Source organism: Solanum dulcamara, chromosome 2, assembly GCF_947179165.1.
Source record: "Solanum dulcamara chromosome 2, daSolDulc1.2, whole genome shotgun sequence".
Lineage (NCBI taxonomy): Eukaryota > Viridiplantae > Streptophyta > Magnoliopsida > Solanales > Solanaceae > Solanum > Solanum dulcamara.
This window is the reverse complement of record NC_077238.1, coordinates 83,219,477-83,291,565: the sequence shown is the minus strand read 5'-3', so window position 1 is coordinate 83,291,565 and position 72,089 is coordinate 83,219,477. Positions and strand designations below refer to the sequence as shown.

General features: G+C 38.4%; 2 protein-coding genes across 3 annotated transcripts; one reads left to right on the top strand and one right to left on the bottom strand.

Annotated features, from left to right (window-relative positions):
- Nucleotides 1-22,177: 22,177 nt before the first annotated feature.
- LOC129881190 (ultraviolet-B receptor UVR8) lies at nt 22,178-60,703 on the bottom strand. 2 transcript variants are annotated; one of them, XM_055955578.1, is made up of 15 exons: nt 60,380-60,703; nt 56,668-56,744; nt 51,185-51,263; nt 47,611-47,670; nt 38,310-38,411; nt 38,030-38,123; nt 37,668-37,710; nt 37,498-37,543; nt 37,366-37,418; nt 37,184-37,286; nt 27,601-27,655; nt 27,414-27,480; nt 26,763-26,799; nt 23,151-23,230; nt 22,178-22,600 (listed from the first exon to the last, which is right to left on the bottom strand). In XM_055955578.1, the coding sequence occupies exons 1-15, from the start codon at nt 60,618-60,620 to the stop codon at nt 22,481-22,483; spliced, it is 1,257 nt and encodes a 418-aa protein (XP_055811553.1). In that variant the 5' UTR covers nt 60,621-60,703; the 3' UTR covers nt 22,178-22,480. The 2 variants fall into 2 exon arrangements, with proteins under 2 accessions (XP_055811553.1, XP_055811554.1); XM_055955579.1 differs by having other exon boundaries at nt 37,366-37,412.
- A 5,490-nt stretch (nt 60,704-66,193) lies between these two features.
- On the top strand, nt 66,194-71,850 carry LOC129881188 (probable methyltransferase PMT26). The gene is made up of 9 exons (XM_055955576.1): nt 66,194-66,379; nt 67,136-68,220; nt 68,306-68,455; nt 69,083-69,353; nt 69,602-69,712; nt 69,802-69,976; nt 70,322-70,594; nt 71,009-71,203; nt 71,306-71,850. Exons 2-9 carry the CDS (start codon nt 67,183-67,185, stop codon nt 71,532-71,534), a joined length of 2,442 nt encoding a protein of 813 aa, XP_055811551.1. The 5' UTR covers nt 66,194-66,379; nt 67,136-67,182; the 3' UTR covers nt 71,535-71,850.
- The last annotated feature ends 239 nt before the right edge of the window (nt 71,851-72,089 follow it).

Below are 72,089 nucleotides of genomic sequence, written 5' to 3'. Positions count from 1 at the left end.
TTGGTGACGAAATAGAAATTAGGCAATTTTTGCCAGTTTTTCATGTGTGTTAACCCACGGATTTTTTAGGTGCCGGAGATTCGGGTCGAATTTTCTTGGATTGTTCCATAGCAGCGTCCGTAACAACCTAGGAAATGACTCCAGTTGCCCCGGCGGTGCTTTAGAGGGGTTTAGGAGCATTTTATTGGCAATGCAATGGAAATTAGGCGATTTTGTCAGTTTTTTGTGTGTGTTAGCCCACAGATTTTTTAGGTGCTGGGGGTTCGGGTCTAATTTTCTTGGATTCTTCAATAGTAGCATCTGTAACGACCTAGGGAATGACTCCAGTAGCCCCGTCGGTGCTTTAGAGGGGTTTAGAAGCATTTTATTGGCGATGTAATACGAAATAGGCGATTTTGCCAATTTTTCGTGTGGGTTAGCCCACAAAATTTTTAGTTGCAGGAGGTCCGGTCAAATTTTCTTGGATTCTGCCATAGTAGCGTCCGTAACGACCTGGGGAACGACTCCAGTAGCCCCAGCGGCGCTTTAGAGGGGTTTAGGAGCATTTTATTGGCAATGAAATTGGAATTAGGTGATTTTGCTAGTTTTTTGTGTGTGTTAGCCCACGGATTTTTTAGGTGCCGGGGGTCCTGGTCGAATTTTCTTTGATTCTTCCATAGTAGCGTTCCTAACGACCTAGGGAACGAGTCCAGTAGCCCCGACGGAGCTTTTGAGGGGTTTAGGAGTATTTTATTGGCGACGCAATAGGAATTTGGTGATTTTGCCAAATATTAATGTGTTAGCCCATAGATTTTTTAGTTGCCGGAGATTTGGGTTGAATTTTCTTGGATTCTACCATAGTAGCGTCCGTAACGACCTGGGGACAACTCCACTAACCCTGGCGGCGCTTTACAGGGGTGCTAGAGTATTGTATTGGTGAAAAAATAGGAATTAGGCAATTTTGCCAGTTTTTCATGTGTGTTAGCCCACAGATTTTTTAGGAGCCGGGGGTCCAGGTAAAGTTTTTTTGGATTCTTCCATAGTATCATATGTAACGACCTAGGGAATGACTCTAGTATCCACGGCAACGCTTTAGAGGGTATAGGAGAATTTTATTGGCGATGCAATAGGAATTAGGCAATTTTGCCAGTTTGTCGTGTGTGTTAGCCCACAGATTTTTTAGGTGCCAGGGGTCTGGGTCGAATTTTCTTAGATTCTTCCATAGAAGCGTCCGTAACGACCTAGGGACGACTCTAGTGGCCCCAGCGGCGCTTTAGAAGGGTTTAGGAGCATTTTATTGGCGACGCAATAGAAATTAGGCGATTTTGCCAGTTTTTCGTGTGTGTTAGCCCACGGATATTTTAGGTGTTGGGGGTCCGGGTTGAATTTTCTTAGATTCTTCCATAGTAGCGTCCGTAACGACCTAGGTAAAGACTCCAGTTGCCTCGGCGATGCTTTAGAGGGGTTTAGTAGCATTTTCTTGGCGACGCAATACAATTAGGCAATTTTGCAAGTTTTTCATGTGTGTTAGCCCACGAATTTTTTAGGTGCCGGGGGTCCGGGTCGAATTTTCTTGGATTCTTCCATAGTAGCATTCGTAACGATCTAGGGAACGACTTCAGTAGCCCCAGTGGTTCTTTAGAAGGGTTTAGGATAATTTTATTGGCGACGCAATAGGAATTAGGCGATTTTGCCAGTTTTTCGTGTGTGTTAGCGCACAGATCTTTTAGGTGCAGGGGTCCAGGTCAAATTTTCTTGGATTCTTCCATAGTATCGTACGTAACGACTTAGGGAATGACTCGAGTAACCCCGGCGACGCTTTAGAGGGTTTAGGAGCATTTTATTGGCGACGCAATAGGAATTAGGCAATTTTTTGCCAGTTTTTCGCGTGTGTTAGCCCACATATTTTTTAGGTGCCGGAGATTCGGGTCGAATTTTCTTGGATTCTTCCATAGTAGCATCCGTAACGACCTAGGGAACGACTCCAGTAGCCCCGGTGGCACTTTAGAGGGGTTTAGGGGCATTTTATTGGCAACACAATAGTAATTTGGTGATTTTGCCAGTTTTACGTGTGTGTTAGCCCACGGATTTTTTCGGTACCGAAGGTTCGAGTCGGATTTTCTTGGATTCTTCCATAGTAGCATCCGTAACGACCTAGGGAATGACTCCAATAGCCCTGGCGGCGCTTTAGAGGGGTTTAGGAGTATTTTATTGGCGACGCAATAGAAATTAGGTAATTTTGCTAGTTTTTCGTGTGTGTTAGCCCGTGGATTTTTAAGGTGTCGGAGGTTTGGATCGAATTTTATTGGATTCTTCCATAGTAGCTTCCGTAACGACCTAAGAAACGACTCCAGTAGACTCGGCGGCGCTTTAGAAGGGTTTAGAAGTATTTTATTAGCGACGCAATAGGAATTAGGCAATTTTGCCAGTTTTTCATGTGTGTTAGCCCACGTATTTTTTAGGTGCCGAGGGTCCGGGTCGAATTTTGTTGGATTCTTCCATAGTAGCGTCTGTAACGACCTAGATAACGACTCCAGTAGCCCCGGTGGTGCTTTAGAGGGGTTTAGAAGCATTTTATTGGCGATGCAATAGGAATTAGGCAATTTTGCCAGTTTTTCGTGGGTGATAGCCTATGGATTTTTTAGGAGCCGGAGGTTCGGGTCGAATTTTTTTGGATTCTTCCATAGTAGCATCCATAAAGACCTAGGGAACGACTCCAGTAGCCCCGGCAGCGCTTTACAGGGGTTTTGGAGTATTGAATTGGTGACAAAATAGGAATAAGGCAATTTTGACAGTTTTTTGTGTATGTGTGCCCATGGATTTTTTGGGTGCCGGGGATCCAGGTCTAATTTTTTTGGATTCTTCCATAGTATCATACGTAACGACTCTAGTAGCCCCAGCGGCGATTTTGAGGGGTTAAGGAGTATTTTATTGGCGACGCAATAAGATTAGGCAATTTTGCCAGTTTTTCATGTGTATTAACCCACAGATTTTTTAGTTGCTGGAGATTCGGGTCGAATTTTCTTGGATTCTTCCATAGCAGCGTCCATAACGACCTAGAGAATGACTCTAGTAGCCCCGGTGGCGCTTTTGAGGTGTTTAGGAGTATTTTATTGGCGACGCAATAGGAATTAGGCTATTTTCCCAGTTTTTTGTGTATGTTAGCCCACAGATTTTTTAGGTGCAGGAGATTCGGGTCGAATTTTCTTGGATTCTTCCATAGTTGCGTCCGTAACAACCTAGGGAACGACTCCAGTAGCCCTGGTGGTGCTTTAGAGGGGTTTAGGAGCATTTTATTGGCAACACAATAGGAATTAGGCGATTTTGCCAGTTTTACGTGTGTGTTAGCCCACGTATTTTTTAGGTACCGAAGGTTCGGGTCGAATTTTCTTGAATTCTTCCATAGTAGCGTCCGTAACGACCTAGGGAACTACTCTAGTAGCCTTGGCGGAGGCAATTTTGCAAGTTTTTCGTGTGTGTTAGACCACGGATTTTTAACATGCCGGGGGTTCGGGTTGAATTTTCTTAGAATCTTAACGAACTAAGGAACGACTACAGTAGCCTCGGCGGCACTTTAGAGGGGTTTAGGAGCATTTTATTGGCCACGCAATAGGAATTAGGCAATTTTGCAAGTTTTTCGTCTGTGTTAGCCCACGAATTTTTTAGGTGCCGGGGGTTCGGGTCAAATTTTCTTGGATTCTACCATAGTAGCGTCCGTAACGACCTAGGGAACGACTACAGTAGCCTCGGTGGCGCTTTAGAAAAGTTTAGGAGCATTTTATTGACGACGCAAAAGGAATTAGGTGATTTTGCCAGTTTTTTGTGTGTGTTAACCCACGGATTTGTTAGGTGCTAAGGGTCTGGGTCGAACTTTCTCGGATTTGTCCATAGTAGCGTCTGTAACGACCTGGGGAACGACTCCAGTAGCCCCGGCGGTGCTTTAGAGGGGTTTAGGAGCATTTTATAGGCGACGCAATAGGAATTAGGCGATTTTGTTAGTTTTTCGTGTGTGTTAGCCTACGGATTTTTTAGATGTCAGGGGTGCAGGTCGAATTTTCTTGGATTCTTCTATAGTAGCGTCCGTAATGACCTAGGGAACGACTGCAGTAGCCCTGGAAGCGCTTTAGAAGGGTTTAGGAGCATTTTATTGGCGACGCAATAGGAATTAGGCGATTTTGCCAGTTTTTTGTGTGTGTTAACCCACGGATTTGTTAGGTGTAGGGGGTCCGGGTCGAAGTTTCTTGGATTCTTCCATAGTAGCATCCATAATGACCTAGGAAACGACTCCAGTAGCTTTGGTGGCGCTTTAGAGGGGTTTAGGAGCACTGTATTGGCGACGCAATAGGAATTAGGCAATTTTGTCAGTTTTTCGTGTGTGTTAGCCCACAGATTTTTTAGTTGCTGGAGATTCTGGTCGAATTTTCTTGGATTATTCCATAGCAGCGTCCGTAACGACCTAGGGAACGACTCCAGTAGCCCCGACGGTGATTTTGAGGGGTTTAGGAGTATTTTATTGGCGATGCAATAGAAATTAGGCAATTTTCCCATTTTTTTGTGTGTGTTAGTCCACAGATTTTTTAGGTGCCGGGGGTCCAGGTCGGAATATCTTCGATTCTTCCATAGTAGTGTCAATAACGACCTAGGGAACGACTCCAGTAGCTCCGGTGGCGCTTTATAGGGGTTTAGGAGGATTTTATTGGCAACACAATAGGGATTAGGCAATTTTGCCAGTTTTACGTATGTGTTAGCCCACAGATTTTTAAATTGCTGGAGATTCAGGTCGAATTTTCTTGGATTCTACCATAGAAGCATCCATAACGACCTAGGGAATGACTCCAGTAGCCCCGGTGACGATTTTGAGGGGTTTAGGAGAATTTTATTGGCAACGCAATAGGAATTAGGCAATTTTCCCAGTTTTTTGTGTGTTAGCCCACAAAGTTTTTAGTATCTGGAGATTCGGGTCGAATTTTCTTGAATTCTTCCATAGTAGCATCCGTAACAACCTAGGGAACGACTCCAGTAGACTCGGTGGCGCTTTAGAGAGGTTTAGGAGCATTTTATTGGCAACACAATAGGAATTAGGCAATTTTGCCAGTTTTTCGTATGTGTTAGCCCACAGATTTTTAAGGTGCCGGGGTTTGGGTCGAATTTTATTGGCTTCTTTCATAGTAGCGTCCGTAACGACCTAAGAAATGACTCTAGTAGCCTCGGTGGCGCTTTAGAGGGGTTTAGGAGCATTTTATTGGCGACGCAATAGGAATTAGGCAATTTTGCTAGTTTTTCATGTGTGTTAGCCCACATATTTTTTAGATGCCGAGGGTCTGGGTCGAATTTTGTTGGATTCTTCCACAGTAGCGTCTTTAACGACCTAGATAACGACTCTAGTAGCCCCGGCAGTGCTTTAGAGGGGTTTAGAAGCATTTTTTGGCGACGCAATAGGAATTTGGCGATTTTGCCAGTTTTTTGTGTGTGTCAGCCCACAGATGTTTTACGTGCCGGAGGTTCGGGTCGAATTTTCTTGGATTCTTCCATAGTAGTGTCCTTAATGACCTAGGGAACCATTCCAGTAGCCCCAGCGGCGCTTTAGAGGGGTTTAGGAGCTTTTTATTGGCGACGCAATAGGAATTAGGTAATCTTTCCAATTTTTCGTGTGTGTTAGCCCATGGATTTTTTAGATGCCGGGGGTGCAGGTTGAATTTTCTTGGATTCTTCCATAGTAGCATCCGTAACGACCTAGGGAACGACTCCAGTAGACCCGGCGGTGCTTTAGAAGGGTTTAGGAGCATTTTATTGGCGACGCAATAGAAATTAGGCGATTTTGCCAGTTTTTCGTATGTGTTAACCCACAGATTTTTTAGGTGCAGGTGGTCTGGGTCGAATTTTCTTGGATTCTTCTAGAGTAGCGTCCGTAATGACTAGGGAACGACTCCAGTAGCTCCAGTGGTGCTTTAGAGGGGTTTAGGAGCATTTTATTGGCGACCCAATAGAAATTAGGCAATTTTTCCTAGTTTTTCGTGGGTGATAGCCCACGGACTTTTTGGGAGCCGGGGGTTCGGATCGAATTTTATTGGATTCTTCTATAGTAGCGTCCGTAACGACCTAGGGAACGACTCCAGTAGACCCAGAGGTGCTTTAGAAGGGTTTAAGAGCATTTTATTGGCGACGCAATAGAAATTAGGCGATTTTGCCAGTTTTTCGTATGTGTTAACCCACGGATTTTTTAGGTGCAGGTTGTCCGGGTTGAATTTTCTTGAATTCTTCTATAATAGCGTCCGTAACGACCTAGGGAACGACTCCAGTAGCTCCTGTGGCGCTTTAGAGAGGTTTAGGAGCATTTTATTGGCGACGCAATAGAAATTAGGCAATTTTGCCAGTTTTTCGTGTGTGTTAGCCCACGGATTTTTTAGGAGCCGGGGTTCCGGTTGAATTTTCTTGGATTCTTCCATAGTAATGTCCGTAACGACCTAGGGAACGACTCTAGTAGCCTCGGCGGCACTTTAGAGGGGTTTAGGAGCATTTTATTGGCGACGCAATAGGGATTAGGCAATTTTGCCAGTTTTTCATGTCTGTTAGCCCATAGATTTATTAGGTGTCGGGGGTCCTTGCTGAATGTTTGTTGGATTCTTTCATAGTAGAGTCCGTAACGATCTAGGCAACGACTCCTATAGCCCTGACGGCGTTTTTGAGGGGTTTAGGAGTATTTTATTGGCGACGCAATAGTAATTAGGCGATTTTGCCAGTTTTTTGTGTGTGTTAACCCACAGATTTTTTAGTTGCTGGAGATTCGGGTCGAATTTTCTTGGATTCTTCCATAGCAGCGTCCATAACGACCTAGGGAATGACTCCAGTAGCCCCGATGGCGCTTTTGAGGGGTTTAGGAGTATTTTATTGGCGACATAATAGAAATTAGGCAATTTTCCCAGTTTTTTGTGTGTTAGCCCACAGATATTTTAGATGTCGGAGATTCGGGTTGAATTTTCATGGATTCTTCCATAGTAGCATCCATAACGACCTAGGGAACGACACCAGTAGCCCCGGTGGCGCTTTAGATAGGTTTAGGAGCATTTTATTGGCAACACAATAGGAATTAGGCAATTTTGCCAGTTTTATGTGTGTGTTAACCCACGAATGTTTTAGGTGTTGGGGTCTGGGTCGAAATTTTCTTGGATTCTTCCATAGTAGCGTCCGTAACGACCTAGGAAACGACTCCAGTAGCCCTGGCGGAGGCAATTTTGCCATTTTTTTATGTGTGTTTGCCCACGGATTTTTAAGATGCCGGGGGTTTTGGGCAAATTTTCTTGGATTCTTAACGACCTAAGGAACGACTCCAGTAGCCTCGGTGGTGCTTTAGAGGGGTTTAGGAGCATTTTATTGGCAATGAAATAGAAATTAGGCGATTTTGCCAGTTTTTCATGTGTGTTAGCCCACGGATTTTTTAGGTGTCGGGGGTCCAGGTCAAATTTTCTTGGATTCTTCCATAGTAGCATCTGTAACGACCTAGATAACGACTCCAGTAGCCCCGGTGGTTCTTTAGAGGAGTTTAGAAGCATTTTATTGGCGACGCAATAGGAATTAGGTGATTTTGCCAGTTTTTTGTATGTATCAGCCCACGGATTTTTTAGATGCCGGGGTTCAGGTCAAATTTTCTTGGATTCCTCCATAGTAGTGTTCGTAACGACCTAGGAAACAATTCCAGTAGCACCAGTAGCGCTTTAGAGTGATTTAGGAGCATTTTAATGGCGACGCAATAGGAATTAGGCAATTTTGCCAGTTTTTCGTGTGTGTTAGCCCACGGATTTTTTAGGTGCCGGGGGTCCGAGTCGAATTTTGTTGGATTCGTCCATAGTATCATACGTAACGACCTAGGGAACGAATCAAGTAGCGCCGGCGGCGCTTTAGAGGGGTTTAGGATCATTTTAATGGCGACGCAATAGGAATTAGGCAATTTTGCTCGTTTTTCGTGTGTGTTAGCCCACGGATTTGTTCGATGCCAGGGGTACGGGTCGAAGTTTCTTGGATTCTTCCATAGTTGCGTCCGTAACGACCTAGGGAATGACTCCAGTAGCCCCGGTGGCGCTTTAGAGGGGCTTAAGAGCATTTTATTGGCGACGCAATAGGAATTAGGCGATTTTGCCAGTTTTTTCGTGTGTTTTAGCCCATGTATTTTTTAGGTGTCGGAGGTCCAGGTCAAATATTTTTGGATTCTTCCATAGTAGCGTCCGTAATGACCTAGGGAACAACTCTAGTAGCCCCGGAGGCGCATTAGAGGGGTTTAGGAGCACTTTATTGTTGACGCAACAGGAATTAGGCAATTTGGCTAGTTTTTCGTGTTTGTTAGCCCAGGGATTTTTTAGGTGTCAGGGGTCCGGGTCGAATTTTTTTTGATTCTTCCATAGTAGCGTCTGTAACAACTAGGGAATGACTCCAGTAGCCCCGGATGCGCTTTAGAGGGGTTTAGGAGCATTTTATTGGAGACGCAATAGGAATTAGGCGATTTTTCTAGTTTTTCGTGTATGTTAGCCCACGGAGTTTTTAGGTGCCGGAGATCCGGGTCGTATTTTCTTAGATTCTTCTATAGTAGCGTTAGTAACGATCTATGGAATGACTCCAGTAGCCCCGCCGTCACTTTTGAGGGGTTTTGGAGTATTTTATTGGCGACGCAATAGAAATTAGATGATTTTGCCAGTTTTTCGTGTATGTTAGCCCACAGATTTTTTAGTTACCGGAGGTTCGGGTCGAATTTTCTTGGATTCTTCCATAGTAGCGTCCGTAACGACCTTGGGAACAACTCCAGTAGCCCCAGCGGCGCTTTAGAGGGGTTTAGTAGAATTTTATTGGCGAGTCAATAGGAATTAGGCAATTTTGCCAGTTTTTCGTATGTGTTAGCCTACAGAGTTTTTAGGTGCTGCGGGTCCAAGCTGAATTTTCTTGTATTCTTCCATATTATCGTACGTAACAACTTGGGGAATGACTCCAGTAGCCACGACGGCGCTTTAGAGGGGTTTATGAGCATTTTTGGCGACGCAATAGTAATTAGGCGATTTTGCCAGTTTTTCGTGTGTGTTAGCCCATGTATTTTTTAGGTGTCGGAGGTCCGAGTCAAATGTTTTTGAATTCTTCTATAGTAGCGTCCGTAACGACCTAGGAAACTACTCCAGTAGCCCCGGAGGCGCATTAGAGGGGTTTAGGAGCATTTTATTGGTGACGCAACAGGAATTAGGCAATTTGGCTAGTTTTTCGTGTGTGTTAGCCTAGGGATTTTATAGGTATCAGGGGTCCGGGTCGAATTTTTTTTGATTCTTCCATAGTAGCGTCCGTAACGACTAGGGAATGACTCCAGTAGCCCCGGAAGCGCTTTAGAGGGGTTTATGAGCATTTTATTAGAGACGCAATAGAAATTAGGCAATTTTTTCTAGTTTTTCGTGGGTGATAGCCCACAAACTTTTTAGAAGACGGGGGTTCGGGTCGAATTTTCTTGGATTCTTCCATAGTAGCGTCTGTAATGACCTAGGGAACGACTCCAGTAGACCCGGCGGTACTTTAGAAGGGTTTAGGAGCATTTTATTGGCGACGCAAATGAAATTAGGAGATTTTGCCAGTTTTTCGTATGTGTTAACCCACGGAGTTTTTAGGTGCAGGTGGTCTGGGTCGAATTTTCTTGGATTCTTCTATAGTAGCGTCCGTAACGACCTAGGGAACGACTCCAGTAGCTCCGGTGGCGCTTTAGAGGGGTTTAGGAGCATTTTATTGGAGACGCAATAGGAATTAGGCGATCTTTCGAGTTTTTCGTGTATGTTAGCCCACGGACTTTTTAGGTGCCGGAGGTCCAGGTTGAATTTTCTTGGATTCTTCCATAGTAGCGTCAGTAACGACTTATGGAATGACTCCAGTAGCCCCGGCGTCACTTTAGAGGGGTTTAAGAACATTTTATTTGTGACGCAATAGAAATTAGACGATTTTGCCAGTTTTTCGTGTGTGTTAGCTCACAAAATTTTTAGGTGTCGGGGGTCCAGGTTGAATTTTCTTGGATTCTTCCATAGTAGCATCTGTATCGACCTAGGGAACGACTCCAGTAGCCCCGACGGCGCTTTAGAGGGGTTTAGTAGCATTTTATTGGCGAGTCAATATGAATTAGGCAATTTTGCCAGTTTTTCGTGTGTGTTAGCCCACAGAGTTTTTAGGTGCCGCGGCTCCGTGTCGAATTTTATTGTATTCTTCGATAGTATCATACGTAACAACCTGTGGAATGACTCCAGTAGTCACGGCGACGCTTTAGAGGGGTTAAGGAGCATTTTATTGGCGACGCAATAGTAATTAGGCAATTTTGCCAGTTTTTCGTGTGTGTTAGCCCATGTATTTTTTAGGCGCCGGGGGTACGAGTCGAATTATGTTGGATTATACTATAGAAGCATCTGTAACGACCTGGGGAACGACTCTAGTAGCCCCAACGGCGCTTTAGAGGGGTTTAGGAGTATTTTATTGGCGATGCAATAGAAATTAGGCAATTTTGTTAATTTTTCGTGTGTGTTAGCCCACGGATTATTTAGGTGCCGGAGGTTCGGGTCGAATTTCCCTACTTCTTCCATAGTAGCGTCCGTAACGACCTAGGGAATAAATCCAATAGCCACGACGGTGCTTTAGATGGGTTTAAAAGTATTCTATTGGTGACACAATAGGAATTAGGAGATTTTGCCAGTTTTTCGTGAGTGTTAGCTCACAAAATTTTTAGGTGTCCGGACTTTGAGTCGAATTTTATTGAATTCTTCCATAGTAGCATCTGTAATGACCTTGGGATTGACTCCAGTAGCCTCGGCGGCGCTTTAGAGGGGTTTTGGACCATTTTATTGGCGATGCAATAGAAATTAGTCGATTTTGTCAGTTTTTTGTGTGTATTAGCCCATGTATTTTTTAGGCGCCAGGGATCCGGGTTGAATTTTCTTTGATTATTCTATAGAAGCATTCGTAACGACCTGCAGAACGACTCTAGTAGCCCCGACGACAATTTAGAGGGGCTTAGGAGTATTTTATTGGCGACGCAATAGGAATTAGGCAATTTTGCCAGTTTTTCGTGTGTGTTAGCCCACAGATTTTTTAGGTGCTGCGGGTCCGGGTCAAATTTTCTTGTATTCTTCCATAGTATCGTATGTAACGACCTAGGGAATGACTTCAGTAGCCACGACGGCGCTTTAGAGGGGTTTAGGAGCATTTTATTAAGGATGCAATAGTAATTAGGTAATTTTGCCAGTTTTTCGTGTATGTTAGCCCACGGATTTTTTAGATTCTGGAGGTTAGGGTTACATTTTCTTATATTCTTCTATAGTAGCGTCCATAACGACCTTGGGATCGACTCGAGTAGTCTTGGTGGCGCTTTAGAGAGGTTTTGAAGCATTTGATTGGCGACGCAATAGAAATTAATCGATTTTGCCAGTTTTTTGTGTGTTAGCCAATGTATTTTTAGGCGTCGGGGGTCCGGGTCAAATTTTCTTAGATTATTCTATAGAAGCGTCTGTAACGACCTGGGGAATGACTCCATCAACCCAGGCGGCGCTTTAGAAGGGTTTAGGAATATTTTATTGGCGATGCAATAGGAATTAGGCAATTTTGTCAGTTTTTCGTATGTGTTAGCCCACGGATGTTTTAGGTACCGGAGGTTTGGGTAGAATTTTCTTGGATTATTCAATTGTAGCATTTGTAACAACCTAGGGAACGACTCTAGTAGCCCCGACGGCACTTTAGAGGGGTTTAGGAGCATTTTATTGGTGACACAATAGGAATTAGGAGATTTTGCCAATTTTTCGTGAGTGTTAGCCCACAGAATTTTTAGGTGCCGGGGGCCGTGTCAAATTTTCTTGGATTCTTCAATAGAAGCATCCGTAACGACCTAGGGAACGACTCCAGTATCCCCGGCGGCGCTTTAGAGGGGTTTAAGAATATTTTATTGGTGACACAATAGGAATTAGAAGATTTTGCCAGTTTTTCGTGTGTGTTAGTCCATGTATTTTTTAGGCGCCGGGGGTCCGGGTCGAATTTTCTTGGATTATTCTATAGAAGCGTCTGTAACGACCTGGGAAACAACTCCAGTAGCCCTGGCGGCGATTTAGAGTGGTTTAGCAGTATTTTATTAGCGATGCAATAGGAATTAGGAGATTTTGCCAGTTTTTTGTGAGTATTAGCCCATAGAATTTTAAGATGTCGGGACTCCGGGTCGAATTTTATTGGATTCTTACATAGTAGCTTCCGTAACGACCTTGGATCGACTCCAGTAGCCTCGGCGGCGCTTTAGAGGGTTTTAGGAGCATTTTATTAGCGACGCAATAGAAATTAGTCGATTTTACCAGTTTTTCGTGAGTGTTAGCCCATTGATTTTTTAGGTGCCGAGGCTGGGTCGACTTTTCTTGTATTCTTCCGTAGTAGCGTCCATAACGACCTGGGGAATGACTCCAGTAGCCCCGACGGCACTTTAGAGGGGTTTAGGAGCATTTTATTGGCGACGCAATAGGAATAAGGCGATTTTGCCAGTTTTTTGTGTGTGTTAGTCCACAGATTTTTTAGGTGCCGGGGGTCCAGGTCGAATTTTCTTGGATTCTTCCATAGTATCGTCCGTAACGACCCGGGGAACGACTCCAGTATCCCTAGTTACGCTTTAGAGGGGTTTAGGAGAATTTTATTGGCGACACAATAGGAATTAGGCGATTTTTCCAGTTCTTCGTGTATGTTAGACAACGGATTTTTTAGGTGCCGGGGGTCCGGGTCGAATTTTTCTTGGATTCTTCCATAGTAGCGTCCGTAATTACCTAGAAAACGACTCCGGTATCCTCGGCAGTGCTTTAGAGGGGTTTAGAAGTATTTTATTGGCGACACAATAGGAATTAGGTGATTTTGCTAGTTTTTCGTGTGTATTAGCCCATGGATTTTTTAGGTGTCGGGGTCCAGGTCGAATTTTTTTAGATTCTTTCATAGAGTCGTCCGTAACGACCTGGGGAAAGACTCCAGTAGCCCAGTGGTGCTTTAGAGGGGTTTAGGAGCATTTTATTAGCGACGCAATAGGAATTAGGCAATTTTCCCAGTTTTTCGTGTGTGTTTGCCCACGGAGTTTTTGGGTGTCGGGGGTCGAATATTTTTGGATTCTTCCATAGTAACATCCGTAACGACCTAGGGAACGACTCCAGTAGCCCCGGAGGTACATTAGAGGGATTTAGGAGCATTTTATTGGCGACGCAATAGAAATTAGTCGATTTGCCAATTTTTTGTGTCTTTTAGCCCATGTATTTTTAAGGCACCGGTGGTTCGGGTTGAATTATATTGGATTATTCTATAGAAGCGTCCGTAACGACCTGGGGAACGACTCCAGTAGCCCCAGTGGATCTTTAGAGGGGTTTAGGAGTATTTTATTGGCGATGCAATAGGAATTAAGAAATTTTGCAAGTTTTTCGTGTGTGTTAGCCCACAGATTTTTTAGGTGCCGAAGGTTCAGGTCGAATGTTTTTGGATTATTCCATAGTAGTGTCCGTAACGAACTAGGGAACGATTCTAGTAGCTCCGGCGATGCTTTAGAGAGGTTTAGAAGGATTTTATTGGCGATAGAATAGGAATTAGGCAATTTTGCCAATTTTTCGTGTGTGTTAGCCCATGGATTTTTTGGGTGTCAGGGGTCCGGGTTGAATGTTTTTGGATTCTTCCATAGTGGCATCCTTAACGACCTAGAGAACGACTCCAGTAGCCCCGGAGGCACATTAGAGGGGGTTAGGAGCATTTTATTGGCGGCGCAATAGAAATTAGTCGATTTGCCAGTTTTTCGTGTGTTTTAGTCCATGTATTTTTTAGGCGTCGGTGGTTCAGGTTTAATTATATTGGATTATTCTATAGAAGCGTTCATAACGATCTGGGAAATGACTCCAGTAGCCCCGGTGGCTCTTTAGAGGGGTTTAGGAGTATTTTATTGGCGATGCAATAGGAATTAGGCAATTTTGCCAGTTTTTCGTGTGTATTAGCCCACGGATTTTTTAGGTGCTGGAGGTTTAGGTCGAACTTTCTTAGATTATTCAATAGTAGCATCCGTAACGAACTAGGGAATGACTCTAGTAGCCCCGGCGATGCTTTAGAGAGGTTTAGAAGGATTTTATTGGCGATGCAATAGGAATTATATAATTTTGCCAGTTTTTCATGTGTGTTAGCCCACGAAATTTTTAGGTGCCGGAGTTTTTCGTGAGTGTTAGTCCACAGAATATTTCGGTGTCGAGACTCCGGGTCGAATTTTCTTGGATTCTTCCATAGTAGCTTCCGTAACGACCCTCGGATTGACTCCAGTAGCCTCAGCGGCGCTTTACAGAGGTTTAGAAGCATTTTATTGGCGACGCAATAGAAATTAATCGATTTTACCAGTTTTTCGTATATGTTAGCCCATGTATTTTTTAGGCGCCAAGGGTCCGGGTCGAAATTTCTTGGATTATTCTATAGAAGCGTCCATAACGACCTGTGGAACGACTCTAATAGCCCTGGTGGCACTTTAGAGGGGTTTAGGAGTAATTTATTAGCGATGCAATAGGAATTAGGCGATTTTGCCAGTTTTTTGTGTGTGTTAGCCCACGGATTTTGTAGGTGTCGGGGGTTCGGGTCAAATTTTCTTGGATTCTTCCATAGTAGCGTCCATAACGACCTAGAGAACGACTACAGTAGCCCCAGTGGCGCTTTAGAGGGGTTTTGGAGCATTTTATTTGCGACGCAATAGAAATTAGTCGATTTTGCCAGTTTTTCGTGTCTTTTAGCCCATGTATTTTTTAGGCATCGGTGGTCCGGGTTGAATTATATTGGATTATTCTATAGAAGCGTCCGTAATGACAATGGAAACGACTCCAGTAGCCCTGACGGCTCTTTAGAGAGGTTTAGGAGTATTTAATTGGCAATGCAATAGGAATTAGGCAATTTTGCAAGTTTTTCTTGTGTGTTAGCCCACAGATTTTTTAGGTGCCGGAGGTTCAGGTCGAATTCTCTTGGATTCTTCAAAAGTAGCGTATGTAACGAACTAGGGAATGACTTCAGTAGCCCCGGCGACGCTTTAGAGAGGTTTAGAAGGATTTTATTGGCGAAGCAATAGGAATTAGGCAATTTTGCCAGTTTTTCGTGTGCGTTAGCCCATGAATTTTTTAGATGCGGAGGTCCGGGTCGAATTTTCTTGGATTCTTCACTAGTAGCATCCGTAACGACATGGGGAATGACTCCAGTAGCCCCGACGGTGTTTTAGAGGGGTTTAGGAACATTTTATTGGTGATGCAACAGGAATTAGACAATTTTGCCAGTTTTTCGTGTGTGTTAGCCCACAGATTATTTTGGTGACGGGGGTCCAGTTCGAATTTTCTTGGATTCGTTTATAGTAGGGTCCGTAAAGACCTAGGAGAACGACTACCAGTAGCCCCGGTGGTGCTTTAGAGGAGCTTAGAAGCATTTTATTGGCGACGAAATAGGAATTAGGCAATTTTGCCAGTTTTTCTTGTGTGTTAGCCCACAGATTTTTTAGGTGCCGAGGGTCCAGGTCGAATTTTCTTGGATTCTTCATAGTATCATCCGGAATGACCTGGGAACGACTCCAGTAGCCCCAGTGGCGCTTTAGAGGGGGTTAGGAGCATTGTATTGGCAACGCAATAGGAATTAGTCCATTTTGCCAGTTTTTCGTGTGTGTTAGCCCACGGATTTGTGAGGTGTCTGGGGTCCGGGTTGAATTTTTTTGAATTCTTCCATAGTAGCGTCCGTAACGACCTAGGGAATGACCCTAGTGCCCCGAAAGAGCATTAAAGAAGTTTAGGAGCATTTTATTGGCGATGCAACAGGAATTAGGCAATTTTGCCAGTTTTTCGTGTGTATAAGCCCACAGATTTTTTAGGTGTCGGGGGTCCAGGTCGAATTTTCTTGGATTATTTTATAGTAGCGTCTGTAACGACCTGGGGAACGACTCCACTAGCCCCGGCGGCGCTTTAGAAAGGTTTAGGAGTATTTTAATAGCGACGCAATAGGAATTAGGCAATTTTGCCTGTTTTTGTGTATTTTAGCCCTTGGATTTTTTAGGTGCCGGGGGTCTGGGTCGAATTTTCTTGGATTCTTCCATAGTAGCATCCGTAATGACCTAGGGAACGACTCCAGTTGCCCCGGCGGTGCTTTAGAAGGGTTTAGGAGCATTTTATTGGCGACGCAATAGAAATTAGGTGATTTTGCTAGTTTTTCATGTGCATTAGCCCACAGATTTTTTAGGTGTCAGGGGTCCGGGTCAAATTTTCTTGGATTCTTCCATAGTAGCGTCCGTAACGAATAGGGAATGACTCCAGTAACCCCGGCGAAGCTTTAGAGAGGTTTAGGAGTATTTTAATGGCGACGCAATAAGAATTAGACGATTTTGCCAGTTTTTCGTGTGTGCCCACAGATTTTTTAGGTGCCGGGGTCTGGGGCGAATTTTCTTGGATTCTTCTATAGTAACGTCCGTAACGACCTAGGGAACGACTCCATTAGCCCCGGCGGCACTTCAGAGGGGTTTAGGAGTATTTTATTGGCGACACAATAGGAATTAGGCGATTTTGCCCATTTTTCGTGTGTGTTAGCCTACGGATTTTTTATGTGCCGGAGTTCGGGTCGAATTTTCTTGGATTCTTCCATAGTAGCGCCCGTAACGACCTAGGGAATGACTCTAGTAGCCCCGACGGTGCTTTAGAGGAGTTTTGGAGCATTTTATTCGCGACCCAACAGGAATTAGGCAATTTTGCCAGTTTTTCGTATGTGTTAGCCCACAGATTTTTTAGGTGCCGGGGGTCGAGGTCGAATTTTCTTAGATTATTTTATAGTATCATGTGTAACGACCTGGAGAACGACTCCAATAGCCCCGGTGGTGCTTTAGAGGGGTTTAGGAGTATTTTATTGGCGACGCAACAGGAATTAGATGATTTTGCCAATTTTTCGTGTATTTTAGCCCACGGATTATTTAGGTGCCGGGGGTCCTGGTCGAATTTTCTTGGATTCTTCCATAGTAGCATCCGTAATGACCTAGGTAATGATCTAGTAGCCCCGGCGGCGCATTAGAGGGGTTTAGGAACATTTTATTGGCGAAGCAATAGGAATTAGGCGATTTTGCAAGTTTTTCGTGTGTTAGCCCACGAATTTTTTTGGCGCCGGGGGTACGGGTTGAATTTTCTTTGATTCTTCCATAGAAGCGTCCGTAACAACCTGGGGAACGACTCTAGTTGCCCTGGCGGCGCTTTAGAGGGGTTTAGGAGCATTTTATTGGCGACACAATAGGAATTAGGCGATTTTACCAGATTTTCGTGTGTGTTAGCCCACAGATATTTTAGGTGCTGGGGGTCCAGGTCGAATTTTCTTGGATTCTTTCATAATAGCATCCTTCAAGACTTGGGGAACGACTCTAGTAGCCCTGGCGCCGCTTTAGAGGGGTTTAGGAGCATTTTATTGGTCATGAAATAGCAATTAGGCAAATTTGCGAGTTTTTCGTGTACGTTAGCCCACAGATTTATTAGGTGCCGAGGGTCCGGGTCAAATTTTCTTGGATTCTTCCATAGTAGCGTCCATAACAACCTAGGGAACTACTCTAGTAGCCCCAACGGCAATTTAGAGGGGTGTAGGAGCATTCTATTGGTGATAAAATAGGAATTAGGAGATTTTGCCAGTTTTTCGTGAGTGTTAGCCCACAAAATTTTTAGGTGTTGGGACTCTGGTCGAATTTTTTTGGATTCTTCCATAGTAGCTTTTTTAACGATCTTGGGATCAACTCCAGTAGCCTCAGCGGCGCTTTAGAGGGGTTTAGGATTATTTTATTGGCGACGCAATAGAAATTAGTCGATTTTACCAGTTTTTCATGTGTGTTAGCCCATGTATTTTTTAAGCGCCGGGGGTCCGGGTCGAAATTTCTTGGATTATTCTATAGAAGCGTCCGTAACGACCTGTGGAACGACTCAGTAGCCCTGGCAGCGCTTTAGAGGTGTTTAGGAGTATTTTATTAGTGATGCAATAGGAATTAGGCAATTTTGCCAGTTTTTCGTGTGTTTTAGCCCACAAATTTATTAGGTGCCGGAGGTTCGGGTCGAATTTTCTTAGATTCTTCCATAGTAGCGTCCGTAACGACCTAGGGAACTATTCCAGTAGCCTAGGCGACGCTTTAGAGGGGTTTAGGAGCATTTTATTGTTAACGGAATAGGAATTAGGCGATTTTGCCAGTTTTTCGTGAGTGTTAGCCCATGGATTTTTTAGGTGCCGAGGACCGGGTTGATAAATATTTTGGTGAACTAGATTTCGATCGATTTTCTTCTAAACCATTCCGGGTAGGTATCCAGGAGATTAGTACGTGCAGCGTCATCTCGATCCATGACACATTCATAGCATTTAGGTTCCGCACAAGCGTAATTAGGCGATTTTTTCATTTTTTTCGTGTGTATTAGCCCATTAATGTTTTGATGAATTGGCTTACGGTCGATTTTTCTTCGAAACCATTATGGGACCCTCTGTAGTTACTAGGGGATCACTACGTGCAGCGTCGTCACAATCCACGACGCATTCATAGCATTTAGGGGCCGCACTATCGGAATTAGGCGATTTACTCATTTTTCGTTTGTGTTAGCCCATGACTATTTTGGTGAACTGGCTTTCGATTGATTTTTTTCTTCGAATACGTTATGGGACCCTCCGTAGGTACCCGAGGGATCAGTACGTGCGTCGTCAGCATGATCCACGACGCATTCATAGTATTTAGGGGTCGTACAAGCGCAATTAGGCGATTTTCTCATTGCCCATGAATATTTTAGTGAACTGAGTTTCGATCGATTTTTCTTTGAGACCGTCATGGGACCCTCCATAGGTATTCGAGGATCAGTACGTGCTACATCGGCACGATCCATGGCACATTCATAGCATTTAAGGGCTACACAAGTGGAATTAGGTGATTTTCTGATTATTATTTTTCGTGTGTGTTAGTTAGCCCTTGATTTTTTGGTGATATGACTTTCGGTCAATTGTTTTGCAAAACCTTTACAGAACCATCCATATGACCTAGGGAAGAATTTTTATAGGCTCGTCATGTTCCACGTGACTTACTTTAGTATTTATGGATCACTCAACAGAAATTAAGCAATTTTCTCAGGTTTTTGTGTATAACGCCTATTAATATTTTGTTAACATTTTTGTTTGAAATTTTTTTACTCCAATTTTTTTATGACCATTGGTAATTACCCAGTCAATGGTATTCATAGCCTTTATAGAAATTCAAGCCACTTTTTTAGCATATAGGAGTCATGAAACATGAATTTTGTATTTTTCTCAAAAAATATTTGTGAGTATTATTAGCCTATGAATATTTTATAAATACGTCTGTCCGAAAATTTTTTACTCCAAATTTTGTATGACCATCCGTAATTACCTAGTGAATGATATTCATAGCTTTTAAAGAAATCCACACCACTTTTTTCGCATTTAAGGGTCACAAAATAGAAATTTAGAGATTTTCTTAATTTTTTCATAAGCATTAGCTTATAAATATTTGTTAAATATACCTATCAAAAACTTTTTGACTCCAAATTTTGTAGAATCATCCGTAATTACCTAATTAATGATATTCATAGCTTTTATAGAAATTCATGCTACTTTTTTAGCATTTAAGAGTCACGAAATATGAATTATTTTTTTTAATTATTCGTGATCATAGCCTATGAATATTTTGTAGATATGCATATCTGATACTTCTTGACTACAAATTTTGTTGGACCATCTATAATTATCTAGTAAATAATATTCTCGCTTCTATAAAATTCACATGACTTTTTTTAGCATTTAGAGATCACGAAATAGAAATTTAGTAATTTTTTTTGTTTTTTCGTGAGTATTATTAACCTATAAATATTTTATAAACATGTTTGTCTGAAATTTTTTGACTCCAAATTTTGTAGCACCATCCGTAATTATTTAGTGAATGATATTTTTGTAAATATGTCTGTCTGAAACTTTTCGACTCCAAATTTTGTAAGACCATCTGTAATTACCTAGTGAATGGTATTCATAGCTTCTGTAAGATCCACGCCACTATTTTAGTGTTTAGGGGTTATGAAATAAAAATTTAGTATTATTCTCAATTTTTCGTAAGAATTAGCCTATGAATATTTAGTAAATATGTCTCTCCGAAATCTTTTTTACTCTAAATTTTGTAGTATTATCCGTAATTACCTAGAAAATGATATTGATAGCTTCTATAGGATCCACACCACTTTTTTGTTAGCATTTAGGAGTTGTGAAACAAGAATTTAAAATTTTTGTTAATTTTTCGTGTGTATTAGCCTATGAATATTTTGTAAATATAGTCGACCAAAACTTTTAGAGGACGTTTGGTATGATTGATAAAAGAAGTTAATCCCAGGATAATTTTTAAGTGTCATTTAATCCCTCGTTTGGTTGCAAAGGATGGAATAACTTATTTCAAGATTAACAATTAGTATTGGGATAAATTGTCCCTTCTTGAGGATTGAATAGTAATTCCGGGATAACTTATCCTGGGATAAAGTATGTTAAATAACAAAAATGCCCCCTTAAACTCTCTTTTTATACACCACTTTTTACATTCATGTATATTAACATAATTTTTAACAACATTTCTAATAACATTCACAACCTTAATTAATCGTTGTTTTTATGATAATATATTTTTCTATTAAAATATTATATTTTATAAATAGAATTTCTATTTATGAATATATTATAAGTTGAATTATTTGTCTAATTCTTATGTTTATTTATATTTGATTTCTCTTAAAATGTTCACTTCACTACTAAATACATATTTTAAGTAAATAGATTATTACTCACTTAAAAATTATATTTTATAGATCAACTAAAACGTAAATAACTTTAAAATGTATATAATTTTTTTAATAATAAAATTTATTTTACGTTTATAAACTTAAAATGGAAGTTTTATTTTTATGTTAAATAAGATGAAAGTTTAATTTTTAAGCGAAATAAAATGAAAGTTTAATTTTTAAGCTAAATAAAATGAAAGTTTTATTTTTAAGCTAAATAAGATGGGAATTTTATTTAATGTTAAATAAGATGGAAGTTTTATTTTTAAATTAAATAAGATGAAAGTTTAATTTTAAAAACAAACGCGGCACAGTCATAAAAATGCATGCACAAAAATATTTTAGTTAAATAAGATGGAAATTTTATTTTTAAGAATGACTAACTAAAGTTGGCTAAGTAAATGTAAAAAAATAAATTAAACAAGGTAGAAGGTATTTTTGTAAACAAACAACTTATTCTTAGATTTACGCAATGAATTTAATTTTGAATATAACAAAACAAACAAGCAATAAAAACTACTCTCAATATAACTAATCTCAACATAATTTATCCCAACATAATTAATCTCATCATAACTTGTATCCAAACCAAACGATCCCTTAGACTGTAAATTTTGTAGGGCCATTCATAATTACCTAGTGAATGGTTTTTATAACTTCTATAGGATCCAGGACACCTTTTTTAGTGTTCAGGGGTCACAAAACAAGTCTTTAGAATTTTTCTCAATTTTTAGAGTATTATTCTCTAAATATTTTTTAAATATGATCGTTCGAAACTTTTTGACGTCAAAATTCGTAGGACCACCTTTAATTACTTAGTGAATGATATTCATAACTTTTATAAGATCCACACCACTTTTTTTAATGTTTAGAAATCACAAAACATGAATTCAGAATCATCTCAATTTATCATGTGCATTAGTCAATGAATTTTACGAAATATGTGACCAACTGTACTTGTGGTCAAATTTTATGAGTCCTTTTGTAAAGGGGCATTAAATGATACTCATTTTTTCTCAAAAGGCTACGTCACTTTTTAGAACTTTACGCATTACAATACATAAATTTAGAATTATCTCAATTTTTCTTCTTTTTTTTTCATTTCATTTATAGGTCTTGGATTTTTTAAAATAGCTGGGTGAGATCTTTGAAATGGGTAAATAAAAATCCATGTCACCATTGTCATATCAGTTTGCTGTTTAATAAAGGGCATTTTTAGACTTTAAAAAAAGTGGGGCATTTTGATCTAATAGATGGAAGAATGATATTTTTGAATTCTTTTATAATACACTAATGACATTTTTAACCTTTTTCCGTATTTTATTTGATACAAGCTTGTATAAGGTACAAACTAGGTATAAATAGGTCTAGAATAAAGGTTACATTTAAATAGGTAAGAGGAGACTATACATCAGCCCAACCAATGACTATCCATGATTCCATAATTGAATCAATTACATACCGGTTCTTAGAGGAATGTTATGGTAAAACTTCGTTTGAAACAATGTGGTAGAAAGCAACGGCAGAGTGTAAAGCTGGAATAACAGACTGCTTATATATGTGAACCTGAAGTTGAACTTACGTGAGATTTAGAGGATTTGCAAACCTTCCGTAAGAATCAGATTATATTGCCTTCTCGGCAAGAAATAACGAGACTGATTTTCCATCTAGCTGTATTCAAATATAGCACCTGTATGATTAAACCCACATGATACTTGCAATGCTTTTACGTGTCTATGAAAGTTGATTTTTGTAGGCTCAATGTAATCAACATCATTTCCTTGACCCTGCACAAACCCACCTTGTATTAGGCAATTACCCAGTGTAAAGCAACAGAAAAGATCACTTAAAAGTTCTATACTAGATATTGCTACAGTTAAATAGGAAAAACAAAATAGTAAAATGAGGGGGGGGAGAGAAATTCACACAAGGGAAAATGGACAAAGACATAAACTGAGTAAAAGTATATACTCTCATGAAAATGCCCCAACTTATCAAACAAGACTCTGCTGGTCCATAAGATGAAAGAGAGTGATTAAAAACACAGCCACAAAACAAGACAAGAAAGCTAGATACAAATGAAAAAAGAAGAAAAAATTCAGCAAGGTTTTTGAACCATTTATAAAGATGTGACATTGAGCAACCGACTTAGAACTAAAGTGACTTTTTAGTTTTTACCGTGTTGCACTCACAGTTCTTCTTCATGTCTCGACTAGTTTAAACTTACTATTAACAGGAGAAGTCTATTGAACCTTTAAGTTCTAATATTTATTTAAAAAAACATCATTTTAAAGTCCATAAAAACATAACAGTTGCATTTGAAGTAAGGGAACAAACCAGCTGTCCGCCAGAAGAATGTCCGTCTACAGAAAATGTCCCATGGGAGCCTCCCCATCCCCAAGTGTAAACATTTCCTCCTGATGGACAAATGTTGAGGTTATTGCTAAGCGTAAGAAAACCAAATAACTCAATCATCTTATGTGAAAATGTTAGAGCAAACCAAATTACTCAATCATCTAATGTGAAAATGTTAGAGCAAACCAAATAACTCAATCATCTTATGTGAAAATGTCAAGAGTTAAGGGTCAAAAACACATCTAAACTATCACACTTTTTTGAATTTCATACCTGAACTATTGTGAGTGTGAGCTTCCTACCTGAACTATCACTCAATGGTTAGCGAAACACACCTCGACTAATTTCTGATGGTGTGTACTACTCTCTTTTGTTTAAAATTTTTGCCACGTGGAAAAACAATTTCACCGTGGAAAAGCTAAATAAATTAATATTAGTTTAAAAGTTCAGGTTAAAGGTTAAAATTATCACCGTATAAATTAATTTATTCTCCACTGCAACATCCGACATCTTCTTCTCCACCTTCTTAGCCATGGTCTCGTCTCAGCCGTGGCGTCGATATCTCCGACCAAGGGCAAGAGTTTATGGTTTTAAAGGAATCAATTGGAAAATATATAAAATAAAAAAATAATAATGTGTCAGCTAATAGAACAGGTGGACGAAGATTATATGACCACGCGTGCCTAAAAGCGTTTGTAGACAATCATTAGGTCTAGTCAACGTCTAAGTGTGTTTCGCCAACCATTGGGTGATAGTTCAGGTAGGAAACTCACGTTCCCAATAGTTCAACTATAAAACTCAAAAAATTGTGATAGTTTAGGCGTGTCTTTAACCCTTAACTCAAAATGTTATCATTCAAATGCCAAAACAAATAGAACCAAGCAGTTGTTGACAACGAATGAATTACAAAATACTGAAAACTAGAGAGATAAAACAGTAAAATGGCACTTCTACAACTACCCAGAAGCGTAAAAAAAATTCCAGCCCACAATCAGGATAGAGGAACATAGAAACAACAGAAAACCGACGAAATCAGCGATTCCATATCAATGGGACATTGGGATTCTTATATGCAACTGTAGCATGGAAAATCTTTAGGTTTGCAACATGTGAGTAGGACGAAATCTCCTTCTCTTAGAAGTTCAATTTCTTTTTGGATTAGAATGATGGAGAAATGATTAAACAGTCCTTTTTGCTTTCAGGAACAAGTGCTTGTCGTTGTCATATCTTCTGAGGCCATCTCTTTGGTTAATAATACTGCCAACATAAAAGAAGATAACATGAGCATTTCCAGCCCACTTTATCATTTGGAGATGATGGACCTAGGATTTTAACTAGGTTTTTATGGTAACAATCTCTAGAACAACAATGGTTCACAGAAGTGTTCTAGATACCTATAAAAAGCCAGCTTCCAAATTTGTTGTATTGTTTCATTAGCACGGCATGAAGATTAAGGAATCAAAGAGGTCAGCTCTCAAAGTTCAACCTTTCACAGGTCAACCAGATATTAAGATGGTTTGGAGATGGTTCAAATTAAAATTTTGTTTGATGAAGATAGTACAATCATGGTCTCAACACTCTATTCCAAGCTAGTTGGGTTCGGCTCTTTGACATTCGTTCCCCTTCATTTGAGTCTCTTCCATTCCAATGTTCAATAATTTGTTTTCCATAAGAAGTTAAGAGTTTCCTAACATACGAGGTTCTATCTTCCATGTGTGCTACTTGTACCCTTTGTAAGTCTTGCATAACCATGATTCATGTAAAAGCTCAGAAATTGCGTCAGTGAGTTTCAGTAGAGTTTGATTAAAAACAAAGAAGGCAGAGAATTTCAGATGTTATATTGTTCATCATTTTACATCTTATTAATAGTTTCTACCAATAAACATCCATTGCTCTCCCTTCTATCATCTTCAAGAACAAGTATTACCAAAGAATATGCTTGAGATAGATAAGTTGATGGTGTTAATTAATCAACATGGTTTTAGGAGACCTTATTTTTCCTTTTCATAGTGTAATTATAGGAATAATATATTTTTTTTATTGTAATTGAAAGTGTAGTTGGAGAAAATAATCAGGGGAGACTGTTGGGCGTTTGAATAGACATGATTAGATAAGCTAACAAGGAAAAATACAGCAGAATAAGCTATTATGGTGTCTGCCGAAGCTGAATCCTCCTCTACTGTTGAGTTATCTACTTTTCCTAATGAGTTAAGATTTTTATATTACTCATAGAAAAGGAGTCAGATCTTGTACCAAACATCTTTTATCTAAATTTGTCTCCTATCAATCTTGTACCAAACATCTTTAATCTAAATTTGTCTCCTATCATTCCTTGTCTCCTTCCTATAGTCTTTGCCTTGTCTATTCACCAGAATTAGAGGAAAGCTTTTGCAGATCCTAAACGGAAGCAAGCTATGACTGAAGAAATGAGACTTGGGAACTTGTCACTTCACCACAAGACAAAAAAGTTAATTGGTTGCAAAAGAGTCTTCATTGTGAAATATAAAGTTGATGGGTCGGTTGAAATATTCAAAGCAATATTGGTGTTTCAGGGATTCACACAAACTTATGGAGTTGATTATCATGAGACTTTTTCCAGGGTCGACGACGGAACGAAGAACGAAACTTTACGACAGCTTTTTCGTAGACGTTCACTTGCATCACATACACAAGTGCTCTCTGAACCGTGCAATAAGGTCACCCATAACACGGCTCTCCCACTTGAGTTATCTTAGCCCCAGGCCATGCTATTCAATAATATTGGAAAAATGGCAGCGTAAGGTAGTCTTTCGGCGTCTTCCTTATGTGTGATGCATGTGCCCTGTTCAAATAGACTATTCTTGTCGTTTAGTAGCATTCGAATGGATGAACAATATCAAAATTCTTTTCTCATGTGCAGCTAATTTTGATTGGGACTTACAACAGTTGGATGTGAAGAATGCATTTTTTTGTGGAGACTTAGAAGAAGAGGTGTATTATATGGAGTGAATTTGATAAGCCATTTTTAGCTTCTAGGGTCTATTTCTTAATTCAAGATCCCTCTTACTAACTGGAATCAAAGAATTAGTAGACCTGTTCCTTGAACAAAGTTAGGGAAAGATGTGCAATTGGAGAACCTTGTACTGAAGCAATCCCTAGAGCTTGGTTTGACAGATTTTCTGAAGCCATGATCTCTTTCGGTTACCAACAAAGCATTGCCGATCACACCCTCTTCATAAGACATCAAAGGAGGCAAATTCACTTTTCTCATCGTTTACGTTGACGACATAGTAATGACAGGAGATGATAAAGAAAAGATGATCCGATTAAGAAGTTGTTAGAGCAAGAATTTCAGATCAAAGATCTAGGGAAGTTGCAGTATTTCTTGGGGATTGAGGTTGCTAGACTAAAAAGAGGAATCTTTATATCTATTTGTAACACAATTCAGAAAATTCATATTATAAGCAGCAGAAAAGAATTGTTGGTTGAGTAGAAGAGCAGGGAGAATGCAACATTAACATCAATAGGTTTCAAGACGGGGAACAAGCACAAACACGTTTATTAGCAACTATACAAAACAACACATGCAATTTAAATTTACTATGATTGTTGTACCAGAAATTGCTGCTGTATGCTTCCAACCACAGGATACCTGTCAAGACAACAAAGTAGAATTTATGACTTTCATAATCTTTTCAAACCAATCAAACCCCTCCAATAGAGTATTAGTTTTTTTTTTTTGGATGACAAGGGAAACCCGCAGCCACTACCCTTTGGGTGCGGATAGGGTAACACCCCCACACCTATGCAATAGCTCCCAAACCACAAAGGAGAGGTAACCCGCACTAGGCAAGTCCAGTGCGACGAACTCGACCCAGAAGGCAAACCCCTTGCTTTCAAGAGTATCAGGTAGATTACACCTTTGTTTGCACGCAATAGTATTAGTATTAGTAGTTGTATCCTGTTGAAACATGCATAACACCAATATATCCTGAAAGTCTTTCTGGCACAATATACATGACACCCATTCACAACAGAATTCTGTCCAGGCATTTCTTCACATCAAAACTCATATGCATAACCTTGGTGTAAGCTAGTTAATAACACATACTAGTATGCATTTTCTCAATAAATGGTCTTCTCAACTGCACATGTATCCTTTTCTTTACCTACTTTATGCACCTCTATTACACTTGATTGGAATAGGAAGCCAAAGCAATGTGTTGACTAAAAAATTAGAAAGAGATTCTACATGGAGAAACAAACCTCAGAAACTGAATGCCTCAAAAATGGTCCTTCAACTTTTTCAGGTAAATGAGTGACATCTGTAGATCTGACATAAGCAAACACAAAGAGTACATCATAAAATTTTATAAGAAATGAAAAAGAGAATCTATAAGGATGACTTGACCATCCAACAAATTCAACTATGAAGCAATGCAAAAAAGAGTACCCAATACCAAGACACCCATTTTCATTGGTGCCCCACACGTACAGTTCTCCACCACCTATGAACAAAAACTGAGTAAATACAAAAGCTAAAGCTTACAAAGAAATTAGCCTTTAGTTCCAAACAATGCACTTGATCTCATGAAACAACATATATCCAAATCACCTCATTTGAGGACACACATTAAGAAAATTGTTAAATAAACTTCATCTTGGGCCTAACTCAACCACAAAAGTTAAGCTCATGAAGTGAGGATTACCGAATACCATGTAAGGAAACAACCTATTCCCTCCATCAATGTGAGACTGAATGCCCATGCACATGACTGGACATTTGGTGCTTGAACCATAACATGAAGGCCCAACATTAGGTAACCAAGAATAAGGATGGATCTTGCTTTGATACTATTGTAAGAAAATGAATCTTGGGCCTAAATCCCAAACACTAGCTCATGAGATGAGAATTCACAGCACCATATAAGGGAACAAACGACTCCTTCCCTCAACCACCATAGGATACTTAAACAAAACAAAGGTGAACCACTTCTCCTTTAAATCATGAAAGGTCTTATAATTCAGTATAAGAACAAGAAAGCTCAAACTTAAAATAGAAAAAACAAAGCTACATTTGGGTCCCTTTCAAATCGTCATAATTTGACTCCAGCTTTGTGCCCTTTCTTCTCTAGCAAGAAGGTAGAGCATTCAACTCTCTCCTGATAATTTATTCAAAATACCATCCTTGCAAGGTAAAGGATAGAGTATACAACAAGGCAAAACGAATTAACTGTAACGCTCTTCTTGGCTATTTCCCATAGAAGCAAAGGAAGATACAAGCCGTTCTAGTTTTCTAAGTCTTGGTGGGTAGAGTTGGTCGATAATTGTACCCGGTGGATTAATAAAGGTGCACACAAGTCTGCTCGTACATCATCGTAAAAAGAAATATACAAGGATTAGCTCCATGCAATTGTACATTGGAAATACGAAAGCCTTGAACCATCTAAACCAAGTAAATTAAGGTTGAATCCCTGAAAAAAGCAGAACATACTTTTGAAATATCCAACTTTAGGTTTTACCATTTAATGTACCATCTAATTGCTCCCTACTTCTATTCAGATGAGAACCTATTCAATTGCTTCTATTGCTCGGTTAAACTAAATGAAGTCATTGCACAAAACATCTGCACTTAAGTTAACTATCCTTGTGCCTTGCAGGGACTTAAAGTCAGGCAGTACAATCTACTAGAGAGAGGCATCTAAGACGAAAGGAAATGTTGTTGGGCCTCCCGTGCATTCTCATATAAACCCATGCAATAGCTCATGAGTCTGGAGATGATATCATTTCCTTTCGTCTTAGATGCCTCTCTAGTAGATTGTACTGCCTGACTTTAAGACCTGCAATAGCTCATGAGTCTGGAATGGATAGTGCAGGTCTTGAAAGAGGCATCTGAGACGAAAGGAAATGATATCATTCTCATCTAACAACTTTTTTGGGCCAGAGATACAAAGGATATTCTGAAACCCATTTGGGTTTAATTGAGAATGCACGGGAGGACCAAATTAAAGACATAAATGGGCTTTTATCCATTAAGTCTTTAGCGTCTCAGCTCCTGGAAGCAGTCAAAATGTTAGCTAAAATGCAAGGATTCTCAAAGGAATCCGAGGTCTTAGCAGCTGGACAGGAGCTTGACGGAGAAGCTCGAGTTATTCAGCTATGGTGAATGGAAAGATTGAAGATGAAGAAATAGAATTCAATAGGGAATGTAGTTGTATATTCAATTCATATCAAATCTGTAATGATACAATGCTCTTTAATAGAGTTGAGAAAGAATCTAAATTGATAACTGCTTCTAACTAATTCTGTTACATCGGGTACTGTGCTCTGTTCTAACTAACTCACTCCCTGTAACTAACTTCTGGAAGCTAACATTTCGTGTATCAGTACTTCCCCCAACAGAAGATCCATGTCCTCAAGGATTAAACAAAGGAAATCTAGTCTTCAATACATTAGCAAATTCCCAGGTAGCAACATCAGCAGGAAAACCAGACCACTTGACTAGCAGTTGAGCAACAGCCTTGTTGCCATGTTTGACCATCCTCTGCTGCAACACTAACTCAGGTTCAGGGCAATGAGGACTAGCTAAATCAATAGTAGGAGGATAAGAGATCTGTGAGGGCACTTCATAACATTTCTTTAAGAGGGACACATGCACAGTAGGATGTATTTTGACAGAACTAGGTAGTAGGAGAGTGTAAGCAACTGGACCAACCCTCCTTAAAATCTGAAATGGGCCATAGTACTTTGCAGCCAACTTATGGGAAGTATGATTAGAGATAGTGGCCTGCTTATATGGTTGAATTTTGAAATAAACCCAATCCCCTACATCAAAATTTCTGTCACTCCTATGAGAGTCAGCCTGTTGTTTCATCCTCAGTTGAGCTCTACCAAGATGGTGTTTAAGAAGTTGCAACTTCAGTTCTCTACTAATCAGTGTACAATCAACCTGAGCTGAAGATGATTCTCCTGGAAGGTAGGGCAAGTGGAGAGGAGGCGGCCTGCCATATAAGGCCTCATAAGGGGCGATGTGAATGGCTGAATGGTAGGAAGTATTGTACCAATACTCAGCCATAGACAAACAAGAAATCCAAGCTGAGGCATCCTCATGACAGTAGCATCTCAAATATGTCTCCAAACACCTGTTCAACACCTCAGTCTGACCATCTGATTGAGGGTGATAGGCAGTAGAAGTATTAAGTTGTACCCCTTGAATTGTGAAAAGTTCTTGCCAGAAGGAACTCAAGAAAACAGCATCCCTATCACTAGTAATGGTATCAGGTAACCCATGGAGTTTAACAACAGTATCAAAGAACTCCTTAGCAACTGAATGAGCAGTATAAGGATCCTTAAGAGGAATGAAATGCCCATACTTGCTGAGCCTGTCAACCACCACTAAGATCACTTCATACCCTTTGGATTTAGGCAAGCCATCAATAAAATCCATGCTAATATGGGACCAAACCACATCTGGAATAGGAAGAGGTTGTAATAATCCAGGATATGCAGCAAGATCAGATTTAACCTTTTGACAAACATCACACCTCTGAATAAACTGCTTTACTTCAGTCCTCATATGTTTCCAATAGAACAAAGTGAGAAGCCTCTTCAATGTGGCTTCAACACCTGAATGACCTCCTTGAGAACCTGCATGCCAAAGCTTCATAATCTCAGTCCTAAGATTTTGATCCTTGCCAATAACTAGCTTGCCCTTTTTCCTCAGTTGACCTTGGCACCAAGTAAACTGTTTATGAGTAGTCGGATCTGCCTGCAAGTCTGAAATGAGTTGTTGAAGTTCAGTATCTGAAGACCAACCATCCACAATAGCTTGGTATAATTCAGTACCAGTGGGGGACACCACCAAAGCCAATAGTTCAGCACCAGAAACTCTAGAGAGAGCATCAGCCACCTTATTGTCAACTCCCCTTTTGTACTCTTATGGCATAATCAAAAGGCATCAACTTGGTTAGCCATAACAGCTGAGAGTTAGTATGCAACTTTTGCTCCATAAGAAACTTCAGAGCCTTCTGATCAGTTCTGATGATGAACTTCTGCCCTAGCAAGTATTGAGACCACTTATTCACAGCCTGGACAATAGCTAAGAGTTCTCTATCATATACAGATAGGGAAGCATGTCTAGGAGATAAAGCTTTACTGATGAAAGCTATAGGATGTCCTTCCTTCATAAAAACAGCTCCTATTCCATACCCATTGGCATCAGTCTCCACTACAAAAGTCTTGTTGACATCAGGTAATGCCAAGACAGGGGTCTGTGTCAAGGCAATTTTTAACTCCTCAAAAGCTGATTGAGCTGTACTTGACCATTTGAAACTATTTTTCTTAGTTAAGTCAGTCAAAGGCTTGCATATCATGCCAAAACCCTGGATGAATCTTCTGTAATATCCAGCTAATCCCAAGAATCCTCTTAGTTGCTTAAGAGTGGTTGGTGTAGGCCATTTCCTTGCAGCTTCTACCATCTGTGGGTTAGTAGATACCCCTTCTGCTGTAATAAAGTGCCCAAGGTACTCAATTCTATGAACCCCAAAGAAACACTTGCTCCTCTTGGCCAAGAGTTGATGCTTAACCATCTCTACAAAAACAGACCTCAAGTGTATAACATGATCTTCCATAGTTCCACTGTAAATCAGACTATCATCAAAGAAAACAAGTACATGTTTCCTGAGATATTTATGAAATACAAAATTCATCAGACCCTGGAAGGTAGCTGGGGCATTTGAAAGGCCAAAAGGCATCACCAAGTATTCAAAATGCCCTGAATGAGTTCTGAAAGCAGTCTTGGGCACATCCTCTGATGCCATTCTCAATTGGTTATATCCAGACCTCAGGTCTATCTTGGAAAATTCCTCCCAATTTATCTAATAGATCCTCAACAATAGGAATGGGAAACTTGTTTTTCACACTAAACTTATTCAAATCTCTGTAGTCTACGCACAGTCTCCATAAACCATCCTTTTTCCCTACCAATACAACTGGAGATGCAAAAGGACTGCAACTAGGCTGAATGATCCCTTGATCTAGCATTTGTTGAACTAACCCTTCAATGACATCCTTTTTAACTGAAGGATATCTATAAGGTCTCTTGTTCATAGGTTCAGTCCTAGCTTGCAACACAATTCTGTGATCAAATACACCTCTTGAAGGTGGTAAACTAACAGGTTCTTCAAATAGTTTGTTAAACTCAGACAACAATGCCAAAAGACTAGGATTACTTTCACTATCCTTCTCCTTAATTGGGTCGTGTACTGCCTTAACTTCCTCACTTCCTACTGGCATTACTTGAATCATGCAGAGTTGAGATTGATTACCTGAATGTCTTGCTAACTTTCCAGGACCAGCAGTTAGTACCTGGTTGCCAGCTCCCCTGAGTAAATGCTTCCTTCCCTTGTACCAAAATTCCATGGTGAGCTTCCTGAAATTCATCTTGATATCCCCCAGAGTTAGTAACCATTGAACCCCCAGCACTACTCCAAAACTCCCAAGTGGTAACAGTAAGAAATCAGCTGAAAATTCAGCTCCCTGCAGTAACCAAGTAATAGTAGTCATTTTGTCCACTTTCATGTTGCCATTTGCTGCAGCAACCAATTGAGGTGGAGTAGACTTAATCTCACATCCTAGTTGACTAACCAACTCAGGATCAATGAAGTTGTGAGAGCTCCCAGTGTCTATCAATATGTTTAACCCCTTCTTGGAGTGATAACCAGTCACTTTCAAGGTTCTGTAACCTAATGATCCATTTAGTGCATGCATAGAGATCTCCATATGTTCTACAGGTTGGACCAATTTCAATTGATTACTGTCCTCTTCATGAAACTGTATGTCTGGTTCCTCCCTTACAACTTCCATCTCTAATATATCTTCTGTCTCTTCTATCTCCAACAGATACAACTGTTTGGAAGTCTTGCATTTGTGCCCAGGAATGTACTTCTCATTGCAAAAGTAGCACAATCCTTTTGATCTTTTGTCATTCATCTCCTCTATACTCAGTGTCCTCCTGTTCACTCCTCTAGAACCAATTGAACTACTAGCTCCAGGTGTAGGTAAAGGAGGCTTGCAACTGTAATTTCTTTGATCTGTGAACCTTCTTGAATTCACCTGAGAATGTGTCTGCACAGGCTGTCTAACTGCAGCTAGGTAAGCTTCTTGTAATCTTGCACTTCTGTAAACTTGAGCCAAAGTGGTGGGATTGGTCACCTTCAAAGCAATATTCAGCTCATGCCTCAGCCCTCCAATGAAACAACTGATGGCATTTTCTTGTGACAAATTCACTCTTGTCAAGTTCCTTTCAAAGACAGTTTGGTATTCCTTCACACTCCCAGTCTGTTTAACCTTCTTGATCTCTTCCATGGGTCATCAAAGTCATTCCCAAACCTTTCCACCATAGCCATAACATATTCACTCCAAGTAGCAGGTTGTAGGAATTGTCTGTACCTCATAAAAGCCAAGTGCCATTGAATAGCTTCACCCTCTAACTGTAGAGCAGCGACTCCCACCTTCTCCTCTGCTGGAACTCCTTCCATAGAAAACAATTGATCAATTTTACAACCATGACCTGAGATCTTCCCCATTAAACCTCAAGAACTCCATTCTTGACCATCGATTGAAATTTGAATGGTGAGAGTGGAAGCTGTTTGCCCTTTCTTTGTGTAACCTTTCCTCTGATTGCTCCCTTCGCACAGGATCACCCTCCCTTTCCAGTGGTGATTTTTCCCTCCTAATTTCCCCAGCTGTAACTTGTTGCCTCAAGTCCACCACAGCTTGATCTAATCTTTCCAGAGAAGAAACCTTCCCAGCCAAAGTACCTACCTCTGTGAGCAGTTGCTGCATCATATCACGCAATTCATTTGAATCTGGTGCTTCATTACTTGGATCTCCCATAGTGTAGCTTAGCAATTTGATTCCCCTGTAGTTATTACAGTTTTGGATATCACCTTGTTCTTGTACGATGGAACCATAGTACTCCACCTCCATTCATCGGGTATCTTAGCAGTCTTCAAAATAACATTAAACAACTTAGTCAACCACTCCAAACCTGCCTTGTCAGTGCTCTTCCAAAAGTCCACCGGAATCTCATCGGGCCCGGTCGCTCTCCCCTCGTCATCCTGCTAATAGCACGTCTAACCTCCTCAACCCTAAAACACCTGCAGCACCCAAAGTCCCGAAGACTATGAGAGAATGCCAAATCACCCAGTACAATGTCTCTGTCTCCTTTTTCATTTAAAAGCCTGTGTAAGTAAGCTTGCCACCTTTGCTTGATAGAGGTCTCATCCACTAACACTTCACCTTCGTCGTCCTTGATGCACTTTACTAGATCCAGGACGCGGGCTTTTCTCTCTCTCGCTTTGGAGAGCCTATACAATCTCTTATCCCCACCTTTTTCCCCTAGCTCGACATATAAGCGTTCAAAAGTTGTCGTCTTAGCACTGGTGACCGCCGACTTCGCTTCCATCTTCGCCTTCTTATAGATATCTTTAAGCCTACTCTTCTCCTCCTCATCCACGCACTCCAACCACTCTGTATAGGCAATCTTCTTGGCTTTCACTTTGCCTTGTACTTCTCCATTCCACCACCAATCTCCTTGACGACTACCAAAGATTCCTCTCGATACCCCTAGAACCTCGGTAGCTGCTTTTCTAATACAACCAGCTGTCATGTCCCACATGTTGTTCACATCCCCGCTACTACTCCAGGCCCCTAAACCACTCAACTTCTCCCCCATCTCCCGAGAAAGGGCGGGAGCTAGGCCCCCCCACCTAATCCTCAGTCGGTCATAAAGGATCTTCTTTCTCCTATCCTTCTTAATCTCCAAGTCCATCACCAAAAGCTAATGTTGGGTAGTAATATTTTCACTCGGAATAACCTTTCAATCCTTACAAAGGCCTTTATCACCCGTCCGGAGAAGAAAGTAGTCAATCTGAGTCCTAGCTACCGTGCTACTAAAGGTGACCAAGTGATTATCCATCTTCATAAAGCACGAGTTAGCAATAACCAACTCAAAAGCTTTAGCAAACTCCAGAAGGGATACCCCGCTGCCATTCCTTTCCCCAAAACCAAAGCCTCTATGGACATCATCAAAACCATCAGGAGTTGTACCGATATGCCCATTGAAATCTCCACCAATGAAATGCAGCTACGCGAGGCATGCATAGCTATGCACCCAAAGCCAAAGCTATGCATGGAGAGAAGTTCCTACGCGTATAAAGCCTCAACTACGCACACAACTCAATTTCTATGCAAAAAAACCTCAATTTCTGCGCAACAATGTGTGTAGCTACACACAATGGCATAGCACATTCCAACAGCTGACCAGGAAAGGAGCCTTCCTACGTAGCATTCCTACGTAGCTACGTAGGGAGGGAGAGGGAAGCCTACACTTCTCTTTATGATTTGAATTGAACTTATGAAGAACCCAATGGGTTATTGACGACTAGTATCCATTGTGACTAGTAGATTAATTCTTGTCGAGTTGGTTGAGATACAGAAACACTTGTTAGCTGGAAGAACGTCCGAGGGATGTTGAGATGGACCCTTCCAAAGAATTATTTCTCAAAACTTACATGCCTTCTAAAACATGATTGTATGACAAATGTCTTCTAAATTATTAGTGTATAATTTGAGGGCGACCAGGAATTATATGTTATCCATGTTTTTCCTCAAATATTATGATTCAAATTATTTATACTTCATATGACTTTAAACTTTTCAAAGGTTTAAACGAGAATTGACTTTAGTGTTACGTTTTCCAAAGGAAATTGAATATGACTATAGTTTCTCAAATGACAATCGTTGATGATTATGAAATGTTTAAGAATGAATTGTACCTACAAAGCCTAACTTAAAGTTAATGACTTATGGCCAAAGGTGCCAAATGAAAGGAAATGTTAGTATTCTTAGTCAACTGGAAGGTATATGCAAAAGAGGATCAAATATTCAAAGCTACATGTATCGTTATAGGACTATGGTCATACCAATTCGTTTGGGAGATTGGATGCTCACCCTTGATTGGTGCCCTTGGTTGGGATTATGTTCTTGCTAGAAAATTTCTCGACATTCATACGACAATATGGTGAGATGCTAAATCTGTCCCAGGCTAAAGGTTGGAGCACCATGAGGTACACATGGTGGCTAATATTTATGTCAATGATTAGGGACTCCCGCCAAAGATAATAAGTATAGTTTATTTAAAGATCAAATAATTATATGCTTTATGAAATAAAACAAAATGGTACTTCAAATTACATTTTATCCTTTCACGTTTCGCTTTATGTTCTTCTCCCATTTTATGTGAGGGAGCTTACAACGCATACAAGCACTCTTCGTTATTACTCACATCTCTTTTGTCGGGGGCGCTGCATGTCTTCGTGAATGCAGGTTTTAATACTCAGGACGGCACGGATCTTCACTAGGCGCCTCCCTCATCCTACAGCTCTTGGTGAGCCCCACTTCATGTTCAGGGCGTTCTTTTGTTAGATATAAATATTGGTATTCGTTTTTGGATATTGTCAGAGACATTTCTTTTATTCAATAGCCATAGACGCTCATAGACATAGTGGGTATGGATATGTTGTTGTCATTCTTATTTGAGGTCTCATATGACATACATAATTTACTATTTCGTATATCTAATTCCGCAAGTCTTTGAAAAGAAGGCGTTTATGAAAGAAAAGTGTTTTATGAAAAGAAAAGATTTAATGAAAAGATTTATATTTCCGCTCATGCATGAATTACATTCATTAGTCTAGAAAGGTTGGTTCGCTCAGTCAAAGTTAAGGCACTGGATGCTGGTCCATCCCACCAAGGTTTTGGGGCATGACAAGAAGTGGGAATGTTTGCGTAAAAATTGTGTGTGAGACTAGATAAACCTATCAATTATGCCAACTTAGTTTAAATATGACAAATCCTACACCAACATTTTTTTCACAAATATAGATCATATCTTCAGAGTTTAGGACAAATACTCAGTTTGTTGCTGCTCAAAGATAGAAATCAAGTGGAGAATATTGAACCCGATAAATTACCTGTAATAACACAGGTATGATAGCCTCCACATGCAGCCTTTTCAGAATATGGAAGTCCATCTACCATAGATGGTACCGAATTATTTGATGCTTCACTATAGCCCTAAAATTTTAAATAGAAGTGGAACGTCATTCAATGTAAATAAAAAAAAATTGCATGATGCTAGTATATAGATATTTACCAATTTCTTATTTGCTCTTTTTCCAAAAATATGTACAGATCCATTCTCTGTGGCTTACAAAAAAGGATAAAATATAAAATTTGTGGCCTTTCTTTAACATCAAAGTGTTTTCTGCTAATTTCAATGAGTTACCGCTGATGCAGACAGAATGCAACATTCCAGCAGCCACATTCTTAACCTATTTACGCATAACAAGAATTGTCAAAATGAACCAGCAGCTATGAAGCATGTATTAAAAACTCTTGACATCCTGAAGAGAGAAGTCTATAATTGAAACTTGAAGACATCGCAGATAACAGTACCTTCAACCCCTCAAGTTCCTTAATAAGTCGTGGTGTGTATTCACTGTTTTCAAAGACAAGAAAGGATCAATTGTTTAAAGGAAAGAAGAAATAACAGCTAGTATTACCAACAATAACCAATTGATTATTCACTAGAAACACTTGAATAGATGCAAAGTACATAATAAAGTAGAAGAGTTGGCTACCACTGATAGCATCCTCTGTCATCCAGTAATACGAGGAGACCCATTTATTCATCAAAATAACTCAATTTGTAATTTATTTTGGACAAGAGTAAGAATACTGTTGATAATACTTAATAATACTGGAAACAAAAAATCAACTCATGCAAAATACAGAGGATCATCAACCACCTACTTAACCTGTCACTTTTTAAGAGTCCAAAAATGCCTGATTGATGTCCATGACCAAGTCTTCCTGATTGTCCCCCACCCCAACTCAAAGTCTCACCTTTATCTGGCCAGAAAAAAGATAACATAGTGATGACATGAAGACAGTGGTCACTCAGGCTGCGAGCAAACCATAGCTCTTTTTTCCTTAACAAGCATAATAGTGGAATAACATGTTTGATCCTGGTTTTCTTTTATCATGAAAAGAAGCATTTAACAAATTAGATCTCATATGACAAATTATATCTCATACCTGTTACAGCAATTGAGTGTTCGAAACCTAGGGAAATGATTTTGATTGTGACTCCATTCAAGCATTCGACTTTATTGGGTATAGACAGTACCGTAGCAGCTTCTGCAGATTATTGTACAAAATTGAGTTCTATAAGAATTTATGGTAGTTAATGGTATCCTTAAGCCCAAGTCAACTAAAAGATACTATAGTGGAATATCTGTTTTGCTTTATCTGATTTTGATGCGCTATTTGATCTTTTATGTTATTTTTGGTCAGTTATATAACTCATTACTTCTAATTTAAGTCAGTAATATATTCTCCGTTCTTTCATCTAGCTTATTCGCATTTTTGCATTTTTTTTATTTTTGTTTTGCACTTCTATTAGAATCCAGTGAATATTCTAGAATTAGTGTAACTCATTACTTCTAATTTAAGTCAGTAATATATTCTCCTTTCTTTTGTCTAGCTTATTCGCATTTTTGCATTTTTTTTATTTTTGTTTTGCTCTTCTATTAGAATCCAGTGAATATTCTAGAATTAGTGTAAATATATTAGATATGATTTTCTCCTTGTAATTATATTAGAACATATAAACATAGTTGTTTAAGCCTCAATAGTTTGAGAAAATAATCAAGCAGAACTTTCTCTTCCTTCTAGTCTTCCTCACATGTTATCAGAGCATTTTGTGAGAAAATAATCATTGTAAAAGAGAAATTCTATTGCCGAGCAACTTTCCAGCAACTACACCACTACACCACTGTTCCAAGACTTCATTGCTTCCCCCTGGTACAGTATATACCAGCACCATCAATAGGGTCAGAACCTTCGTACGATCAAACCCCAGTTAATCTCGCCCCATCAATCCTCCTACAAATCGTCAAGAGGGAAGAATTATCCGACGAGATCCAGTCATGCGCCAACGCGTGAGTGACCTTTCAGGCAGTTCTCCAGCGAGAAGTTTTCATCTCAGGAACTCGCCTCTCAGCCCAAGCCTATCCATCAAAATTCCACCACGTTCTAATAACATTTTCCAAATTACGACAATTGTTTCTGGGTTTTTCAACTCCGCCAGAAATTTTTCTCTATTTTTTTACGCTGCTAGCACTTTGGTAACATGTACATCATATATTTGATATTTGGTTGAATTTTCCTTTTAAAACCATCTTCATGTCTTTCATATCAGATATTTTGGTGCTAAAACTATAGTTTTAAGTAACTCGAATCACTCTATCACCACAAAACCTTTTTTTAAAATCAATTTTGGACCATAGGCCCGTTTTATTCATTTAAATCTACTGGACCCAAAACAGGCCCAATAGATCAAAGTCTAAAACAAACAAAAATATAAAAAAGGCCCTGAAGACTGGCTTAAAAGTCCAGCTTCAGGTGAAATCAAACACGACCCTAGAAAATAGAGTTTCCTATTTTGTTCTACTCTCTCTTCTTCAAGTCCCTCAATTTCTCTCCGCGGCTTCTCTTTCTTCTCTTGTGGATGATAAACATGCTATAAAGACGTGTGGTGGACCTTTCTGCTCAGCTAACAAAGGTAAATACTCCATTCGCCCTTGCCTTACTTCATCTCGACTCTCCTTACCCTCTGTTTTCCTCGTAGGTATACCATCCGGTGGGTTGATGAGTTTGTGAACTCGAGGAGGGTTAAAGCCTAGTTTGCTTCACAGGTAGCTCATTGTAAGTATCTTCCCTCTTTCTCTTCTGGAGTCATTTCTTCGGCCGCTACCATTTACTCTTTGTGCTAACTCAAGATCTCTTTTCAGCTGATGCCAAAACGGTCCAAACCCTGATGTTGAAAGATATTGTAACACCCCTAAAACGTTGTATGTGGTGTTTCAATTCTCAACGAAAATGATACTGCTTCTGTATTTTGGGCATAACTTTTCATAGGATAGTCCAAACTAGGTGATTCAAATTTCTGAATAACTCCAACGTCATTACCTACGCCTTTCGTGAAGACCATATCTTAAGATTCGGAGGATAAGTAGGTCAAATAAATTAATTTTTGCAAGACATGGTGTTGTGACGAAATGGAGTGTTTGTAGAAGAAAAATCATATCTCACGGTAGGATGCTCCAAATCGGTTGATTCTTGAACGACATGAAAGTAGACTTCTAGAGCTACAATTCATATGAGACACCAAATCCTAATTAGGAAGTTATCTTGTTCAAACGCAGCTCCGAAAAAGGATATTCCGTTAAAAGAAGGTTCATCTCACCAACCATGGAAAGATCTAGATCCATTTGACATCACCCATGACATCAATAGTCCTCCATTTAACATCACCCATTACATCACAATCCTCCATTGAATTTTCAAGATCATCCTTTGTAATTATTTTTATTTATTGTTAGGTCTCTCCTCCACACCTATAAATACCCACCTTATTTCCTCATTTATTCATCAAACTTTCTCAAGCAACTCTTCTCTCTATACACTTCTTTACTCATTCTCAAATATAGTTTTAGTTTTTAGTAGTGTAGAAATACTATTTCGGTGAATCTTATACTCCGGGTAGAACACCAAAACGCTCCGGCGAGGAGAAAAGGCTAAGGGTTCAAGAGTGTTCATTGAGTTCTTCAATTCGGAGTAAAGCTTCGGACTCCAGGTATGTAAGGCTATTCATAGCATTGGATTAAGTTCGTCCATGCGCCCAATATTTAAATTCATCGTAATTGAATTATAGTTGACTTTTACCCTAATCTTGAATTCTAAATGAATTAATTCTTCTTCTATTGAGTTAGATATATTTATGCATTGAGATTATTATTATTTTTATCTCTCATATTATTGAAATTATTGTTCGTGGCTACTTTTTCATGAACCCTAATTGATTTAATGTTCATGAATATTTTTATGCGTGTTTTGAGTAAAGATATTGGCTTTTAATATTCATTGACAAAAAGAGTGATTTGAATTAATACTATACATATATTTTATTGAGTTTTGAAAGAGCAAAAGAATTGAGTTTAAATGAATTTGATTAAATGATGTTTTGAGCAAGATGTTTTGATGAGATGTAATTGATGTTTTGAAGTGTAATAATTGATGAAGAGGTAATGAGATGAGTTTGATGTTTTAAATAAAATTTCAATAAGACTAGATGATGATGTTAATATGAGCACATATTTTGGGAGTAGTATTGAGCACCGAATTGGGTAAGAGTTTAATTGACTCGAACCTCAGATCTACGTAGCCAGCGTAGGATGGAGGCTATACCTCTTAAGTCCCAAAAAGAGGACTTTGATGATTGGATCCAAGAAGGTGATGTCATTTACCCTGGCAAGGTATTGGATGGATGTATCAGCGAAATCGCTTCATTGTATCATCACTAGCTCATAAGTGATGGTTGTCGGTTAGAGAAACTCCCAACTGAGTAAGCATTGCTTATTATTATTATTTTTAAACTTGCATTACATATTGATGTTGAGATGATGTTGAGTTCTGAGCTGAGTCTTTCTGAGAGGAGTTTCTTGATATTTGTCCTTACTTTCCTGCCATTTTACATACTCATACATTCCATGTACTAACGTCATTCGACCTGCACCGTTTTATGATGAAGATACGGGTGTTAGAGATCCTCAACAGGCGCATCATTGAAGATCATTACTTTCCATCTATTTGGTGAGTCCTTGTATTCGGAGGAACTCTTTATCCTTTTATTATTGTTGAGTATTATGTTTCTTTTGAGGTAGCCATGGACATGTCATCGGCACCGTCTGATAGTGTTAGAGGCTTCGTAGACAAAGTTTGATGATGTAATTGGAGTAGTTCTCCTTTGAAACTACTTCTTCGAAGGATTATTTCTGTAGTTCTCCTTTGAAACTACTTCTTCGAAGGATTATTTCTGTAGTTCTCCTTTGAAACTACTTCTTCGAAGGATAATTTCTTTCCTTTGATGTTGATGATGGCGAGCCCACATAAGTATTCTTATTTTCACTTAAGTCTTCCGCTGATGAACGAATGAGTGATGAGATCAAGTGGTTCTCTCGGAGTCCAGAGATGGTTTCTGAGTGCCAGCCACGCCCAGGGTACCCTCTCGGGGCGTGACAGATATCTTCTGAATGGCTTCCCTGGTAGATTACACTTGTTGCATTTGTCAAATCTGGTTCCCTGACCTTCCCTTTTTGCTGGTGCATGTATCTGTTTTTGCTGGTTGTCATAGGATCTGTTAGTTAACTTTTGTACAGCCTTGTTATTAACCTCTAGGTCACAAACCTTCTTATGTATATGACATCTGTATGACATTTTGACCCTTTGCATGCCTCTTTTGTTAATGAATGTGAATATTGCTGATTCTCCTTGTTTTTATTCTGATTGCTGGAATTTGATGTTTCTCCATATTCAATATTTCCCTTGCTGTAATTGGTAGCTGACCAAAACATGTATATTGTTGCTTTTGTGTCTGATTTATACCCAAATTGGCTAAGAAGTCAGCCAACTGATTCCCTTCTCTATAGATGTGATTAATTCGAACTTGTAGACTCTCCATTAGTTCCCAAATTTCTTCCACCAATTGAATTAAGCTCCATGGAATTTTCCAGGTTCTGTAAATCATTTTCTTTAGGCTTAAAGAATCAGTCTCTAAAACCTTTGATTAGTGGTGTAGGTCTTCTTCTGTTCTATTATGGTACAAGGGAAAAGGTGCTCAAGATCACTTAATCAAACAAGCTAAGGATATTAATGAAAAGGATAAAGGGAGAATGGAAAAAGATTGATGCTGAATTGTGTAGCCTATTGTGGAAATCTATTGATTCGAAGTTGATGCCTCTATTTCGTCCATTCCAGACTTGCTTTCTAGTTTGGGAAAAAGGCTTGAGGGTTATACACAAAGGACACCTCTCATTTTTATAATGTGATTTCTCAGTTGACTAACCTTAAAAAGAAGGATTTTGATATGTCTACCTGTGTTCAGGCAGTGAAGGAAGAGTTCAATGAGTTGGTGCCTGCTGCTGCAAATATTAACAAACAATTGCGCAACGTTAGAAAATATGTTTTGTTTTGACACTTGTTGAGCTTCCATCTAAACTTGACTCGGTGCATATGACCAAATTCTGGCTATCCCTGTTGCTCCTACCGTGGACAAATTGTTCTCTCAGTTATTACGACTAGCTGCACCACATGTTGCACCACATGTTGCACCACATATTTTGTCTAGTCATATAGTGGCATAGTAGACTCTTCTATTCTACTGTCTCGAACTGAAAATCAGAATGATGTTCGTTCTAGAAAAACCCAGTCAAGCTGTAGCTATTGTAAGAAGTTGGGCTATACTCGTGATGTGTGATATTCTTTACATGATCGACCTTCCAAAAATGCTCATGTTGCTTAGAATAAATTCACCGCTACCCCAATCAATCAAATGTTACTCTATATTCGAGGCAAAATACAATGACTCTCTTCAATATCCGGCAAGCAACCAGATATCTCTACAAGTAGCTTCAGTTGCTCAAACCATTATCATGTTGCTTGTATCTCACGGTCCACCACCATTGGTCTTTGGGTCATTGTCTCCGGCACTTCTGACCGCATTTCTGGTAACAAAACATTACTTATTCTCTCAAACAGTTACCTTAGCTAATGAATCTCAAATCATGGCAACAGGAGTTGATCAAGCCACTACCCTACCGTCTTAACTCTGAATAATGTTCTTTATGTCTATGGCTTCCCCTTTAACCATACATCAATCAGTCACTAGTACTCTGAATTGTTCATATCATTCTTTAATGACTGTTGTTTTACAGGACCACAGTATAAAGAAGATGATTGGCTCAAGGCGTGAGTCACATGGACTTTTTATTACAGCGAGTTCAACCTTCGACTCTCCAGATTTAATCCACCGATGATCAGGTGATCCTAATTTATCCAAACTTAAAAATTGGTAGCTCAATTGTCAAAATTGTCTATGTTTGATTGTGAGCCATCTCAACTTGTAAAACACACCCGAACTATATTTCTCTGCAGTTTAAATAATCGTGTAGAGTCTCTTTTTCATATTGATGTTTACGTTCCTAGTAAAGTTAGGTCAGTATTGATTTTAGTATTTTGTTAACTTTATTAATAATTACTCAAATTCTACTTGGATTTTCTTAATAAAAGATCGTTCCAAATTATTTTCTATATTTCAAACTTTTAGTACTGAAAGACTAAATCAGTTTGGTGTCTGTATTCACACTTTTCTCATGGATAATGCACCTAAATAGTTATCTAAATTTCAACAATTTATCTTCCCTTGGGATTATTAATCAGACTTCTCTCCCTTACACAACCCAACAATATGGGTTAGCAGAGAAAAAGATGAGCATATTACTGAGACTGTTCGCACCCTTATACATGAACATGTCCCGCTGCATTTCTGGGGATGCAGTACTCACATTTCTGGGTATGCCTTCCTCCACCATTCAGAATCAAATTCCACTCCATTATGTTCCCTCAGTCACCTTTGTTCTCTTTTCTATCTCGTCTTAAGGAGTACGTGTTTTGTCCTTTAACCTCACTTTAGGAAGAGACAGATCAGCTCTCGATCTCTTAAATGTCAATTTCTTTTTTTTCCTTTTTTTTTGATAAGGTAAAGGTTTATTGACTAAGTACCAAAAAGGTACCAAAACCAAAAGTTACAAACGACTGTTGAGAATATACACACAGTCAATTACATCTTTCCTAACAACTTCAGAAACTCCATGTATTGATCCATATTATCAAGAAACTACTTTTACACCAACAAAACAAATTATGTGAACACTTGATTTTAACTCTTTTTTAAAAAAATAGGTAACTTTGTATTCACGCAAAAGAACTCATCACGAAGCTGATGAGAAGGGATTTACAAACCCCCAGGGGGTGCCATCATACTCAAAATCCAAAAAAAAAAACTTTCAAAATTTACAATTGGCCTATAAACTCCACTAAGCTGTCTACTTCCCCCACTAAATCTTGCTTACACCAAAAATACCAAAGACTAAGACATCTCATCTTGATCTTGTGTGAGCTGCTAACCTTTCCTTCATAACATCACTCATTCCTTTCTTTACATAGTGTCCACCGGATGCAAGCAGGGATATCTTCCACCAATCTTCCTTTGATCCTCTCTTTCTGATTCCTTGCGAGTGTGTTAGGACCTCGAAAGTGGTTCTGGGCATTGTCCAATTTATTCCGAGTGTACAGACGAACATGTTCCACATATCTGTAGCTATCTTGCAATGCAGAAATAAATGGCCATTTACTTCAGCCTCTTGTCCGCACATATAACACCTTGAACATATCTGTATACCTCTTCTTTGTAGTACTTCATGGGTTAGACAAGCTCTTCTAATTACCAACCAAGTGAAACATGCAACTTTTAAAGGGATCTTAATCTTCCAGATTAATTTCCAGGGCCAAACTGTTGTCAATAGGTGATTGGTATTCCTCTCCCAGTAACAGGACTTCACTGTAAAAGTTCCTCTGCTATGCAATTTCCAGACTGGTTTGTCGGGCTCTATGCCAATGCCTGGAAACAAGTTTAAAGCATGTAGTAGGTCTGCTACTCTTCCAACCTCCCAATCATTTAGAGCCCTTCTGAACATAAGGTCCCAACCTTGAGGGCTCCAAATCTGCACTATAGTGGCATTCTGTTGTAGGCTGATAATGTACAAATCAGGAAAAAGTATCCTCAATTTCACATCACCTGACCAAATCTCATTCCAGAAACTGGTCTTCAACCCATTCCCCACTCTGAAGGTCACCTTTGCATTCAAGGTAGTCCACATTCTCCTGATAGTTTTCCATACAGAGCACCCAAAAGTGCCATTCACCTCTTCCGTTATCCAGTTGCTCTGTAGGCCATATTTCTCAGCAATGAACCTCCTCCATAATGCCATATCTTCACAACAGAATCTCCAAAGCGATTTTTGCAACAGATTAATATTCTGGATACTTGATTTTAACTCTTAAAATATGGTCTTTTTCCCCGTCAAACAAGCGTTATTTCTTTCTAGCCAAATAGCCCAGAATATGCACAAAAGTATAGTTCTCCAGAGTCGCTTCAAAGCTTTATGCATTCTCTGGTGCTGCCAACTCTCCAATAATTCGTTCACACTCTGAGGCATGATCCAAGAAATCCCGCAAATACAGAAGAAAAATTCCCAACATTGTCTAGCTATTCTGCAATGCATAAGAAGGTAATTCAGTCTCCAACTCTTCTTCACATAAGTAACATCTATTACTTAGTGCAAAACCCTTTTTCTGAAGATTATCCTGAATAAGGCAAGCTCCCCATGTTGCAATCCAACCAAAACAAGCTACCTTTATAGGAACGTTAGTTCTCCTAATCCCTTTCCATGGCCAACTAGTATCCCAATATCCTGTTTGCTTCATTAGAAAACACTTTTCTACTGAAAAGGTTCCATCTTTACTAGCTCTCCATGCCAAGTAGATGCTATCAACGAATCTTGAATGAACTTGAAAAAGAGAATTCTTGATTGCAACAAGATTAAATAGGGAAAGCTCTTGAACTTGGGAATTAGAGAACATATTCACGATTAAGATAGAAATATACTTAATCGTCTTGCTTAAGTATTTTACAGAAATAATTAATGTGTTCTTGTTAACTCCAATTCCATAGAAAATAAGCATAAGGTTAAATTGAATAAGGCGAGTAGTAATTGATAGATTTCTATGAGTAAAATTAATCTTGTCAATTAATAATCCAAATTATAAGTAATTGATTGAAGAATTCAACAGGATTGTTAGACAAAACCCAAAACTCTAGATTATTTTCTCTCATTATAATCCAACTCACCCTAAATGTGTTGATCAATTATTTTCCGTCTTTAGTTAATTTAGTAGCAATACTTTGTCAAACAACATTCTGAATCTTTTCTTGACTCAATAATTTATAAGAGTTTTATTTCGTTAATAGTTAGCTCCCGTTTGGGCATAGATTTTGGAATCTTTTCTTCATTATTTGAAAACATTGTTTGTCCATGGAACTTGATCAGTTTTTAAATTTTGTGCTTTAGATCAGTTTTTGGGAGAAATGTTTCTTCCGCTCACAACTTACAATTTTTTTCCAAATAAAATGCATGTCCAAACACAACTTCAAAAACACTTTTTTCAAGTTTCACAAAATCTATGGCCAAACGCTAGCTTAATCACAAGTCCTCGTGGAAACAAGACTTGATTCATCTTTCTAAAAAAATACTTGATTCACTACTTTATTACTTGACGACCACGTATACTTGTGTGTGTTTTAGGGGCAACACTAGCAATGAAAATGGTTAAAGGAGAAGCCAAAAAGAACATAATGCAATAGCATAAGTACTATTACTCTTTCCAAGGCCAAGCTGACCATTTGTGTTCTTCCCCCACATATAAAGTTCTCCATCCACTGCAATGAAATTGCAGACTATTATAGGAAGCTAACATATTTAAATGTAAATAATTCATCTATTTAAGAATTAGGGGAAAAAGAAATGAAGAGGCTATGAGAAAAGAATGAATGCTAATAAACTAAAACTGCTAAATGACCTAGAATGTAAATGAAAAATAAAATAAAGAAAAGGAAACAATTAAACAATTGAAAATAAATAAAAAAGACTGACGAGTGCAAACCATTTGCCTCATTGGTCTATATGTTGAAAACAAATGTAACAAAACTATACACAAATATCTCATCTGCCTTGGTAAGGTTCCACATTTCTTCTGGTGAAGGGAGAATTGCCTTCATTCAAACATTACACTTTACAGGTTTTCTATTTTTACCAGCTACCTTATTTTTCTTATTTTTTTTAATTATAACATCCTGCCAAATAGGAGCCATATACCATAGGTACACTAATGGTCCTCATGCAATTCTTTTTCTAGTTTGTACCCAGATGTGGAGTCTGGCAGATGCGCGGACTCAATGCACACTAGTGATGAAGATAGTTTGTAACAACTAAGTATAATGTTTACATACTGGATGCCACAGTCATACAAGTCAAGGTGCTGTGCCATCAGATTTAGGATTCTGTTTCTTCTACCACTCTTTGGTGCCGTTTGAACAGGTCTGGAAATATTTCTTCCAGAATTTTCTGACAATTTCCTAAAAGACACTTTTTTTAAAAACAGTTGTACTTGGATTAGATATATTTCCCAAAACAAAACCTAAAATTGTAACCAATTCTTCATAGCCAGCCATCTATCTTGAGCCACAGGCATAATTGTTGTAATAACCAGTTCTTTATAAAACTTTAATTCAAGATCCCTCATCAAATCCACTTCATATGTCAAATTTTAACAATATTCCTTGGACAGGTATTAAATAGGTAGAGTGTAATATGATTGAAGGATGATACTAAAAGGAAAAGGTATGTTTTCAATAACAATTATAAGACTGCAATGATATATGGTAGTAAATGTTGGGCTGCTTAAGTCCAATATATTCACAAGTTGAGTGTTGCAGAGATACGGATGCTATGATGGATGTGCGGTCATACAAGATTAGATAAGATTATTAAAATTGACTACACAAGCCAGAAGATGCAAGTGGGATACACTAAGGATACGATAAGAGAAGGTCGCTTGAAATTGTTGGGTCATGTGATGCGTGACCTACAGAGACACCAATCCGTAGGTGAGAAACTATGATGCGTGAAAGTGTAAAAAGGGACGACGTAGACCTAAAATCACAAAGAAGATGTCCCAAAAGACCTATAATTTCTTTGTAACAATGCAAACTTAGCTAACGGTACAAAATAAAAACAAAAATAAAAATAATGATGATATGGTGATGATGATGATGATGATGATGTCGTTGGTTCAAATCCCAGCAAAGACAAAATACTAGGTGATTTATTCTCATCTGTCCTAGCCTTGATGAACAGAGTTACCTGATACCTGTTGGTGGTGGGAGGTGGCAAGTATCCCGTGGCATTAGTTGAGGTGCATGAAAACTGGCCCGGACACAACGGTTATTAAAAAAAAACTTTTATTTTTATTTAGTATAATGCTGACAGTACTAGAGTATAAATAGAAAAACATGGTAAATGAGGATCCATATAGGTGACCCTTGCTTGTTTGAGACCTAGACATAATTGTTGTTGTAGTATTCATTAAGACGTGTATTCAACAAACACAATGAGTTTATACCAAAGCAATACACTCTCTCCATTCCAAAAATAATGACATCATTACTATTCTGGGAGACAAATAATATTTTTTACTAAGATTTTTTCAAACAACAAAAATAAGTACACCTTTGTTCCAAACAAGTTAGGATCAGCTATATAAATCATCATTGGCCATGTTGCTCCATTTAAATTCCTTTCAGGCAAATATCATACAAAATAAAAATAGAAGGCACTAGAAGTACTCTAATTTCTAAGAAACGAAGAAAAAAACAGTACTCTAGACCTTTTCAAACATTTCAGATGTATTTTTTACTATGCTTATCAAAAGCATTATATTACAACAAATTGAGACTTATTGTACTACATTTGTATTTTCTCATTTCGAAAAACTAAGAAATAGATAGCCAAACAGACAGAAAAAAATCAGACAATGAACCTTGTAACTCTTATTGTAGCGCAGGGAGTATGGAAAAATAGTAGGGTTTTGGGATGTCGCCCCACTTGCATTTATGCAGACTATTTTGAGAGAAAGAAATAGGAGAGATTTCGAGGGAATAGATAAGAACTTTGTATACTTGAAGAGTAGCCTCTTTCCCTTATTATGTTTTAGTGCACCCATGAGATCCCGCTAGGTATAGATGATTGGGAACCTTTCGTAGAGAACCGTATTTTTTTGTGAGGTTCTTCTACCTTTTGGTATGCTTCTTGTATACGGGTATTATGCCCTTTGTTAATGAAATCTAATTACTTCATCAAAAAAAGGCAGTAGGAAAAAAAATAGATATGCTATTTTTATAATCTGAAGAAAAAGGTACAAGTTCAGAGATTATATAGCTAAACTGAGAAAATATTGGTGAATAATTAATATATTAACATTTCAAAATTGTGAGTGATTGTAGAAATAATTTTGGTATACTTTTAGTTTTTTTCAATACAAAAAAAAAAAACTAAACTACAACAACAATATACCCAGCATAATTTCATAAGTGGGATCTGGGGAGGTTAAGATGTACGCAGACCATACCTCCACATTTTATGAGGAAGAGAGGCGATTTCCAATAGATCCTCGGCTCAAAAGAGGAGTTATTCTGAGCAAGGTTACAAAAAGAAAAAAATGACGGCAAAATACCATTATACAAAGCAAAATGAGGCAAAAGATAGTAAAAACACATCGAAGAATAAGAAATGACGTGATTGTTAAATACAACTACTAATAAGGGGAGAGGAGATGGGGCTACCTCGCCTAAGGGCGATAAAGTTGTGTCATGTGTTTGTCTAACCCCCCCCCCTCCCCTTCGTTTTTGGCCTACCTCTACCTCTCCTAACTCCTACTACAGCCACCTCTCACACCTCCTAACGGCGCATTCCTGCACCTCCTCTTCACATATCTGAATCATCTCAACCTCGCTTCCCTCGTCTTGTCCGACATGGAAGTCACTCCCATCTTGCCCCGTATAACTTTGTAATCTATCAACAATACTTTCTAACCTATCAACAAGTTAAATAACTATTACTTGATAAAAGCAATTAAATATAGAAGCGGTGGATGGATGATGCAATTGAATACATGTCTAAGACCCAGTAGCCTCTAACACCAAGGAAGCAAGTAATAAATGAACAGAAGAAAATTAATTCAAGTGTTAAACAGAAAAATGAAAACAGAAGCATCAAACAGCAACAGATAACTACAACCCAATAAATGAGAAAATGCAGATGATCAGAACTAGTAAAACCCAATTATAGTTATTAGCATACAAGATAAAAGATCCATCAAAATCAATCATAACAAACCTGTAATAGCAGAAGAATGATGATAACCAGCTGAAACTTTTACAATTTCTTTGGGTAGTCCAGCAACTCTAAGTGGTTCCTGCAATCATTATATCCCACGCCAACTTAGTTAAATCAGCAGTTCCATTGCGTGGCTGAGACTACTGATTTAGTTAAGAAACATAAGTGTGACAGGAGGTGACAGACTAAGGCTCATCGGTTTGCCTTATGAGACAAAATAATCTCGAATAAGTATGACAGGCGGTGTCTATCTGGCCACTTGGATGTTACGGTGTTCAACTGAATGTTGGAGACTACTTCTATGCATTCAAATAAACTTTATGGCATTTCACAGTAGAAAAAATGAAATTCTTGGTCTGGGGGAGATGGCTTATAGCAAGAGTGGGTTGATTATTGCTGTTTGGATGCAACTGGTTCAACTCAGGTCCCTTAGTTTCTTCTGGTGTACCCAGAGAGTTCCTTGTTGTATAGAAGATTGGGTGGAGTTTGTAGAGTAAGTTTTTGTATATACTCCTTGTATACGGCCAGTTTTATGTCCATGAACATGCCCATGTTTATGAATGAAAATACTTTTACTTGATCAAAGAGGGGGGGAGAAACTTATTTTTGGGACAAAAGCAAATGGAAAGGAGAGATCATTAAAACTGGGGAATACTCTACCACCGTAAATTTTTCCTCTCAATCCTCACATGTGTTGACGACCTAATACAAGGTACAAAAGGAACCATTTAGGGTGGGAACTTGTAGCTATCAGAGGATTGTGTTCCAGGCAATGGGTGACTTTGTGGAGTTAATACATCAAGACGTGCTTCTGAAAGATAATGGAATAACAGTAATACAGCAGCAATGAATGAATTTTCAGGTTGTATTAAAGAACTCGAACTTGTTGATCCTCCTCAGGTGAAAATTTCACATGGTTTAAGAGAAGCAAACACTTGACTGCTTCAAGACTTGACAGATTCCTTTTTCAACTAAATGGGGTGATGAATTCTTAAGTGTATAAAGTAGTCTATCTTACGAAGAATCTAATGAGATTATGGTCCCTTAATGCTACAATTGGTGGCTTGAAGTTGATGGCTTTATTGATATTTTGAATGAGTGGAGGAACTCGCTTGATATTACTGGAAGATCTGATTTTTTCTTGGCCAAAAAAACGAAATCCCTCAAAGTTAAATTGAAAGAATGGAGTGTTTACAGGAGGTCTAGACATCAGAAACCTGAGGAAACAAAATCAGAGCCTAATGATGAAATGGTTGTGGAAGTTTGCAAATGAAGACAACATGCTCTGGAAAGAGGTCATCACAGCAAAATATGGTATGGAAGATAAATGGATGACTAAAATGGTAAGTACTCCATATAAATGCACTGTTTGGCGGGCAATCAGAAATTTATGGCCAGTACTATATCACAGAACCAGGTTAGAAGTGGGAGATGGTTTAAAGACATCCTTTTGGGAGGACAAATGGAATGGGGCAGTCCCTATGAAACAATTGCATCCTGAATTGTTTATTTTATGTCAACAGCAACAGGCCACTGTGGCTACAATGTGAACTGGACAAGGATGGAATTTGTTCCTAAGGAGGAACCTTCATGACTGGGAGATAGACAAAGTGGCAGATTTTCAAGATTCAATAGGCTCATTCAGCAACCTCACTGAAAAGAAGGACTTGCTGATGTGGAAGAATGACACCAAAGGTCAATTCTCAGTAAATTTTATTTATAAGGAACTCAACAAGAATGCAGGACAGGAGACAGATTGGCCATGGAAGATGATCTGGAAACCAAAGGCACCTTACAAAGTAAATTGCTTCATGTGGTTGTTGACAAAAGAAGCAGTTTTGACTCATGAAAATTTAAACAAAAGAGGCCTTCAGTTGGCCTCTAGATGTACCTTATGTGGAGAGCATGCAGAGACAATTAACCATCTTTTTTTGCATTGTACATGGACAGAACAACTATGGAGAATGTTCATCTGTCTAAAGGGGATAAGAGGGGTGAAACCAGGGACCATTAAAGGAGTTCTGAGCAGCTGGAATAGAGATGTAATGCTTCAGATAAGGAGAAGAGGTGGAAACTTGTCCCAGCATGCATTTGGTGGACAATTTGGAAAGAGAGAAACAAAAGGAGTTTTGAGAATGTGCAGAAAAACTTACAGAAGATCAAAATGAATTGCTTAGCTCTTTTATTTTTGGTGTAAACAAGATATATTAACTAGGACAGAAGAGATCTTTGATGTGCTAGATTGTTTATAGGCAACAGTTTAGATTAAGGCTGTATTTCTCTGTAAGTTGTAACACTTTTGAAGGGGAACTACACTTCTGTTGTAGTACACCTGTGGATATATAGACTAAAGTTACCAGTTTCAAAAAAAAAAGAATGGAGTGTTTGAAGTCATGGCAGCTTGGACAAAAGGTAAACAATGCTCCTAGAGATTTGGTAAACTTGGATCGCATACTGGAAACTGGATTACTTGATGAAAGAGGAACTCTTATCCAAAGTCTACATCCATATGGAGTTGGAAAGCATTGTCAAATACAAAGAAATCAAACGGAGGCAGAGATCTAGAGTTTTGGGGGGGAGGGGGGGAGTTTTTCCAAAACATGGCCAACTCACACAGAAGATGCAACACCATAGAAAAGATGAAGTTAATGGGACTACACTTGATGATCCGGATGACATCAACATTGAGATCAGAGATCTTGTCATTCTATCAAAATCTTTCACGGAACCTGAGGAATGGAGGCCTGACTATTTTATGGGACAATGAGACAGATCAGTGATGTGGATATAACTTCCTATAAAGACCACTTGAATGGTCGGAAGTTGTGCATGTGATGAGCAAGCAATGTCCAGGAGACAAGGCTCCAGGGCCAGATGTCTACACCAAGGCTTTTTTATCAGAAACGTCAGTTCTTCCCTAAAGAAAATATCATGAAAGGTTTGGAGATGTTTCATAATCATCACTTTTTAGAAAAGAGCTTTAACGCCTCTAACATTGCCTTGATTTCAAAAAAAATGAAGCTCTTGAATTGAGGGATTTCAGGCCCAAGCTTGGCTGGAAGCTTTTACAAGATTGTCTCCAAATTGTTGACTGAAAGATTGAAAAATGTCATGCACAAAGTTGAAAGAAAATTCCCAGATGACTTTCATCAGAGGATACAAATCATGGATGTTGTTCTCATTGCTGATGAATGTCTTGATTCGAAAATAAAAAGCAGCACCACTGGGGTACTTTGTAAACTTAACATAGAAAACGCATTTAATCATATGAATTGGATAGAGTTACCTGGTACCTGTTGCTAGTGGGAAGTGGCAGGTATTCCGTGGAATTAGTCGAGGTGCGCGAAAGTTTGCCCGGACACCACAGTCATAAAAAAGATCATATGAATTGGATATTCTTATTATGTTTATGCATTCATGTTTTGTTAAGTCTAGTTCCAATCTTAGTGGGGGGTCGATGACACTCACTGAGAGGCGAAGAAGTCGTACTCACGCTCTCTTTTGTGGAAACCTACATTGACAAGTATTGTAAACTGTCATACCACGAACTAGGATCTCCCTCACATTCGGAAGGTTTATTGGTGAGCTCTGATTTTGCTATCAGTCAGGATAGTAAATTTTTATTCAGTTTATACAGTCAAATTAGCCACATCATAGACGGTTTTACAGTATTTAGGTTAGGGATTTCTATCATTTGCATTACAAATGTTATCATTTTGGATAACCTTACTTATTGGTGAGCTCTGATTTTGCTATCAGTCAGGATAGTAAATTTTTATTCAGTTTATACAGTCAAATTAGCCACATCATAGACAGTTTTACAGTATTTAGGTTAGGGATTTCTATCGTTTGCATTACAAATGTTATCACTTTGGATAACCTTACTCATGCATAAAGTTCTACGGTTATCATAATTGAAAGAATATAATAGGGTTTTACAGTATTTTGGTTATTAGATAGTTTGACCCTCATACTCCGAATCGTCTCATGTAAATGGGGAGGGAGTAGTATTTCTCACCAGTTTGGGAGCTTAGATTAAATATGAAGTTATAAGTTTTATTTATATTGCATTTAAATATAAAGCCAAGAAGGTTCACTTACCAAGTTAAGGCAGGGGATGCCGGTCATGGCTTGCTAAGAAAACGGATCGTGACACATTTGACATAAGCCTCTACTTCTTCCCAAATCCTATTCTCCATATGCATCTTCAGGAAAGGACCGCTTAAAAAGGTTATAGAAATTTTTAGGCCTGATTCACATAATATTCCAGACATCTCTGCCTTGGAAATCAATCGACCAACTCATAATCAAATCAAGAATTCGTCTTTATCCTACAAAGACATTTCAGGGAGTTTAAGTATGTAAGTATGTATCTACCAAACTTATATGTTTACGATCCTTCATAAAACAGGCCCCTCCTATGAGATTATTGTAGACCTAAGATATATCGATAAAAGTGTATTTCTATAACAATTTAGACTTTTAGACGAGTTGATCACACACCTTAGTATAGTATCAAAGCCAAGTCAAGATCCAGCATTAAAGTTCACTGACACCCATTAACAAAGAACTTCGGCCCAAGAAAACAAAGTCATACATACATGTGAGGAAGCATGTTGCAAACCTAACATCAATAAATAAATGTGTCTCCTTTAACAGTTTAAACTTTTAGACTTTAAGACGAAGTGTGGACACTTCATTAGAGATGCAACGTAACAAAAAAAGAGGCATTTAGACACCTAATTTATTTTGGGAGAGAAAGTTGAAAGCTTGAAGAACATCCAACATCAACTCCTCAAAAGAATTTCATCTCAAGCCTCAGCGTCTTCCTTCTACACAAATTATTAAATTCAACCTCTCAAGAGAGGATCTCCAACTCCTCTCTTCTCCCGACATTATTCTTTGGAAAAACAATCCCTCTCTAATCTTCACGAGGTCATCTACTTCCCTCCCAAAAACAATAATTATGTCAATGAAGTGTCCCTATGATAGTTTTTCCTGTTGTTTCTCTTCTTCAACCACAAAATCCTAGCCTTTTCTATTCAACTAACCTCTTTGGCCGTGGTTGTAATTTCTGTCTCACCCTTTCACTTCTCTGTTTTGATCATTTCTCCCTCCTTTGAAATAAATCTTTTCATCTCCTCCATCAAGTTCTTCAGTTCAACTCCAGATCTAACCGAACAATTTTTCAGCCGTATGATTGTCACCAGCTTCATATAAGTTTTCCAGAACATTCACTTTCAAACATGTTTGCTGACCTAGAACACCCTTTAAGTCTGTTCATTTGCCATCCATTGGTACTATACATTTACTGCGTGATTTCAAAAATGTTTTCAGCTAATTAATGAAGTTATATCCTATTCGAATACTACATACTGATTGTATGATAAAAAAATATGTTCATTTGATAGATGAAGTTATGTTTCCAAGTTCCAACCTATCCAAATTCTGAAACTGTATCAAGAAAGGTTAAAATAGCATACAGTTATATAAGCTCTGTCATCTGACATCCCTAGCTGTCCATAATCATTGAGTCCACTGGCATAAACAAGCCCATGTTCTGCAAAAAGAGATGGCCATTAATTTGTAAGTAAGCCTCTACTGATGCATTAGTAGTCAAACATTATTTTAGCGATAGGTTTGAATGGACAATCCTATTAGGTCAAATACCTAGTGACAAACTCCTACATTCCTATCACTATGTTATTTCTGAACAAGTTTTATCATGAAATAAAATAGACAGATGCTGGTGGACAAGTTTGAATGTAATCTTCTACTAAATAAGTAAAGCTCAAAATGCACTAAAAAGGAAAGCACATATTGACAGAAAAAGTTTTATCCAAAAAAGGAAAATGAAACTACTCTTGATGCTAACATGCATATAAAAAACCAGGCAAAACAAAAGTCAGCATTGACTATTGAATTAGGTGGTTTCGACTATATGGATCTTCTATATCCATTTTGCTCAAAGTATCACTAAATGTTCTCTCCTCCTAAACAACAAAATAGCTAGAGAAATACTCATAATGCGAACTGAATTTAAGATGGATAAAAAAAAATTAAAATTAAGATGGATGAAGAACATTTGGGCCTCCCTGCTTGCAAAGGTGGTATTTCGAGCTCTGGTAGTGGTACTTGATTGTAGGAATTAGTTAAAAGGAGGAAAGATAGAGGTTGTGTTATTTAGCAATTTAGTCCCATATGTTTTCCCTATATTTTAAATTCAAGTTCTGTTTCTTTTCAATTAAGCCACTGGCATTATACCTAATTAGCAGGTTCCGTCCCTGCTCGGTTAATTATTTTGGCAGGGACAGTTGTTGTAATCATCCATCTGGGAAAGTTATTTATGAAATCTATCCTAAATTAGCTCTAGAATTAAGCTAGCACTTGTTTACCTTTCTTTTCACTATTCTATAACAGTGTTATCAAATGCGAAAAGCGCAAAAAGGCTCTAAGGTCTGTTGGGCTTTAAGCACAAAACGCAAATAAAGCATGGGTTTTAATGAAAAAAGGCGCAAAGGGAGAAAAAAATACAAATATATATGTTTAGTCCAAGACTAATAATTATAAACATGAATGACAAATATACGACCAAATAAATTGAAACCAAATTATGATAAAGTGAAATATCTATTGTTTAGTGTCACTTCTTCAGAAGAGGCTCATTGGCAAGGAAAAGTTTATCTTAGAACCTTGATGACGACACTGAAGCGCACATAAAGCGAGGCGAAGCGCTCAACACGTTTTGAGCCTTGCTTCAGGGGTTAAGCGCACCTTTGACTACACTGTTCTACAATCCTTGTGGTTGTATAATTTGGTATCAGAGCCGTGTGTTGTGGGATGATGGCTTCTGATTTCCAAAGCATTACTGATGCCCTAGCACGGATCTAGATGGATTTAGCTAACTTCACTATGAGGTAAGACCAACCTGTAGAATCTCGGAACAACGCTCTCTTCAATTCGAACGAATCCATCGAAAGCTCATAAACAGGAAGAGAAAGAAAGGGATGTGAATTAACATGATGGAGGAGAAACCTCTTCACCCACTACTGGTCCATTTTGGACTGCCGGAAATGTTCCCAGACAGCAAGGTAATGATGGTGCAGCAGCAAGAAGTACTCCTACTGTAAACACACCTGGACCAACTGGCTTTAAGAGAGCTGCATTAGGAGGTTTTCTAGCGGTTAACGGAGGTGCTGCATCAGGAGGTTCATCTAGCTCTTCTTTTACACCAGTGCTATCTAGGATAGGCTAGATTTTCCTCAATTTGATGGTTCTGAGCTCAGATCTTGGATTTACAAGATTGGACTGTTCTTTTGTATTGATAATATTCCTCCCTCCCAGTGTATTTCTTTTTATCAAGTAAAAGTATTTGTATCTTAAACATGGTCAAACTGACCATGTACAACGGGTATACAAAAAGGTAAAGAATCTACATAATATGATTCTCTACAAACTCTATCCAATCATCTATACAGCAAGGGACTTTTTTATTAGACCAAAAGAAAATAAGGGAACGGAGACTACTCCTCAACTGAGAGCAGCTCGATTCTACTCCTTCAAAAGCTCTCCTATTTATCACTCCAAACTATCCACATTAGTGCAAGCGGAACCACGTTCCAAGCCCTTCATCTTCTCCTCCTCTCGCTCTTCCAACTGACCATCAAATCTTTCACAATTTATGGCATTGCAAAGGAGTGCCAAACCACTTAAGCATATCTCACCATAATCCAATGGTTAGCCCACAATGTAGAAGAAGATTATTCGCGTCCTCGCCCACCTCCTTACACATGTAACACTAACTGACGCAGACAACCTTCCGCTTTCTCAGATTTTACGTCAAAATCACGCCTTTAGTGGCTAGCCAAGTGAAAAAACACACATTTCTCGGTACATTTGGAACCCATATTGCATTACATGGGGAAAAAAATGCTTCCCTAACCAAAAGTTACTCATAAAAGGACTTGACCGAGAACACTCTATTATTTCTTGAGCCCCACCACCAAATATCGGATTGACTTTTCTATGAAGTAAGGCTAATAAACTTTGAAACTCATTCATTTTCGATCTTAAAAATTCCTTCTAAATCTCAAGTCTCAAAAAGGCTCTCCACCTTGTGTCCCCCTAATTTGTTGAATTATCGGTCTCTTTGGCAGGATATTTTTTATAAACTTTGGAATTCATCTTCCAATACTATGTTCCCACGCCATTTATATCCCCAAAAATAAACTATCCTCCCTTCTCCGACCTAGAATGAGATATTTTGCACAAAATAATCTCATCCCTTCGTGATATTCCTCCACAAACTACAACCGAATGGAAAAACGATATCTCAAGTCTTCTACCCCCTTCTATGATCCCAATTTATTGACTATCACCCCCCCTCCCCCCCCCCCCACATACACACACACAAAGCTTGTACCTCCACCCCGAACCTCCACAACCATTTGCCTAGTAAAGCTTTATTAAAACTTTTAAATCTTTAATTCCAAGTCTTCCCCATTTTTTAGGACATATGACGGTCTCCAAATGCACCAAATTCCTTTGCCCCATCTATTGTATCCCAGAGGAACTTTCTCTAAATCTTTTTCAACTTTTTAGTGGCCGAAGTTGGAGCATGAAATACAGACATGTAGTAACTAGTAAGTAGGATGCTCGATAGAGTGTTATTAATAAACATTTCTTTGGACTAATATTTTTTCTTTTTCGATCCTCTGAAGAAACGGATTCCACACTACATGATCCTTGTTTGAAGCACCTAAAGGTACAAGAAATGTAGTCAGAAGAGCCCAACCCAGCAATTCAAGACTCGAGCCAATAATCTAATGTCATCCACCTCTCCAATAAGAATAATCTCACGCTTGCTCAAATTAATTTTAAGAGCTGACACCGCCTGAAACTAAGTGAGAAGTTGGCCTAACGAATCCAACTGAGCTAAGGTACTATCCGCCTCCCTCCTTATTAAGATGGTTTGTATCCATTTTGATGGGATTGCTTATTTTGAAAAGTAGACTGTATCTACCTTTTCCTAGTTATGCGATTATGTGAAGCTGAGTATGATGACCCTATGGCTGAAGTTAAATTAGCCACTGAAAGTGGAGGTTTTATATAACCCAGTCCAGCATAAAACCTCTAAGCACAAAACACACATAGAAGCTCGTAGCAAGAAAATGAGCTAATAAATATTGTTAGAACCTGTAAGAAAGAGAGAATGAGCTCCGCCACAGGCAATCTGACGGAGGCTTTGATTATCGAAAGCAGAAGAAGGCAGAGCATTAGGGGTCCATCGCGACTCAAGACTTCCATGCCCTAGCCTGCCATGATCCCCGTTTCCCCAAAGGGCTGCGAATCGCTTCCCATTCAGTTCAGCACTGGAAACTGAAATACACCTCCCAAGCCACAATGATCTCTTTCTAACTGCTCTTCCTATTATCATCTTCGATATCACTGAAGATGTGACCAAGTTCAATACTAGTCTTTGCCTTAAAACTGGCGCAACGTCTACTCCACTGTTCAAAGCTTTTACCAACCGACACTTTTTTGTTTGTTAACTTCCTATATTTAATTGTTTATTTTTAAAACCAAAAAAAATAATATATATATATATATATATATATATTAATAAATTTGAAAATACTAATAAATTGAAAGTGCTTTTTATATTAATGAAAATGGGAGAGATTAAAGGAGCTAAAGTTTTTCGTATAAGAGTTTTAAGTAACATAAGGAAAAATAATAATTATAATTATTGGAATATAATATGATTATTTTTTATTTTAAATATGATTTTTCTTCTCAATTATTTATTATGCCTGAAAATCAAAAAGAACAAAAAGGAAAATAAATAAAAAGAATAGTGAAAACTCATCGGTAAAAGAAAATGGAAGGCCATGAAAAGAATCGATCAAATATTTTTACAACTCTGTTGAGAATGAAAACATCAATATTAGGTAGTGAATAATTTCAACTATATCTTTTAAAATATTTTGTAATTCTCCACTTGCTCTTTGGATTGATCTCGTATATGAAAGTAATATCTCTTGCTCTCCTTTCATTAACTTTATGAAGAAACTACTAAGGTCTTTTAATTCTTTCATTTAAATGTTACAATTGTAGCTAAATTAAAAAAATAATCAAGTGGGATATTATATTATTCTTTTTTTATCCCCTTCTCTAATGTTGTTTTTTAACATAAAAAGAAAAAAAAAGTCAAAAAAAGAAAGATAAAAGATAAATACATATGTTGGTCATAGAGATGTGTCACATTTAAGGGTGTGCAATAACCAAACCGATTAATAAATCGAATAAAAAAAATTATTGGATTATTGTTATTGGATTAACAGATTTTTAATGATTTTATAAAAAAAACAATTATTGGGTTATTGGTTCGATATTGATTTTTTAATATTGAATCATTCGGTAAATTTTTATTTTATTTTTTTGGGAACAGACCCTACACGAGGCTCCCACCTCTCGTGCACAGTCAGGGGTTGAGCAACACCCCCAAGCCTTATCATACATAAAAAACATAAAAAATACACAGAGGGGGACATAAACCGTACCTCCAAACTTAAGGTGGTTCATAAGTCGGCTAACCTACTAAGGTCAGCCAACTCATCCCCGATACTAGATAGAAAGCAATAAACCTATGAGAGGACTCATAGGTATGATAAGGCTTGGGGGAGACTCTCCCCTTTCATGTAAATACAAGAAAGAAACCTACACTAGTCCTATTTAATTAAGCTACATTCAATACATAGTTAAATTGAATTAGAGCAAGTATACGAAACTTCCGATTTCCATAGATCGAGATCGTTCATGTCATCGTCGTCCTTCTTAATCTTTTCATACCGAGTTTGTCCATGCGATACGAGTGCATCATGCAAGGAAGTGCATGGTGCTGCAGGTCTGTATATAAAATTTCTTAAGTCAGCAACCTTTTTTCAAGGTCGCTCGACTAACGTCCTCAGTTATCCGTTCAGGCTGTGACTTCTTGAGCTCAATAAATGTTGGAATTACTACAGCCTACAACATTTGGAATCATTTTTAATGTGCTGCAGGCTGCAAATTGTTGAGTGCTGTTGACTGTGGCTGGTTTTCAAGCAACTGCTGCTGCTGCCGTAAAATCCAGGTTTAGCTGCTGCAACTCCAACACCGGACTCCAAGTTGCTATAGTTTTGCATCCCAAGTATCCTCTGTTGTTGCTGTAATTCTACACTAGCAATGTTGTTGTAATGCAGCTGGTACATGTATTGTTGTTGAGTTGTTGCAAGTGTATGGATGGTTGTTGGTGCAAGAGCTCCAAGCCCAGCTTCTGCAACTCCAACACAAGGCTCAAAGTTGCATGATACCTGCACCAAGAGACTCACAACAGAAAACAAAAATAGAACTTAAGTTTCATTTTTGATGGTTGTTGAGTGGAGTTCCACATGTTGGATTTGCAGGTCTGGATTGTTGTTGGTGGAGGCTCTTGTATGTTGTTGCAAGATGAGTTTCTTGTTCTTGGATGCTACAACTGTGTAGAGTACCTGTACAAGATAACCAAACAAAGAAAAGAATCCCATTGTTGGTTTCTGTGTTGATTCTCTGCAGTATTCTTGCATCTCCAGAATAACCTCCACGTTGTCCCTGGTTGCCCTCTGCATCTGTTGTGCCAAAAAATTAACCAGAAATTGCCTGCAATTGTTGGCTTATATGTTCCAGCTCTATAGGTACCTGCATAATCACAAAAGAAAAGAAAAAAGAAGTTATTTACTCTAATCCCTACCTCTAGGGGTAAGTTGATTGTTCTAGGAAGACAATAAACAAGGGAGACTCTCTCCTTTACAAAACTCCAAACTATGAATTTATACATAAGGAGTTTTGTACTACAATTAATGGTATACAAATCAAGGAGGTTGTTTGATCCTCTTCAGTTTTGTCCTCCTAAAGTTTGCCATCCCCATTTTGTCCAAGATGTAGTATCCACTTGTTTCCTTAGGAAGCTGGTGAGGACTATAGAAATGAACCATGCTGCCTACACTGTGGCTGTATTTGGAAAGTGTATGTGCAACAAAGTTAGCTTCCCTATAAATGTGTTTACATTGAAAGAGATCCAGTATTATGATCAGCTCCTGCAAGTCTGTGATATAGTTCCTGATGGTCCAGGGTGGTGTGATTTCTTGTTTTAGCCATTTCACAAGTAATTCAGAATCAACCTCCAATAGGACCCTGCTGTAGCATGTTGAATGCACCAAGTAATGCCCATTAATGCAGCCTGCACCTCAGCTTGGTTGTTAGAACCAACTCCAAGTGGTGCAGCAAAAGCATATAGGAGTTTTCCTTTGTGATCTCTTAGGATGCCCCCAGCTCCAATTCTTTCAGGATTATCCAAAGCACTTCCATCAGTATTAATCTTAACCACATTGTAGGCAGGTCTATGCCAACTAACTTGTGTGATTTTCAGTTCATGGCTGCATCTTTCCACCATAGATATTAGCTCCTTCCAATCACTTGGCCAGCTAAGGTAGGGGAATGCTGTGAAGATCAGCGGATATAGTTCTTTGATGACTGAAAACTTCACTCTTGTACTGCTTGACTTTTTGCCTCCATATTTGCTAGCACATATGTTCTTCCAGAGGTTCCAACAAATAAATATAGGAGTAGTTTGCAATAAGAGTTTATGGACTTCATTATTTGATTTAGCCAGCCACCATTTCATCAAATTGCCCCTCAGAGGACTACTGTTGTGTTGTATACCCCAACAATCAGAAAAATACTTCCATATGTGTCTAGCCATGTGTCCAGAGATAAATATGTGATCTATATTATCCCATTCTGGCCTGTAACAACAAGAACACTGAACAGGTGTATGACCAAAGTGTTCAATACTTTTATTTGTGGGCAACTTGCTTCTGACTGTTCTCCAAACAAGAAAAGATATCTTGAAAGGGATATTCTTGTGCCATCTATTATTATCAGTCATGGTGTTGTTCCTTTTTTGCCTAATCTGGTTCCAAGCTGAAACACAAGTGAATTTTCCCTCTGAGGTCAACCTCCAGCAAGCTGTATCTGGATGGTCAGGTTGATACTTGATAGGAAAATTAAGGATCTTTTGTATCAGGTGTTGTGGTGCATGTTGCCTCACTTGCTCTTTATTCCATTCTCCATTATTTAGGAACTTAGATACAGTGGTATTGTTGAGCCTAGGTAGATGATTCGGTAAATTGATAACCCTAATTAGACAATAGTAAATAAGACGACAGTAATTTACTACTTTACTCCTACATAAATATTAAATATTAATATCAGTACCTTGTTAGTTAATACTTTTGTCTATTAGTCTTCAATTCACGTATTCTCCTAATTTTCTATTTGTATTGTGCTTGTATAGTTTTTTTTCATGTTAGCTACTATTATATTTATTTTATGAGCATTTTGTAAGTTATACTATTGTCATCTCGCGCCAAATTGTTGGAAAAGTTATATAATTGTTTAATGAACATTTTCTTATTAATTAAATCGAAAATCGAACCGTTAAGGATTAAAAATCGATATAAATATCTTATTGGTTAGATTATTGATTTAGCGTATTTAAAAATCAAAAACAGATAAAATAAACTAATAATACATAAAATCAAACCAACCAATGTACACCCATAGTCACATCACTCATAGTCTATATCTATAATATATACAAATTGACTTTCATGTGTCAATTCGTCCACATATTTAGTCCTATTTTTACCTTACACATGATTACTGAAGGAGCACAAGCCCAACTTTAGAGTATATACCATGATAACATGAATTTTAAAACTATTAGAGGAAAGAGGTAAAATAACAGGAAAGAAAAAACTTAAATTGAGAAAAAAGATAATAGAAATTTTGCCTATTGGTAAATAGGCATGTAGTATGAGATTGTATATTGGAATTCTCATTTGCCCTTCAATCGGCTTCAACTACGCATCTAGTTTCCAATATTGTCACCGTATTCTTGTTCTTGCAGCCACCTTCCCTAAATTAGTTTACATTGTTAGAAATGTATTATATTTATTTTAAAATAACAACTATCGAATTCATAATAACGTATAATATTGAATTCGAATTGTATTACAACTATCATTTAATTTAATGCAGTTTTTGACATAACTTTTCAAAGCTTCATCTCTTTTTCTCCGGTTAATCACCACCACTAGACTACCGTCGAACCACCAATAGCTTCAATCAACCCAAAAATAAACTACCATGCAATCCACCCACTATTGGAGAAACTTCACCGGATCTCCAAAATAGCCGCCTCGCATCTCCCTCATCTCCACCTTAGTCGCACCGCCATCCATCCATTTTCATACCATCTCTGGTGAACAACCCACAAAGCAACCATCAATGTTTTTTTTTATTTATATTTTTTCCATATAAATCCATTATTGTCACCGTATTTCATCATTTTTCGTCCTCTTTATCTTCTTCGGCAAACTCACGATGTTAGAGTGATTAACAAACAACGTCACAATAATTTACATTTCCCACTGTCTCTTTATGTACTTCACTGAAGATGAACCATTGTCGAATATAATTTTTCTGGTCTGAACGCCAATGAAGTTTTAATCTGAAAATAAAATAAAAATTAACATGAAAGAGGAATAAGAACCAATCATCGCCATTTTGCATAGAGCTCGTGATTTTTTATTAGAGTTTGGTGGTTTTTCAATTTAATTCTTGCGTTATTTATTGTTATTAGATCTATTTGATGATGTTGTGAAAGTGAGAAAGGAAAATGAAAATTGGGATGATTGTTGTTTATTGTTTTGTTCACTGGAAAAATATCTCCAACGAAATAGGATAAAAAAAAAGTAATAGAATAATTTTAACTATTAGAGGTAAACTATAGACTACAATAAAAAAATATACTCACATTATTAAAAAGACTTCATTTATATAAAAAATTTAATTTAAAAATCTGGAAAATCTTGATGATAAAATTTATTACATGAGATTATTAAAAATAATGGGTGAATATCGTCGACTCTTCCTTTACTGCTATACCACTCCTAGTCTACTACTACTTTCTCTCTGTTCCAACTCCTATTTATTTATCCCCATTTCCCCTCACTTCCTGTATCTACAATTCACATACCCAGAACCCCAAAACTATGATTCACTTGTAACAGCTTCCATTTTTCTCAGATCTGCTCTTCGAGCTGCTACTAAAAGGTACATGGGAGTTATTTTGTTTTTACTTTTTAGATCTCTATTTTGTGTACGTACGTTTTCAAATTTTCCTGATCTTGAGCTATCCCGTCAGATCTGACTCTTTTTTCCTGTTAGTCGTGCAATTCTTTGAGATGGGTCAGCTGTTATATGCACTTTTGTTTGTATTGTCGAAATGGGTTTATACATTTCCTTCTGTTTGGATTTGAATTTGAATTTGAATCACAAGATTGTTGCTTTGCATCTTTTGATCAGAGGTTAGGCGTTGTGACCATATATGTAGATGGTAACTTGTCAGTTTCATCTTAGATCTCTCAATTTTCCTTTGCATTAACAAGTGATTGTTTTAATTGTTTCCTTTAAGATCTATTGGTGTTATCAATACTTCTAATACTCTAATTGAAATCAAGAGATAATTAATGATGATTTAGAGTTCAATGTGTACTTCGATTGTCTGGTTTAAGAAATAAAGAATACTTTCGAATCTTGTGATCTTAAATATGTCACGTGAAAAGGTAAAACTAAAGAGATGCCAAAAAAGGAAAGAGACATTCTTTTTGAAATGGATTAAAAAGAAAAGTAACACAAACAAATTGAATCACATGGAGTACTATATATAAGGTAATAGATTTGAATTCAATATGACAATACTATATACAAAATTCAATATGACAGTTGGTCTGCAAACATGATAAGTTGCCAGAATGCATGAGAGTGATTCAAAGATTTTACTCTTATTATTTTTATTTTGTACCTCAGGTGAATAGAGGAACATTGTGAAGGACTGATAGAATTTACCCGAAAAAATGGCATTAGGAAAGTACTCTAGAGTAGATGGCAGGAAGTCGTCTAATTATTGCTCCACCGTAACTATAGTGGTATTTGTAGCTCTATGTTTAGTTGGGGTATGGATGATGACGTCATCATCTGTTGTTCCAGACCAAAATCTAGATTTGTCCTCACAGGGGAAAAAGAATGACCTGTCAACACAGGTAACCGAAAGTAAAGAGAGTTCCAATGGTGGCAACGAGAGTAACAACAAAGCTGGTGATGAGATTAATCCAACTGATGAGGGAAAATCAAAACAATTTGAGGATACCCTGGGTGATTTACCTGAGGATGCAACAAAAGGGGATACCTTAGTTAGTCAAGAAGAAAATCATTCTAATTCACAACAGACAGAATCAACCTCAGAAGTGAAACAGGAAGAGAAATCTACAGAACAGAAAGAGGATGCTGGAGAATCTAAGTCAGAAACTCAATCCGAGAAGGAGACGGATAATTCAGATGACAAAAAGGAAGATGGGCAAGACAAAGTAGATGATAAGGATTCCGAGGCTGGGGAGAAAAATGAAAATAAATCTGTTGGAGAAGAGATCGAAGAAGGTTCTGATGAGAAAAAATCAGTAGAAAATTCAGCTGAACTGAATAATAAAAAGGATCAGGAGGTAGGCCAAGGTTCTGATAAGAAGGCTGATGGTGAGAAGAAGGACCAGTCCTTAAATGATGTATTTAGTTCGGGGACTCAGTCAGACCTTTTGAATGAAACTACAACTCAAAATGGGGCATTTGTAACTCAGGCGTCAGAATCAAAGAATGAAAAGGAAATGCAGAAGTCTTCGGGATCAGATAAAGAAAATAGCTACATTTGGAAACTTTGCAATTCCACTGCTGGGCCAGACTATATCCCTTGCCTTGATAATTTGGAATCAATTAGGAAACTCAGAAGTACAAAACATTATGAACACCGAGAGAGACACTGCCCAGATAATCCTCCAACTTGTCTTGTTCCACTTCCCGAAGGATATCAACGTTCAGTTGAGTGGCCTACGAGTAGGGAAAAGGTGATAAATTATTTCTGGAATGCTGTTTGAAGTGATTGTATCATTTTTACTTGTTCTTGAAGTTAAAAGTATTACCTTCCTGCAGATATGGTACCACAATGTTCCCCATACAAAGCTTGCAGAAGTTAAAGGGCATCAAAATTGGGTAAAAGTTAGTGGTGAATACCTTACCTTCCCTGGTGGGGGAACCCAGTTCAAGCATGGCGCTCTGCACTATATTGACTTCATACAGCAGGTTAGCACTTGCATTTATCTTTGCTCTGCATTTGCGCGTGTGTTTGTTTTTCTTCAAATCATTAGAGGATATACATATACTATATCAGTTCTTGCAGTTGTTTGTGATTTGTGCATGCTGGTTCTCTTTAGTGGATTGTTCAATGTCTCTTCTTTATATATTGTCTTGCCTATTTCTAATTCCCTTAACTAACATGTGGTGTCTTGGATTCTGAAGTGACAGGTTCTTGTGTATAATAGAACTGACTACTTGACTCCCCCCCCCCCCCAAAAAAAAAAAGATATATAGAGAGAAGGAACTGATGTATTAAGAATTGTTACCAGAATCCGGGAACAAAAACTCTGCACAAAGATCCCATGAAACAATCTTGGTGTATCAACAAATTTATAAAGGTCTTTAATATTCTTGCATGGCTTTTTGATACTTATGCTGTTAGAATGTTGAGTTTTAGTGTTAGAGTGAAATGTTAGAATGGTAATTTCCTATTCAGGTATCGTCCCACATTGTCAAATATCAAAAAAAATAAAAATCATGTGCATTTGATTCTTACATTGTAAAATCATGTCTTGTATCCATCAAATGATCAAGTTATGCTAGTTTCACACAACTTTTACATTATTTTTGCAGTCTTTTCCAGAAATTGCCTGGGGAAAGCGAACTCGGGTTATATTAGATGTTGGATGTGGGGTTGCCAGCTTTGGGGGTTATCTTTTCGAAAGAGATGTTTTGGCCATGTCTTTCGCTCCTAAAGATGAACATGAAGCTCAGGTTCAGTTTGCTCTTGAGAGGGGTATTCCTGCTATATCTGCTGTCATGGGTACAAAGAGGCTACCCTTTCCTAGTCGAGTCTTTGACGTTGTTCATTGTGCACGTTGCAGAGTGCCTTGGCATATTGAAGGTATTTGATTTTGCATTCTACTCATTCCTGATGCCTTTTCATTGCTCAGAGTCGTAAAGGGTTAAGTGTAAAGTTCTTCTACAGTAGTCGAACCTTTGAGAAGAACATAGGTTGTTCTCGTGTGTGGACTTCCAGCGCTGAAAATATTTCTATATCTGCAATCAGTTTATCTCTATTATTTCGTCTTACAACTGATGAAATTGTGTAACTTGATTTAGATTAAACTTTTTTGATCTAACAAACTGTAGGGGGGAAACTTCTCCTGGAGCTCAATCGTGTACTTCGACCTGGTGGACTTTTTGTGTGGTCTGCTACTCCTGTTTACCAAAAGCTTCCTGAAGATGTTGAGATCTGGGAAGGTACTTTGCTTTAACTTATTCAGTTGACTCTTCCATAACTTGGTTAACTGGTCTTGCTGAATGACTGCCCGTTTTTGGCATTTTGACAGCCATGCAGAAGTTGACAAATGCAATGTGCTGGGAACTTGTCTCAAAAACCAAAGACAGAGTTAATGGAGTAGGGGTTGCTGTATATCGCAAGCCTACTTCCAATGAGTGCTATGAACAAAGATCAAAAGATGCTCCCCCGCTTTGTCAAGGATCTGATGATCCAAACGCAGCCTGGTATTATTCTTAGAGTGATGGGAACTTCATTTTTAGTATTAATATCAATTATTTGGTTGGATACTGGATTGCAAGGCTGTCTAGAACAAATATTATTATCCAGTACAAATGCAGGAAATTATTTTCCATCTTATCCATGGGAAATTGTTTTCGTATTGAGAATTGCTGTGAGTTTTTTGACTTAATAGTTCTCTACAGAACCTGTAAGAACTCCTTTTGATGTATATCATACTCTTGATGCTGATAGTGATACTTATATTAAGTTCTACCTTATCAAAAAAAAATTGCAGTGACATATTGCATCTTATGCTTAAACATGATCTAATGAATGGATGCTTTCTTCAGGAATGTGCCTTTACAAGCTTGCATGCATAAAGTTCCTGTTGCCACATCAGAACGTGGATCTCAATGGCCAGAATCATGGCCAGCCAGGTTATCGAAATCACCTTACTGGTTATTGAGTTCCCAGGTTGGAGTATATGGGAAACCAGCTCCAGAAGATTTTTCTGCAGATTATGAACACTGGAAACATGTGGTGACAAATTCATATCTTAATGGAATGGGGATAAAATGGTCTACTGTGCGGAATGTTATGGACATGCGTGCTATCTATGGAGGGTAAGTACCGAGTGCTACATTACTTGTTTCCTATCTATAGATCTTCTATCCGTCTCTCTGCCTAATATAGCTAGCAAAGAAGTTATGGTTGAAGCTTATTGCTGACCTAGATTTTATGATTTAAATGGACTAACAGACAAGTGGCATTTGTTTTCAATAAGTGTTGAACTTTTTTTAAAAAACAATCAAAAACCATATTTTTTTAAACAAACACACTCTTCATTGCAAAAGCAGCAATTGTCACGAGAAGTTATCATCTTTAGTGCTCTGTTAGTTGGAATGCCGCACACATTGGTCGGAATATTGTACCTGGTTGGTGCTATCTCAGAAACGATTATATCAGTTGTGACTATTTCTATAGCATCTTTCATTGTCTTCAATGGTGTGTGATGTTAAACTTCTGTCGCCTTGCAGATTTGCGGCTGCTTTAAGAGACTTGAATGTGTGGGTTATGAACGTTGTCTCAGTAGATGCTCCAGATACACTACCAATTATTTATGAGAGAGGTCTTTTTGGAATTTATCATGACTGGTGTGAATCCTTCAGCACTTACCCCAGATCGTATGATCTTGTCCATGCTGACCATCTCTTCTCCAAGATTAAAACAAAGTAAATATTTAACCTTTAAAATTACTGACTTAAATCAACACCACTCATGTTCTATTTCTCTATGTTGTGATCTGATAGTGCTTTGGTTCTTAAAACTCGTAGGTGTGGTTTGCCGACAATAGTTGCTGAAGTTGACCGCATTTTGAGACCAGGAGGGAAGCTCATTGTGCGTGACAAAGAGGAGACTATAACCGAGTTAGAAAGTATGCTAAAGTCTATGCATTATGAAATCAGTATGACCTATTCCAAGGACAAGGAGGGATTGCTGTATTGTCAGAAAACAATGTGGCGACCAAAGGACGTCGAGACACTAACCTATGTCATTGCTTAGCTGCCTTGCATTTGAAGGATGCTGGTTGTGTTCAGTTCGAGAGGCTTTCATGCCACGGTGACTAGATAATTTCCTGATTAAATTCTTGTAACTTTATTCTTGTCAGGCTATTGCGTACCATTTCCTTAGCAAATTAGTAGTATCATTATATATTTGTGGATAGTAAATGCCTTGAGGTTTTGTATTTTGTAATATGGAGGAGGTGAACATTCTTGGAAGTGTAAATGCCATTGTTTTAGAACGATGGTAAGACTCAAAAGCACCACAATCAAATTCGATTGCTGATAAGAGTTGGGCCACAGGCCAATACTCCGTATACTTTGTTTTGTTGAGGAATATTTGCCTAATTAGGCTTCAAAATTGCATTATATAGCGGCACTCTTTTAATAATTACAAAACATAGCAATACTGTACATTTTATAGCACATATACATTGATACACAACAACTTATCCATTGATATACTCTTTTTGAACTTCATTACCTGAGGTTGAGTCTATAACCGTTGAAACTTGACATTACAACACCAACTCTTTGTACACAAAAGACATCCATA

What these genes read in the sequence shown, in the direction of transcription:
- LOC129881190 (XM_055955578.1), bottom strand. Translation starts at nt 60,620, where the DNA reads ATGATAATAGGAAGAGCAGTTAGAAAGAGATCATTGTGGCTTGGGAGG. An exon ending in TCATTCTCTCTTTCTTACAG is followed by an intron (nt 56,745 to 60,379) that starts GTTCTAACAATA and finishes CTCTTTTTGCAG; the next exon opens with AACATGGGCTTGTTTATGCC. An exon ending in ATGACAGAGCTTATATAACT is followed by an intron (nt 51,264 to 56,667) that starts GTATGCTATTTT and finishes TAATGATTGCAG; the next exon opens with GAACCACTTAGAGTTGCTGG.
- LOC129881188 (XM_055955576.1), top strand. Translation starts at nt 67,183, where the DNA reads ATGGCATTAGGAAAGTACTCTAGAGTAGATGGCAGGAAGTCGTCTAAT. An exon ending in AGATGTTGAGATCTGGGAAG is followed by an intron (nt 69,713 to 69,801) that starts GTACTTTGCTTT and finishes GCATTTTGACAG; the next exon opens with CCATGCAGAAGTTGACAAAT. An exon ending in ATGCGTGCTATCTATGGAGG is followed by an intron (nt 70,595 to 71,008) that starts GTAAGTACCGAG and finishes GTCGCCTTGCAG; the next exon opens with ATTTGCGGCTGCTTTAAGAG.